We start from the raw sequence: 68,233 nt of genomic DNA, 5'->3' as shown, positions 1-68,233 counted from the left end.
CCGCTGCCCCTTGCGTCCGCCGCCCGCGCAGCAGCCGCCGCCTTCCCCGCCCGCCGCCGCCGCCCCTTGTGCCCGCGGCCCGCGCCGCCGCCTTGCCAGTCCGCGGCCGCTGCCCTGCGAGCGCGCCGCTCCTCTCATTGAATTATGTTGTTGTCATTCCTTCTAAATACTCCATCCTAATAATCCACATCTCTCAATTGGAGTAGCAGGGAGTATCAACTAATATGAATCGTTGGATCTAAAAAATGAACAGTCTAAATTAATTCTTGGGTACCGTAGAAGAGCTCAAAAAAAAAACTGGTCCCTTTGTTGATTCTTTCATGTTGTGTCCGAAGATTGAAAATCATGGGAAGTGGCATACAACACACATTAAAAAAAACACGTATTTTTTTTCAAACTGGAGTCTGAAAAACTAATCTATTATTTAAGAAGAATAGAATTGTACAGTTAATTAAAAAAGTCCAGACAAAAACTGTAACAAAAGATGCATAGTGTCATCACGAGACATAACCGTTCTAAGGACCATACTAGACGTTGAGGCCACCCACACTCACTCAATGCACGTCATTGAAAAAAGATAGCCGTCGAGGTTGAACGCATAATTCATCGTCATCATCCTCTTGAACTGGCGATGCCGACTTCCCCACCTATGTCCAAGAACAGAGACTCCGCCTCTGCAAGAAAGCAAGCTCTCATTGACCCCAAACAGTCGGCCACCTTCACTGGCAAACAAAAGACGCCGATTTTGATGGTGAGCTTTGGAGGGACAATACGCAAGGCTTGCACCGAACAAGGACCCTAGAGATTAGGGCACCTCTCACCAAGTCATGGTCATCACACATCAGTCCTCGGCGTTGGTGACTCCAACTCCCCAACGATGAAGAAAAACCTATAAATTTTACATATAACTTTTCAGCATGCACTAATTGTCCCAGGAGCAGAACTAGAGGAAAAATTGACCGGATGCACAACATGAAGCTTGCTGCATACAAATAGATCAAAATGATGCTAATTGTGCTAATTTACGGTTCCAAGGTGCACTTTACTTCAATTAACCTGGTGCACATAGTAAAATTTTGACCTAGTTGCTAGTAAAAAGAAATTGGAACAAGGTAAGCCTACCTAGCTACGCACCTGAATTGTCCTATGAGTAGAAGAGACGAAGAAAGAAGGCAATGGTCGTGAGGGTTCTTTTTTAAAACTTATTTGTACGCTTTCAAAGTTTATTGTGACTCAGGGGCGCAATTCCAAGGCCAGTACACACATTGTCCACCCTAATTAATACAAGTTTCACTGAAAAGCAATTGAACTACTTTATCTTTCTTTTTTGTGCGTGCCCACGCTATTATAGACCGGTGCGTTATTAATAAGTTGACTGACCTCCTTTTCCATCAGCTTGAGATTTTGAGTGAATTGGTTGACGTGAAAATTGTCACCCCTAATAGATCTTGGTGAGAACCAAGTGACGCTCGGATGGCTGGCTTTGTCGTCGTGTAGGCAGCCCGCATGGATTCAATCCCCGGTTGGGGCGAACTCTACGTGTCTCAACCCCTGTTGGTTCAACGTAAACGTTGCCAATAGAATCTAATGCACGTGTATTAAGTTGTAGGTCTGTCCTACCTACGCACCAGGTGCATGGTGTGAGTGTAGTGTGCGTATGAGTGAGTTAGTGCATAAGTTTCCAAATGTACTGTAGGCGAGGACTAAAAAAAATGACATACAAATTGTCGCTACTAACGTGGTCTTGGTGATTTTGTTTTTACAGTCACACAAAATTTGTCACCGCTAAGATATGCTAGCACCATAGTTAACCAATCAGATTATCTATCTTCGTTGAACATTTGAACTAACGTACCCAACCGTTTAACCTGCCCTTCTCGGCCCCGAGGTGTTCTCTCTTCTTCTCTGCCTTGTAAACATACGAAGCGTTCCCTTAGCATGTTGGATGAACTGACCCTCTACCCACGCAATAACTTACCCTCCGAATCAAGATAATGACCCATGCAAGCACCACACAATAATTTGTTCAAAGTCGTCACCGCCGAGGCTAGCTGTAGCATACGCGGATGGACACAGGTCGCAACGATCGACCTACAGCCTACAGCAGGAGCCAGTCGACGGAACTATCTATACCTTTTCCACGGGTTCTGGTACGAGTACGCTATCATCAGCTGGATGCACACACACGGGGACAAATCCGATGCATACAGCCAAAGGCGACCGATATCGATGCCTAGCTTACCGTTGTTACAAACGGGTGAACGACCAAATTTTGCAAAAGGGGTCATAATATAATTAAGATCCTTCTCAACGTGTAATCTCGCCCTGTCGCTCTCCCGGATCGTACCATTTCGTAGCTAATTGATCTGCTGATGGGGAACATATATAATGTTGCTAGAGCATTCATCATGCCCGTCAACGTTAATCAGCTCGTAAGTAGTTCAAAGTCATACAAGAGAAATTAAGTATAAACGATGTACTAGGACCGCATCAAGGCTAGCTAGAGAGAGATGGATGGGGATGACTGTGCTCCAGTAAATTTAAAACAGAGACGCAAAATGTTATTTTTGAAAAAAATTTGCTACGTACATTGTTGATGTCTTATATGTGTCTGAAATTTTCAATTAATATAATTGTTTTTTGCTTTGAGGAAAAAAACCATGGCATAAAACTGCTTCATCAATTTCATAAAACAACTCATATAAATTTGTGCACTTCAACGAAGATAAGCTCTCATTTTTAGTGTCTGGCCGACGAAGTTGATTTAGGCGTAAATGAGTGTGGACAATCATTGGTTGGGAGAGGAAATCAATGAGAAATGAGCTATATAATAAGGAACAAATAGAAAAACGATTGTCTTTTTATGTGGTTTGTTTGAAATTGTACTTCTGTTTGTTGTGCCAATCAATCTCGAAAACGATTCTCCCGATAGAGATCAGCTATCACACATTCCACCTCATGCTGCAACCTGCTAAAGTAACTTGCCCATTTAACTTCCACACAATCCTTCAACTCCATTTGAATCATCAAATGTATGCGCCATCAGGTGTCTATTGTCATGATCCTCATGTCACAGGCCTAGATCTGCCTACCTCTTTTCTAGCCTACGGACTTGCATTGTCTTATCTGGTCTTGACGGTGATGGCGTCGGTTTGCTTTGCTAGTGTGTTTTGTTCGTTTGGAGGTGTTTCGGTTTTAGCCTTTTTTGTCGCTTGCTCGTTGTTAAAGTTCCATACTATTTCTATTGAATAAATCATACTCTTTAAGATTTTGAGGCCTGGTTTTCCTTATGAACGGGGTCAACACTTCTTCTATATGAATTGCGGAAACACCCCGCCCTCCGAGGAGGTTCCTCAAAAAAGAATTGACATAGGTTGACAACATGACCTTGTTGTTCTTTTGGCACGGTGATTTATTTTATAGTAACCTTGTCAAGAGAGTAGGGTGTTCCTACACATTTATATAGAAGAATATCCTGATTTATGAGAAAAACTAGGCGAAAAGGTATAAAGAACGCGGTTGATTAAAGGATAACAGACCGAAACCCTGCTAACGAGACGAGCCACCTAGAAAAACTACGACAAACACCATTTAAACCCAACATTGGAATAATATTATGGCTATGTGCATCGATTGATGCAGAGACCGGATGTATTCCCTCCTTTTCGGAAAAAAAACACAACATTCGAACCCTGATGATGCTATAACTTGTTAGAAGCAGCCATGCCCTCCCAAAATGACATCTTTGGCCCCAAGGTGACACGAGATGTTGGTACCTCGATCAATATTACATGCTCTTCAAGGGTGAAGACATACGACTTATTCTTTGTTGGTCGGATCCAACGATGATGATTCACCTACATCGTCTCCTTTGTCTAATTTGAGGTTAATGATCTGAATTTTTTTCTATTGTACCCAACCCTTTAGGATGAAAAACCTTGATCTAACATTTATTTTTAGGGACATGATCTAATATTAATTTTAGCTGGGTCTCACAACCTGAATGTATTTGCATCTCACTTCTTGGACCAATGTCGCTCTTGGACAGTTTCAACCGTGTTTCATGAAAATTTTCTTCTCTTTTCGGCCAGTTTTCCTCCACCTCATTTGTATTATTTTTTGGCCCGTGTGCATCGATCATCTAACTTTAGATGCCGAGAAATAATGAAATTGTTTTATAAGAAAAAAAACAATGATAGTCCACTCTAACTACATCAGAAAAATGCTGCTGGAGAGAGACACAGGCGACTCAAACAGACAAATCAAAGAGCTGCAGCTTAGCTAAATCATTTGGGTGCCTACAGTGTCTACAGTTCTACACATGGGCGCGTGTTCCCGTAGATGTATGCAATGCATGGACCGGCCATCTTTAATTCAGGCTGAAGCATGCCACGCGTCTATCCAACGTGTTCTACGGAACAGCGACGGCCGGATCCACAACGGCGATGCATGCTTCGCTTGCGGTGTCTTTTTATCCTCTCCTCTTATCACGTCGTTAATCCTGGGATAAACTTTCCGAACAGCTCGAACAAGACATGCTAACGACCGTCTTTTTCCTTTTTCACGTCTTTGTAGCGGTAGCACAGCAGTTTGGTAGTTGATGGCTGTAATCACAAGTTCACGAGAGCCAGTAAAGCTCGTCAAAATTTGAATGTATTTAGACATGGCTTGATGTATAGATGCATTCAAATTTAGTCAAAGTTGAGACATCTTTTGTTGGACGGAGGGAATACTAGTACTCCGTACAAAAATTCTATACGTCTACTGTGTACGCCTGACGCGATGTTTTTTTTCGAAAAGAAGGATGAACCTCGTCTTCTGATCAAAATGATGCACACAACCACAAGAAAGACTGACAAAAGATCAAACAAGTTAAAACCACTAAACTATGCCAACAATCCTAATGAAACCTATGCCTATGCGCAATCTGACGAGCGTATGCATGTCGTCTTTCTGCAAAATTAATTTGAAACTCTGGCCGCTCCAGAAATGTCCTTTCTTCTTTGCCTCCTGGTCTCCTGCTCATGAGCGGATTTGGGCCAAGGATGTATGTCCTCGACCGCAAGGGAATTCTCGACGTACGGCAAGTGGTGTCTATTCTGTGCGAATATGCAGGAGAACGCGTTTATTTTGTTGGAACGGTACAGATATGTGTTTGATTGTGGTTGGGCTTATAATTAACTGAGTTCTTTAAAAAGACAATTTCATTATTTCCCGTCGTTTAAATTTAGATGATGCATACAACGAAAAATTATTATAAGCCCAAGAAGAAAAATGTTATGAAACACGCTAGAAACTATAGGCAGCGACTGATCCAAGAAGTGGATGCACGACGGAGGTTGTGAGACCCAACTAGCAGGTTAGATCATGGATTTTCATCAGGTGCAAGGTACAATCAAATAAGGTTAAACCATCGGTCCATACTCTATAAGACAGTCCTCCAGCATGGAGTTGGTATACATGAAATGATTTGGTATTCAGTATGATTTTTTTTATTTTTTGCAGGTTATTCTTCGGACGTCGATTTGGTCCCTACTGTTTCAGATAGAGGTCAAGGAGTTTATGTAGTTTCGGTCAGCCGTTTGGAGATGATCATTGGTCAGACCGGAGTTCTTCAACTTGTTTGGATGGCACGCCAACAATAGAATTGAAGGGGTTGATGTGTTTTCGATTGCTTTTATTTTCAGACGCAAATTTTGGGACTTGTTTGACACTGGAGGTTAAGGAGTTCTTTCTTTTCGAAAAAATCGTTGCCGAACCCAACAAACGAAGAACATATCAAGGGAATTAACCCTGGAAGAACATGACAACACTCATCGAGACACCAAAAATTCGTGTCAAATCCAATCATCAATTAAGATCAAATCACCTTCATGTGCCAGCCAAGCCTCCGCCTGAAATCACTTTGGTGTGTCCTCCGAGATTGATAGCCCCCTTGACAAACGACCACCGAAATTCATCATATAAGAGCATGAAAACAATCCCGACACCAGAACAAATGACATATGTCATCTTCGTGACACATACATTGTCGAAGAAAGCAAAGAGATGACGATGGAGTTCTCCGATGAGGTGTTGTAATTAAGCAGTCACGTAATACGGCAGTGACATCCAAGAGCAGCAATGCATTAGCTTGCAAGCCAGTAAAGTTAGCCAACCTAATCAACGACAATCGCGTGTATATTCCCGTTGACTACTAAACCAAGATCTCGTCAACTAAATGATCAATTCGTACACACTAGAACTGGGACTGTAAGGAGACAAACACTCACTGACAAATTAAATTATAGCTAGTACTAACTAACGTCTGTGCTTAATTACTTGTTTAGCTGACCACTGCAAAGAGATGGTCGATGGAAACTAACCCCTTAACCATATAGCATTTCATCCACAGCCATTTCTGCCAAAAATCGATCGCCGATATACGCTATTGCTGTTGGATAGAACTAGTCTTTCCATCGAATCTAGCCAAAGGTGATGTTCCGTGCCTACCTAGCTACCACCGGTACGAAAGACCAGCTTTCGTGAAAGGAGAGTCATAAAGAGGAACAAAATTATGAGGGCATAATTCATCGGATTAAAGCATGAGAGCGCCAACCTTAATTGTACTACTGCCTATTGGATTGACGCATATATGTGCATGTGATGAGTACACGATAATGAGTAGTCAGGGGGTTCAGTTCAACTCGTGTGCGCCTTTTTCATGGATTCCGAAATTCTTTTCTTCGGGGAGAAACAAACGACACGTGTTCGACCACTAGTTTAAACTTAGCCTAACGGGTCATCACTCTTCAAAGCACCGTTTTCTCTAATTAACCGTCTTTTCACTTTTATCTTTGCCTCCCTAGTACTCCTATGTCTCACCACAAGATCATGAAATAAATCAACAACTGTTTAAATAAGTGTCAGCTTAATTCACACATTTATCCATAGGTGAGACTAGCCATTAACTATTCAAGACTCTCTGCATCACATAGAGTCCATGATAGAATAACCTATACATGGGTTATCTTTGATTCTACACAAATTATTGGTATTAAATGCCCTTATAACTTTGTTTTTTTCTTCTTCTTCTTAACAAATGAAAAGCAGTGATGTCGTATTTTGTCAAATAAAATGTGTAATAACTGGTTTGACTGTTGGGTAACTAGATCTTATCTCTCTCTTTTGCTAAGGGTCTAACTCTTTGTGAATATTTTTTTTAACGTAGAACAGTAGGTATTTTTACCTACTGTGCTTTTATTCCAAACAATAGAGTTGGCTGATCAACACATTTGTACAAAGTCGACTTAATATATTCTTATAAAAATAATTCTTGATGGATTTGCACATGTCTTACTGTATCCGGTAGTAACACGTGTCTCAACATGTACACTGTTTTTAGGCCCAACGGAACAGAGCACAGAAGGTACACTGGGATCCTCTGGCCATAACGTAGAGATGGGGTTATACGTTCGCATGGCACAAGCATCGCCAACAACACATTCGTTGGGCGAGCGTTTATCAGCTCTTACATAACGTTCGCTGGACAAAACTAGTAGGAATGTAAAGACAGTACTGACATACAGTGATGTCTCTTGTCCATCGTGCCCCATCATCACCTAACCAACACAAAACCCAATTGCCAGCCAACCCCCAACACCACTCTTCAGCCTCAAGCCAACCAAGAACCCGAGGCGAGGCCCCATATATTGTCACCTACAACAAAGCCCCCCGTCAATTGCGTACGTGCTAGCTTCGCCCCCACAGAGCCTCGCTTGCGCTTTGGTCACTGAGAAAGCAGAGTGCTCTGCGAAGTTAACTCTGCTACACGATGAGCTCGGGCAAGCAGGAAGGCGGGACTAGGATGCCGCTGAGCTCGAAGGCCATGTCGTTCAAAGATCAGTCCGGGGGCGCCGTGGCCAACAACGGCTCCTTCAGGGTGTACTACAGCCTCGGCGCCGCCGGGGCCGTGCCGTTCGTCTGGGAGACCAAGCCCGGCACGCCCAAGAGCACCGTTGTCCCGGCCGCCCGTGCCGCCGGCTACGATAAGCCGCCGATGACGACGATGATCTCGCCGCCGCCGTCGTACCAGTCCAGAGCAAGGAAGGGGTGTGCTACTACCACGAGGAGGGCGGCCGGGACGTCTTCCTCGTATTGGCCTTCAAGGTGGCTGCCGGGGTGGATGGCGAGATGGCTCGGCGTCAGGAGCCGGCTGTGGCCGTCGTCCATGGCCGACGGAGACCGCTGGCTCGCGCCGGTCGACAGCGGCGAGGATGAAGATGTCCACGGGCGAAGGCCGCGTCGGCGTGCGGTGCTCATGTGCTTCTGAGTTCTGAGTCGAGTCGAGCCGAGCCGCCATGGAACGGTGGCCTTTGCTGCACCTTGCGTCCATGGTCGATAATCGGTCGATTAGCGTGTATAGTAAAGTAAGTACTACAGTATGGTATTTGAGCTGGACGTTGATTTACCAAGTATTAGGTTGGCTTTGTTTCTTCCCACCCCTCCCTCTGGTGATAGATTTGTTGCAGTGTTTGGCTGTTTGCAGGACGAAATATTTCATGATTGGGGTACCCATGATTGTGACTAGGCTTAATTGTGTTGTGACTGCCTGAGTGTGGTATATGAGCTTTTTCCTGCATTTCGTTTCTTTTCTTTTTCCATTTTTTTGACAGATTCGAGAGCACAAGATGAAAATCTCGCAAAACATGGACCTTAATTTCTGTGAAAATAGATAAGTGCAAATGTGCTCGCACATCGAAACCACATCCCAGTGCGTATTCGTCCCGCATATTGAGATGTTATACCACTAACAAGACAAAATTTTGATACGAAGTAAAAAATTAACTCACTAGTATATGATATAAAATCATAATTATCTGTAGTAATTTTGAAGCGGGTCTAGTAATATAAGTTTACGTTATAAAAGTAAAATATTAATAGAGTATTTCTTTTTATCAAAGCCAATCTTAACAAACACCTAATGTGTTTTGTATTATGACAAAAATTGGCCGCAAACTAGCTAGAAACATGTTTGAAGTTTCAATTTTCAAGTTTGTTCTCGTGGAGTCATGCATGATAACCTAAGGCCGTGCTAGGTCCCGTGCGAAATCACATGTACATGTTTTCCGTCCATGCCAATTCGTTTTGCGGCCTATGTATTTGGTCAACCGTAGTCAACAAATGACACATCATCGAAATATGGTAACGTACAGGCACATAGACTATATGTGGAACTTTCACCAATTTGAGTGACAGTTGTTTGCTCTTTTCTAAATTCAATGACCCAAGTGAATTATTTTTATCAAATTCAGTGATTGACTGTATCTTACTTATATAGGCAGCCAACGGGCTGGCCCAGGCCTGACCCGGCCAGGCCCATGACTAAACGGGCTAGGTTTGGCCCATTTATAAGTGGGTTGTGCCGGCCAGCTCCGACCAAACCCTGGCTCAGGCACGGCACATGAGCCTGTGTGTGCCGGCCCGAGCCCGTTTAGCCCATGTGGGCCTAAAAAAAATCGTGCCGATCCCTTCGCTTCTATGCCCACTCTCTCATTGACAAGGCCAGACCAAGAAAGGAGAAAAAAAGAGAAGGAAAAAAGAAGCGATTGGCCATGGTCTAATAAAAAAGAAAAAAGTGCTAAATGGGTCGTGCCGTGCCAGACCGCGGGCTCAAGGACGAGGCCCAGGCACGTCGCAAGACGGGTCCTGGGCCGGCATGACCCATTTAGTATCATGCCGGGCCGAGCTCGAAAAGGCCCAAGCATGCCGGCCCGTTGGCCAGCTACAATTTTGCTCTATCTTTAATTTATAGTCATGACGACGCTTAGGGACATACGAAATCATGTGTCCAACGAGCCACATTTTCAAAGGCTAACGTTGCGCATATTCCTCAGATGGGCAACTGACCAATTTTTGTTGGTAAAGTTGAAGACCGTCAACATGAAAATTAATTATGATTCAACTTAAATTAGACGAACAAAGAGAGAACATGATAGTGTTGTACAGTATAAAAATAATAATCAAAAACAGTTGTTCAAAATCTACACTTTGGTTACACGAGCAAGATAATGTTGTAGGAGTATAGTATAACAAATAAAAACACAGGTACTGAGTGTAGGATGACTTGAACTTAGATAGTGAGTGAATTGACCTTTTCTGACGTGATGTATAACCGTATGTTGTCACGGTACGGCACTTTCTCCCTCTGGTTTGCATAATTTCAGGTCTCAAAAGGAGCTGATGTCACTGCATTGAGAAATTTCTCACATACTTAGGTAATTGCAGGTTTGATCTTCTGGTACTTCTTGACACTTTCAAGGAAAATTTAATACTACTATTATCTTGCCTAACTTTGCACCTATGATAATCATCTATTCGAATAGCCCTGTCATTCACCGTGCTCGCCTGTATTAATCGCTGCTGGACTTTAAAGTTGTGCTCGTAGGTTGGATTCTTCTTCACTTTCAGTGTTCAGATTTTACATATGGACGATGAGACGATGAGTGACGTGTCAAAACTCCAAAGAGACTCTAAATTGATTACCCCATATCGTAATGTCAAAGGAGACTAGAAATTAGTTGTGTGATCCTTTTTTAGGTGGTATGCATGTACGCAACCATGTGGAATAGTTCTCAGAGAACAAGTAAAAAGCAGGAAGCCTAACTTTTACACTTTGCTTCAGTGTTGCCTTTACATAGGAATCTGATGTTCTTTGCCTGCTGCTGATGAGCATATCACACATGGGTCAAGCAGAATGTAGACAACGGCTTTTCATATGAGAAGAGAAACGTTATCAGGACAAAGGATTTGATGCTCACAATATAAAGCATGGCTGGCCCTTCATCCCCTACTTTTCAATATTCACTCATTTTGTTCTTCACATGCATCTGATTCCACAAGTGCCGTGCCACAGGGAACCTCAGTACATAGCCTTACTTCATGAAAATCAGATAAACCGTTGGACGTACGCACCTTGAATTTTTTTTAAAAATCACCACAAAACCGTTTCGGCATTTTCTTTTAGACAATGTAATCTTTGTTACTCCCGGACTCTGCACACGAGATGCATTTTCAGACTCGGCACCAACTGCGATAGGGTCACACAACAGTACGCATACCCTGACAGAATCTTAAAGAAACAACCATACTTATCGCAGTAAGCAATTCCAATCCAAACCGTTGATCAGACGACACGGTAATAATCATTATTGCAACATCATCACAAGTCAGCATGTTCAACACTCAATCTGTCTAGCAGCAGCATATACAGTGCATGCAGCCCTCGATCCGGATAAGAGTACGAACAATAACAACTTGAGATGACATGACCGCAGCGGGATCCGAAGGAAGCTCAGGAGGCGACTGTGTTCATCAATCGTTTTTGTCCCTGTGAACCTCATCCAAGATCACAACAAGAGTCGCGATGAACACGTAGTCGACATGTGGGAACACGGTGACACCAAATGTGTCCTTCCCAAGCAGTACATTTGAAACAGTGAACTTACGGTTCATCTGCACCGAAGAGATGATAAGTAGATTAGCTAAAAGTTTCCAGAGCATCAAAATATGACCAGAAACCAGGATCAGTTCTGATGCTTACTTGAGCTACCATGGTACTGGAGTTGCCCAAATAGAAGGCGCAGGACCTGTCGAAGTAGCTGCCCTTGATCTTGAAATCGCAGACCTGCTGTGCGGTGTTTCCGGCCAAGAAGACATCCATCTCTGTCTTGAGTTGTATCATTGAGGATTTCTTCACAGTGAAGAGCAGATCGCTTGCATTTGTGCTGTCCCCTCTGAACACTTCCCATCTGTTGTGCATACTGAATACCTGATGAAGTGAGCGGCGTTGGACTGTTAAAAACGGTTAGCCTTTCAAATTAAGCACTACGCACTTGTTTCAGTTTCCGTTTCAGTTGCAAACAGTTGAAAGGGTGGGATTAATGGAAACAAAGTTTCAAATACTTATACTGACCATCAAGAAAAAGCTTACAGTATGACAGTATTACAATTGTTGGCAGTTCAGATTATTTGAGCTCAACTTTGAATTGTGTTTCAGGGATATGTGTGTATCCTGCTTGGGGTAATGGCTTACTGATGTGATGATGTCTAGATCCCCATGGATGCTCTTTAGGCCACGTTTGCCACGCCAAACTTTTCCAGATTACTATGAACACTTTGATTCGGACTTCTAGTGTTCAAAACTGGGGTTTCATGAGGATATACCAGGAAACTCAAAATATCCCATTTTGAAAGCAGAACCTAACAGTTCAAGCTGGCAAGAACAACAGGAAACTGAAAGTGATGACCAATGGATAAGGGCATATTACGTGCACTAACGGGTTTAGGATGGGACGTGTAATTAGTAGCTTAGTACCCTTTGATTCATTATCTAAAAAAAAGTACCCTTTGATTAATATGCCTCAAGTCCATATGTCCTTATCAAATTATGAAAAGTACCTTTGTTTTTGGCACAAACTAGGCAGATAAGAGATAACTACAAGTATGTCCCAATCAGTTTTGTATTTTGTGCACTCCAACCTGGTCAACTTTAGCCCACTAACAATTAGCAACGACTCAGTTTAACAATTCAAGTTCAGACTGAATCTGATTATGGGAAGAAGTTTCGTGCTCCCCAAAGGAATTAATCTGACAATTCAAGTTTAGACTGAATCTGATTATGGTAACAGGTCGCACTTTTGCATACAAGAACAGACGATTTCATGAAGACAAGCATCTGAGTTCTCGCTTCGCCTTGTGCATTTCTGATTCTGACCAGTCTCCGGACTACGGACGGACGAAATTTGAAGTGAGAGGGAAGAAAACGGAGCAGTACATGCTTACAGTTATACCTTCTCTTGCATGGAGAGTAGGGGCTGGCCGGCAGCGTCGAGGAGCACGCGGCGGTTCCGGATGCTGAAGATGGCGCCCTTGACCTTGAGCACGACGGCGCCGTTGGCGTCGGTGATGGCGAAGTCGCCGTCGGAGAGGCTGATGGCCTTCTTGGTCACCGTCAGAGGCACCACGTACGGCGCGCAGAACTGCTGCCCCACCACCGGCAGCGGCGCCGGTGGGGCTCCGCTGGCCGCCGCCGCCGCCGCCATCGATCGAAAGGAATCCGGGTTACTTCTCGCTTAATTTGCTTGCTCGCTCTTTCGCACGCTTTCGAGCTCTGGTCTGGTCACTGGTGGGGCTGTGTTTGCCCTGCGTTTGCTCGGCCTTTGCGTGTTGCTTGGGATGGGACAGGGAAGAAGAAACAGGAGATGGTGGAGCTTTCTGTTGTTCCGTGAGCCGCGCTGGTGGTGGGGAATATGGACAGATCCGTTGACAAAAGAAGGTGGAGCAGACGATGCTGTTGGACGGACACGGCCGTTTCCAGGAAACGGGCGGGTACCGGAGCGATTTTAAATTTGAAAAATTCATGTACAGGCCTGGAAATTGAAATCGATTTAATGAATCAACGGAGGCATAGTACTATTGACCTGATACCGATGGGAAATTGATTGGCTCAGATCTTCGGCCCTCGCCTAGTTGCCTCGTGCAGAATTAAAGACCGAGGGATACCAGTGCATTAGACACACGAAAGATTCACATATAAACGAATTTAGTCGACTAATTCGCGCCGTTCGATCAGCTTTAACTGATCCCTGGGCTAATAGTTGTTTCCCTAATCGTGTGTTCCAACTTCCGAGTTGTGTACTTTTGTTGTTCCTTCCTAGGCCTCTTTAGTTTTTGGCTTGGACTGGGTAAAGTCACAACTCACAAGCACTTTGGCAGTGGGCTTTTTCATATATATTTTTCTGCATGTATATGTCTTGTCTTATGATAGACGCCAAGTGTGTGCGTGCGTTTTATGACCAGTTTAACGCTTGAGATTAATGACGCATAACTTTTTTGCCTTTTCACCATGTTTTTATTTATGTCTTGTTCCTTCGTGGTGCTTATGATGACTTTTTCAAGAAAAATATCAGTTCCAATTTCTATTTCCTTATTTTTTTTGTCTGATTAAGGGTGAATTTGGCGTTGAGGTGGATTATCATAATCCAGCTTTTTCAACCATCTTTTACCTATTTATTTTGTTTGCCTAGCCAACTTCTTCATGATTTTCATGTGTATTTTTTTACAGCACCTTATAAAATAAGTTCTTTTACCTATTTTTTTTGTTTGCCTAATCAACTTCTTCATGTTTTCATGTGTATTTTTTTCACAGCATTATAAATAGTTCAGCGCAACACAGTTCAGCAACGCCAACTAAGACTAAGTCATTGTTATGCAATTATTAATGATGTGTTTTTGCCTTTGTTTCGATATAAAACATATTGGGGCTATCTTGGGCTGGCACGTCTTATTTTATGGGCTTTGGGCTACAAGTTAGTATGAGTTTTTGCTTCTTCTTTTTTTGCCTAATGCTTCAGCTCATCAGTCCATGTTTTGTTTTAGCAGAGTTGTTGTTGGTTGATACTACTCCCTAAACCCTTAACTGAAATCATGGAAACGAGTTCTCTTTTTTCCTACTTAGAAACCGATCTAACCAAATATGTTCCACAAGGCCACAAATAGGAAACTCGAAGCCCATAAACTGCTTGACCAGGCCATCTTCAATCTAAAGCACCAGCGCAGACGCTTAAATCCTTCAAAATCAGAGTGCAATCCTAAAAGCGCTCTGTCTTCCAATGGGCCGGCTCCTGCGGCAAGCATGTTCATAGTATAGGTGAGGAGTTTTGTGTGCACATATTAATCGGAGTATCGGAAAGAGGATAATTATCAGTCTAAGTTTTAAACAGAAACAATTTGTACGGGCAATAGCAACTCAGGGGGCACTCAGCTAATAATTGTAAGTGCAACTCGTCAAAGAATATCACAGTTAAAAGTAAGCTTGACTGATTCGACAAGGTCAGCAGGTCTCGCTCTGCCATCTGAAAAATCAATCTTCATCTTCCTCCATTTCTTCTTGCATACTCCTGCAGTCCATGTCCCATGGTCGGAGAAAATATCTCTCCTTGACAATTATGAATTAGTTGGATCAGTGGAGCATACTAATGCATCTACATCACAAGGTAGCAGAATAATTGGAACTTCAGAATTTCGGGTGGAAACTAGTAAATAGACAGTGTTAAGAGATGTGATATGCCGCATATACCTTGGGGGCATGTACGTAGTGTAACCATGTTATCAATTTCGTCGGAATCTCATGTGTGTTGACAAGGATGCATCTCCGTATCGGAGGTGAGCTGCCATCTTTGGAAATTTGGAAACCTATGATGTGAAGGGCGATAAGCACCTACTGGATTCGGCGGTTGTTCGGCTCATCGAGGCCGGAACTATTGATCATCTCAGAGACGGTGGCTGCTGTGTGGCAGCGCGGCTGTGATCTGGACCGTGGAAAGCTAGGAATGTTGTGTGCTTTAAACAAAAGTTCTTTGATGATCTTTCAACTTTTGTTTTCCAACTCTGTAATCATATTACTTCGTGGACTCATTTGCAGAAAGAAGCAAACAGAAGAAAACCGGAGAAGGCGGCTCTGATGCTTTAAGGTGGTGATTTTGAAGCTTTCTGGCGGAGTTTTGGTTGGGCGCCGACTATGAAAAGACTGACCTGAGTTTAGTTGCCTTCTGTTTTATCTTGGCTGTCCACCTGTTTGGGACATGTTCGTCCTGATCTATTTGCGTTGCATTACTCTGTCCTGATCTATTTGCGTTGCATTACTCTGCTACGCTGTAAGGGGCGCTGACTGTTTTTTTTTTCGAAACAGAGGCAAAAGCTCATCTCATCAATAAAGAAGAAGTTTCGATGCCCAGTTTATTAACGGAAAACCAGACAAAAACCGTTACAACAGTCCTAGATGCTGTCGCAAATGACAACACTTAGGACACCACAAACCGACCTGACTACCAAACGCACTCGGCGAAGACCATCGTCGAGAAAGATGTCATCGTCATCACACATCACTCCTCGAGCTGGAGGCTCCGACTTCACCGCAAATGATCCCCAACAAAGCCCTGGCCGCAATAGTTGCATGGATCCCACGTTGGCCTATGCCAAACAGTCAGCTTCACACACCAACGCCAAGGCCAAGCACCTTCGCCACCATGCTGCAAGAGACACCCAGCTCGTCCGTCGTCGACACAATCCTTCATACCGGGCGACTTCACCACAACAAGACACAGAAGAGGCTACACAACACTACAGCTCCGACCGCGCCGCGACATGGCAGAAGCACACGCCACAATGGCGACTCCGCCCACTCAGACCCATATCCGGTCCGAGCAACAACAAGGGCACCTCAGCACCTCCCCAGCATGGCTCCACACGAAGCCAACAGCCACCTCGCCGGCAAAGGCACAAACACCTCTGCACCTCTCCATCACAGCTCCACCCGAAGCAAATCCAGGTCGTCACCGTCGCAGCAAGGAGAGCCTCCGCAGCCTCGCACAGCCGGGGCCGCAGCCACCTCGCGCCACTGCACCGCCTCCAGGCACGCCGAAAGCCCACGGACATCAAGCAGGCCTCGACGAGAAGAGCCGCCCCGATGCCCGCCGCCGCATCCACCAAGCCCGCCCGCCCCGCACTGCCGCACCGGAGCCCAACCACAAGCAAGCCAGATCTGGCCCGCGCACGACCCCGGACCCAAGCGCCCGCCCACAAGGCCACCGCCGCCGCGACGACTCGCCACTTTGGCGTCGCCTCCGCGCCCTCGCGGCCCTCGCGCCGCCACTGCTGCCTCGCAAATCCGTGCCGAGAAACTTGCGGCGCCGCCCGAAACAGAGCACGAATGCTCCAGCCGTCGCTAGACGAGCCCCGCCGCCGCCGTAAACGCACGGGCTTTGCCCGGCGCTGACCGCCGGTGGCGGCGAGGAGAGGAGCAAGAGATGGGAGGGGAGGAGCCGGCGGCTTGGGGGCGCCGCCCGAGCCGCCCTAGGTTAGGCGACGCGGGGGCTTGGGGAAAACCCCCACCAAGACACTGAAGAAGATTAGGGGGCGCTGACTGTCTTCTATTATTTTCTGTTCTTTTTCTTTCGTTTGTACTGAACTTGCGGTTTCTCTAATTGAAATCGGCGGGGAGAGCCCACTGCGTAAAAAGGAAATGGCAGCGGCTCATGACCTTGGGGCTCTTTTTTTTTGACAGGACCGCCGATCTATCGATAATCATCAACATTAATATAAAGAGCTCTGAAAATAATAAAAATTACAAACAGGAGATTCATATAAATCATTTGGACGAGAATAAATATCTATTATTTGGTCTAAAATAATGTAGTACATGATTCATGTGATGAATTTTTCTAATACCTAGCAATGCATGAGCATCACGTTGTTAGTAAATAAAAAACAAAGATCTCAACGCAAATATGAACGGTGGAGCACGCTGATAAGTATTGGAGTTGGTGGAAACGCTTATTTTTTGTAAAATAGTCTCGCGTTTCTTGACTAAAAATCTAAAATGATAGAGAAGGAGACTAAGTGATGACCTTACATAACTACGATACACGATAGTGGTCTTGGAATTTCACGTCTATCCGACGAGTAGGACAGAGATCCAGAAAAAGATCCCACGTGACACCCACCCCCAATCTTCGTCCATCCAGCAAAGCACAGCGACTCCTCTCCGGCCGCCGGCGGCTTCGCCTTCTCGCCCCCTCTCAAATATATAAACATTCCCCGTCTCACTCCCTCGTGCGCCAAACACGATTCCCAAAACCAATTTCGCTTCGCGAAGCTCCGTTGCCTCTCTAGTCTCTAGTCTCTAGTCTCCGCCGCCGCCGCCGGCACGGTTGTTGCTGGGGATGGGAGAGACGGGAGGGGCGGCAGCGCCGCTTCTGCCGCGGGAGGATGGGAAGGCCCATGGGCGCGGAGGAGCGACGTGTGCGCAGACGCTGGGCAACGTGGTGGTGTCAATCGTCGGCACGGGTGTGCTCGGCCTCCCCTACGCCTTCAGCGCCGCCGGCTGGGTCGCGGGATCCCTCGGCGTCGCTGCCGCCGGCTGCGCCACGCTCTACTGCATGCTCCTCCTCGTCAGTACCTCCTCACACCACCTACCCCGCATTAACACTACACCTTCGCTTGTTTAGTTGCTTAACCGGAAGCCATCCGGATTTTGGAAATTGCTATGCTACAGCTTTGCATTGTATTCAACTTATACAGATTAGGTAGTGCTGTGGAGTGTGGATGAAAAGTGGTTGGTGTTCGTGTTTAGTTTTCGACAAGAATTAATGTAGGTGGAAGATTAATCGTATAGCTATACTCCCGAAATATTGTGATCAGTCAAAGGCTACAAGTTATGGTAGAGAGTGGAGACACGGTTAGTATTTGGTCACTCGGGAGTCAGGATAAGAATTTTCATCCCTCTTGTTTAGGAATACTACAGGGTTTTTAAGCTGGGATTATCCTGTCCCCAAACTGTAAAAGTTTTTCCTCAAAAAAAAAACTGCAAAAGTTTTTTTCATCTCTATATTTCCCACTTAAATTACTATCCTACAATGCCTCCAATACAACAGTCAACAGGAATGATTTCCAGTAACTCGGTGATGAAATCAATATTTTACCCAATTACTGCTAGAATTAGACCCTGAAACCAAAAGCCTGAAACCCAAACAATTCCCATAATAGTATCATAGGCCAGGTCTATGGTGTTAGCCCATTCTTGGTATAAAGTATAAACATGATCTTTTATTTCTGGAGCTAGGTTGAACATGATATTGTTAGGTGGACTGTAGAGATAACTGAGTTTTCTAAGTACTTCAGGTATCTATTACTCTATAACCTGCAACTTTAGTTTTGAGATCACCATTACTTTTCAGCTGTTTGATTTAGTTGGTATCCATTTTGCTCTGAAGGTGGACTGTAGAGATAAATTGGCAGAGGAAGAAACTGAAGAACCCTGCCATGTCCACTATACATATGGGGATTTGGGTGAGAAGTGCTTTGGGACTATAGGTCGATCCTTGACGGAAATCTTCATCCTTGTTTCTCAAGCGGGTGGTTCTGTAGCTTACCTAGTATTTATTGGTGAAAATCTCCATTCCATTTTTGGCCAGTCGATGTCACCAGCTGGCTTCATCTTTGCCATCCTCCTGCCCGTGCAGATCGCCTTATCCTTCATTCGTTCACTGTCTACTCTTTCACCATTCAGTATATTTGCAGATATATGCAATGTCTTAGCGATGGCAATGGTTATCAGAAAGGACCTTCAACTTATTGATCATCCCTTTGCAAATAGAAACACTTTTAATGGGGTTTGGGCTATACCTTTCACATTTGGAGTTGCTGCCTTCTGCTTTGAAGGATTTAGCATGACATTGGCACTAGAATCATCAATGGCGGAACGGAGAAAGTTCCGTTTGGTACTTTCTCAAGCAGTTATGGGCATCATAGTTGTGTATGCATGTTTTGGAGTATGTGGATACTTGGCATATGGTGAGGCTACCAAGGACATCATAACACTTAATCTTCCAAATAATTGGTCCTCTGCAGCTGTTAAGGTTAGTGTAGTTTCCATAATTATTTTGTGTGATTGTCTGTTGAAACATGCTGTTGCTTCAAAGAAAAAAAATGCACTTCACAGCCCAAATATTTGACAATTACTTAATTGCAGTATATTTTAAGTGTGAATCTCTGTTATTGTGAAATTAAAAAAATGAGTAATTTGTTGTCAAGATATAACTTGCCAGATTATTGATCTTTGTATCCTAAGCCCTAATAGTTTGAAAATTATTTTGACAGGTTGGCCTATGCATTGCACTGGCATTCACATTCCCAGTTATGATGCACCCGATCCACGAGATCATTGAGACAAGGTTCAGATCAAGCGGATGGTTCCAGAAGCTTTCCCACAATGTTCATGGTGCCGAATGGTTAGGCTTGCACTCGAGCCGTATTGTCATGGTGGCTATCCTGGCTGTTGTGGCATCATTCATTCCTGCATTTGGGTCATATGTATCCTTTGTTGGGAGTACAGTGTGTGCTCTGCTCTCGTTTGTGCTGCCTACCATCTTCCATCTCATTATCGTGGGCTCCTCAATGAGCCTGTGCCGAAGGGTGCTGGACTATGGCTTCCTTATATTTGGTCTGGTTTTTGCTGGCTATGGATTGTTCAATACTTTCTCATCACACTGACTGATCAAGTGATCAAAATTCAAAATGGCCATGAACCGCACAAATTATGGTTCAATTCTTATTAGAAAGTCGTCACTTCAAACAATTTTCTGGAACCTGGGGTGGCAGACAGGCATCAAATCCATTTGGCATTGATATTCTCAGATGATTATTCTGTGCCTTGATCTGGATTGTTAGGTGGATGCATATTTCATATGTATCTTTATATAGTGAATTTGCTGTACATGGGCAGCAGACCATCGCCATCAAACCAATTTCAATATACTTTATGCTCATACAAGGCATAGTTTAGTCATGGTGTTTATCATGAGTTTGTTGTAATCCTGATATGCTTGTCGTTGGGAAGTGTTTCTCAATTTGATTGTCCACACAGATGATAGACAAGCACATGGGCAGCAGAAAATTGCCTTCAAAACCAATTTCAATATTTTTTATGTTGAACAAGGCATAGTATAGTCATGGTGTTTGCCATGAGTTTGTTGTAATCCTGATATGCTTGTTGTTAGGAAGTGTTTCTCAATTTGATGTTCCATGATAAACAAGCACATGGGCAGCAGAAAATCGCCCTCAAAGCCAATTTCAATATTTTCTATGTTCACACATGGCATAGTATAGTCATGGTGTTTGTCATTAGTTTGTTGTAAGAGAATTCGTTGTTGTAATCCTGATATGCTTGTCGTTGGAAAGTGTTTCTCAATTTGATTGTCCACACAGCTGATAAACAGGCACGTGGGCAGCAGAAATCGCCCTCAAAACAATTTCAACATATTTTATGTTCATACAAGGCATAGTATAGTCATGGTGTTTATCATGAGTTTGTTGTAATCCCTGTCTGCTTGCCGTTGGGATGTGTTTCTCAAGTGGTCCACAGATGGTAAGCAAGCACATGACGCCTCAATATAATACTATGGTCTTTGTGAACCTATAGCGCAAAGAGGAATAAAATCTGAAAAAAAAAATACATCCAAATCTGCTGTTTGTATCTTCTTTTTTATTTTGAATAAATGTAACTCGTTTATCATCTGCTTGCTATCCTTGGAAATGATGATGCAAATATCCCGGTTTTGAAATACTTAATCTGGATTATCTTAGGATTGATTATGTCTTTGCCCTCAAATAGATGACGTTATAATTAAGACACTTTTGCTTGAACAAATGTAAGAGAAGAACTTATCTGTAGAATAATCATCCTTACGGTTTACTAGTACCTCTTTTCCAAAATTTATGATCCTAAAAAGCTTAAAATGCTTGGAGTGAAAGTTCTCTAACTTTGACTAACGTTAACGTGGAGGGAAAGCTCTAGTTTCTAGTAGCGGTTGCATGTGTAAATTAGTCTTTTGTTGATCAAATAAAAATAAGATCGTTAATTATATTTGTTATGAAAAATATTTTATAATCATGTTTCTTTAGTTTTCTACCCCATAATTCTTGTCGAAATATTACATGTATTTAGATGTTTTTTAGAATAGATACATTCATTTTTGGACAAATTTGAGACAAGAATTATATAATGGAGGGAGTAACATATATACACATGCAAACAATGGTCAAAGTTGCATCTCAAAAGCCGTGTCCATATCCAATGTGCCATGAATAACCTGACTCTTGTTCATGGCACATTGGCCCCATGGTAATACAAGTACCCTTGTGTCATAGAAGTGTGTACTTCCTCCGTCCAATATTAGATGTCTCAAATTTGTCCAAATATGAATGTTTCTATGTCTAAAAAGCGTCTAGATACATGTAATATTTCGACAACTAATATGGGACGGAGGGGTATCAGATCTTGACCTTACAATGAAACAGAATTTCCCATCACGTTCTAAAACGGCATTAACATCTGGATCATTTCCATCTGTCATTAGGGGCATGGACATAAAGCTCAATTGGCGGAGTGTGACGGAAAGCCAAGAGGGGGCTAATTTCATATCAAACAAACACTGCAAGAATTTTTTTATTAAAATATATTTGAATTAGCAGAGGTGTTAGGAATTATAGGACAATTCTTAATAACTATTTTTTTTGTAGGACAATTCTTAATTTTATATATATATAACTATTTTTTTTGTAGTATAGAACCTTGTGGTTATAGTTGACCTCGTGGTCTAACACAACAACATGTTCGATCTGTTGGTTAATGCGATTGAGTCTTGTTCTTGCGGCCGGTTGTGCAGCTTGTTGATTGAAGAGAGGTGGACGGCGCGGACCCATGGGGAGCAAATAAGCCCCGTGCTTTTCTATTAAGAAGAAGAACTTTAATTTCACGCAAGTCCTGAAAATCCAGAAACGTTAATCCCGACGGCATGGCAGGCCGTGTGAGATTGGACCGGACCTTAGACTTGTGTTTTGGTATGGGTCAAGCGTGGGGATTTATTTTAACCCCGGTCTGAAAATTTGATCCTTAGGCTTTGTTTGGTCCTAGAGTTTTTGTGGTATTTTTTACGGTATTATCCAATCCAAATTAAAAAAACACTAGAAACCCCAAATGTTTGTTTGGTAGGAAGGGTTTAGAGGGGATTATCCTTAGTTTCCCTTCACAAAAACTCAATTTTTGTACCAAATTAAAACACTTCTCATAATTGTGTGTGTTTTGAGGGTTTTGGGTGAACACCCAAACCCCTCAAATACCAAAACACTAGTGAATAAAAAATACAGTAACACCAAACAATGCCTTAGAGAAGTCGAACCCAAGACCACTGCCGTTCCGCTAGCTTTTATTTTATTTTAAATAGAAGTTTTTATTGATCTCAAAGTTATATCGAGCGATACAACCAAAGAGACCCTTCCACCATTTTCGAAAATGGACCACTGCAGTTCCACTAGGTAGAGACCCTTCCACCATTTTCTCACAATTTGGTCCATGAATCAGATGGAATATCTACTTCCGATTTAAATTATGCGTGATAGTTATATGGACTGTGCTAATACACGGTAAACATGCATAGTAAAAAGAAAAATTGCAATTTGGAGGGGGGGAGGGTCGTGGCCCAGTTTGGCCTCCACAACGACAAGCCTAACGAGCGCTTGTGAGCTTGGCTCGTTTAAGCTCGTGTTCGTTTGCAGATGAACCGAGCCGAGTTTTATTTTCAGCTCAATAAAGCTAACGAGCTTAACAAGCCGAGAGTACTGAGTTTCATGAGAGCATCCAGCCCGTCTAATCCCCTGGGCCCCCGGCGACTAGTAATTGACTGCACAGCACGACTATGACCCGACCTAACCTCCTCATCTCCTTGCTAGCTCGTACTCATCTCATTGCCAATCAACTCCTATCCTGTTTATGATTTGTGCAAGCAAAACTGTTGCTTGTGGTAATTGCTAAACTTGCTGTTCTCTCAGTGTGCATGTGTGATCTTTGTGCTTCATGCCAAATCCCATTTTCTGTTGAAATATAACTGTGCAGTATGATTATATTTATATATAATGCTTTGCTGCTACTTTTTACTTGTTTAACTTATGAAAATATGATTCATGGCTGCTAACATGTTATCTCATAACAAGCTTTAACGAGCGCTCTTCACGAACTGAACCGATCTTGAGTTTTAGCTCGTTAAGCATAACGAGCTTAACGAGCCGAGCTACTCGATAGTATACATGTAGAACTTGTCATAGATCTGACCTACAGTCTGAATAGCAGTTAGATCCGTCCAGGATCTAAGTCCAATGTTCGGCTCTTCGAAGTAATCTTGTGTGAACGCTCCTTTTGGAACCGGCCAGAACCCAATAGCCTTTTCCAGGATGTTAGATAAATTTGTGTCATAAAATTTCATGGTCACATTTCTCTTGTGATTTATTTCTGTTGGAGATATAACTGTAATGGCCCTTGCATCCATACGTGCAATCTAGTGGCTACTGGTGAATAATTCTGTGGACAATTGGTGCAGGCAATCTACCGTGTATAGAAATATCTAGAAGCATGCAAGCTATTTTTGTTAGTTCAGCAGGTCAATGTAATGATTTCAATAGTTGGTGAGCTATCCAGCAGTTTTGGGATGCATATGCTTCTTGCGTGGTGATATCAGAATTCAGAAGCATCAAGCATCCATTAAGAAGATCAGCAAAAAAGCAGAAACGGAGTGACGAGGAATATAGAAATGGATAACCCCTGACAAAAGGATCTGATTCTGTTTTCACATGCCAAAGGTACAAAGGACGACACGTCCTTATACCTAATTGCACGGGTGGAAACTTAAACTCTACTACTCCCTCCGTTCATAATCCTTGTCTCAAATTTGCCCAAATATGCATGTATCTATTCCTAAAAAGTGTTTAGATACATGTAATATTTCGACAACAATTATGAAACGGATGGCGTATTTAGTACAGGATATTCAGAAGAGATACTTCTGGTAGATGTTCTGTAGAAATCATCTTCTTTTCCAAGCTTCACTGAGAGATCGTTTATTTTTCTTCAAGAAAACTTAGAAAGAGCAGGAGCACTGTCAATCTATTAGAAGAACAGAGTAGCCTTGTTTACTAAGGAAAAACCAGACCTCTCTTAAAAGAGAGTAGCCGAGTTTACTGCCCACCCACAACATTTACATCCATTCCAAATAGGGCCAAGGAAAATTCAGTTGAGAAAGTTTTATCTGTTCGAACTGTTCCTCAAAAAAGTTTATTCTTTCCAATTCCATCAGTGAAAAGGAGAAGAACCACCCACCTTGGACACATTACCGGCAGCAAATCAGAAAAGAACTGCAGTTCATTTATTTCTTGCTTACATCATCTTGCCACATTTTACATCATGCACTAGCTATGGAAGCAAAGGAAAGCTGTCAAGTATCTCCAACTTGCTGTACACCATGTCCTGTCCATTGTCCACAGCCCAAAAGATATTACCATTGCACACCCATTCCTGAAGAAGCAAAGTGTTTCAAACTATACTACTCCTATACTTACCTAGGCAATAGTGATTGAGATTTTGGGTTCATACTTGATATAACTTGCCTTTCATCTTTTCTCTTGACTGTTGATCTGTCATCTTTCTCCATGAGTTTCATCTTTTGAGCTTTTGGGTACCAATACCATTAGTAGCAAAAGCCTCCCTTGCACTGCTCAACAATGTGCTGAATTAGACAGTACTGAATCTTCATATCTTTCAAAAGCAGCTTCGCAATCATAGGAAACTAGAGTTTTAGTTGTGCTCAACTTACCTTATTGTTCCAAATCATCTGACTTTCGCAGTACCTGTCTTTTTACCTTGTGCCTTGTTGTATTTATTTATTGGACAGGGGTGATCAAGAAACCCATAGAGACTACAGAGCTAGCTCCTCCTCGATCATGGCTTCTGGCTCTGTTCCTGACATCTGGAAGTGGATCACAAGCCTCCCCAAGCAATGGAGGGGAGAAAAATCCTACTCCCTTCAAATATGCAATTCGCCATCCACAAACGAGTCACTGAACCTCGTAGTCAGCAGGAAACCTGAAGAAGCCCATCCAATCATTTTTTGTTTCTCCGTCTGTGGAGATACCCATGACCCCGTCTCGCTCTGGAGCTCCCATTACTCCAGGCTGAAACCGGCAAATAACAATACCACAGACGTTACCGTCCAGTTCTTGCTTGAGATCATCTGCGGGGTCCTGAAGTATGGCCCTTACTCTAGCAGCAGATCAATCCTCCGGTTGCCGGATGTTCCCATGTCTGAAGATTCAGGCAGGATCCTGAGCCTGTCGGTCCTCACGCTGGCGCTCCTGGTCTGCGTCTACGAGGCCCCGTCCCCGCTCCGGCGAGAGTTCATCGGTGTCATCAGCCCGCAGCTGGCGCGCGACGAGATGCGGTGCGCCGCGAGAACGCTGATGCTGTCCCTGGGGTCCAACCTGGAGGAGCAGTGGATGCGATCTCTGAACCTCGGCGTGACCAACTGGGCCATGGAAGCTCTCCGGTCAGGCGGCGGGGGTGGGCCGCCGGCGCCGGCCCGCTTCGCCGTGTTCTCTTATGCACTGTCGGCCAGCAGGCTGTGGAAGGTCCAGGTGTACTGTCCGGTGGTGGCCATGGCCATGGACCAGTCCTCTCATCACCTGCAGCAGGCCAAGGACGAGAGGCTGCTCTTCTCGCTCAACTACCAGCAGCTCGAGAGCGTCATCCAGCTCGTGTACAGGGTCGCCTTCAAGGAGAACTGGATCGACGTCGCCGTCAACGTCGACAACATCAGGTAACCTCTGCTTTGAATATCACTTCAATTCATAATAAATAAACAAGAACTGCACTTAGTTTAGGAGTAATCGTGTGCTCTCCACTTCTGCAGGTGCGACGTGATCCAGCTGGTGTCAGAGACGCTCATGGCGAAGCAGGGCTACGGATCGGACGAGAAGCACTTCCCATCGCGGATCTCACTGCAGCTGACTCCATTACAGCAGTCGGACATCCTGTCGCTGTCGGTGAGCCGGTCGACGGAGAACCCGGTCCAGGAGGTGGCCACGGACAAGGGCATCGACACGACGCTGGGCGCGGCGCCGGCGGCGTCTATCGGCATCAGCGTGTCGGCGCACGAGACGGTGACGAGGAGCGTGAGGCCGTGGAAGTTCGAGCACTCGGTGCAGGGGAACACGGCGTCGCTCAGCTGGTTCCTCCACGGCGGCGGCGGCGGGGGCCGGGAGGTGTTCTCCAGCGAGCCGCCGAAGCTGGAGCTGTGCCAGCCCAGGTCGTGGTTCAGGAACCGGTACACCAGCCCCAGCAGGCCCTTCACGCGGAGCGGCGGGGTTATATTCGCCGGAGATGAGTACGGGGAAGGGGTTTGCTGGAGGATGGCGGCGGCGGCGGCTGGGAAGACCCTGGAGTGGGAGATCAAGGGGAGGGTTTGGGTCACCTACTGGCCCAATAAGAAGAGGACGCTGCATACTGAGACTCGGAGGCTACAGTTCAGAGAGCTGCTCCGGCTCACGCTCTGAACCTCTGACTCGGTATCATTTGAAGAACGAGTATGGATCAGTTATGGAGAGGGAAATAATCACTGGTGCTAGTCTAGGATACCAGTGTGCGTGTCTGCGACTGTGAAATATGAAATGCAGACCGAATGAAATCACAGAGGAATGTGTTTATTGGATACTCTTCCGGCCGGAACTACTCGTTGCTATTTAGTACAACTTTGTATGCAACTTTGCATGTGTGGATTAAAACTTTGTATGCCGGAGTAAAAAGGAAAATTAAGAAAAAAAATAATACCGGAGGAACACAGTAGGATGCCTTTTGTTTCATACTTTCAGAGGTCGGCATTGATTTCTAAATCAGCCCGTTTGTAGTCCACATCTAGGCAGACCTCCATCTCTTTTGTCAGAAAACTATCGATATGAATTGACAATCAGCATATTGATCTTTCATTATCCGAGGATGAATTTACAATAGATTTAGAAACAAGAGAGGATGGTTGCAATGGGTCGAGGGTGGGTCATGGAATCCTGGTGCTGACACAGAATAGTTTTGCAATTGCATCGGTTACAGCAGATGACTTATCCTACACCTCAATGTGACTGTAGTAATTCTGGAAGATGGATTACTAGAATCACAATTGCACATGGAATTAAGCTAGTGTAGGATTGCACGCCTGAATTACTATAATCGACGAGTCGGCGGGCCTTTCTGGTACCATTCCGCCTTCACTGCGTGGAGGCTACGGTACACATCGACGACGATCTCCTCCACGGCTCCACCCGCTGCGAGCAGCTATTGAACTGCACAGACCAACGGAGAGAGAGACAGAGAGCTCATGAGCCCGATTTCCCGGGGAGCAAGACCGCAGAGGCATGATGGGGTCGCCATGGCCGCGGCCGGTGAGGTGATGAGAGGCGGCATTGGAGCCGGAGCGGCCAGGCTGGTGGAGGCAGGAGAAAAACGGTTGATCCCTTCGTTTCTAAGATGTGGGCTAGAGGGGTGTTTTTTTATTCTGGCATGCAACGCGTGGATGCGGCCCAGACAACCAAACGGCCCTATTTTTGCAACTCGGGTGCGGGCCAAAGCCTACATAGGCAACTTCCCCGCAAAAAAAAAAAGCCTATATAGACAACCAAAACAGCCCTAAAGCTCTCAGTGAAACTGCCATTGCCGCACAAAGTACCTCTATCGCCCGGGAGGAACATTTGCACCATTGTCACTCTTTTTTTTAAGTGCACCATTGTCACTCTATCAGTGGAGGTGCTAGCCATCAATGACAGGTGCAGTTTTATGTTGCTTTCTTTTCGAACAGAAGGTTGCTTTAGTCCTTGGAGAAAACTGCAGGTCGGACAATCGTTTAAATCAAGAGCTCATCTTTCAATTTTCGAGAGCATGGCGATAAGGTGTAAATCGACAAAAATGACTCTCTTCTAAATGTTTAGCCAAAGAAATGAACTGGTGTAAAAATTTAACTAAATTTGACCCTTTGGCTCAACACCATCCTCGGGGGCATTTAACCTGGCTTGGCTAACGCCATATTGCCTGGCAGTAAAAATTAAAAGCCATAGCAATTTCGCAAAACATTTGACGTATCAGACAGTCAACGCCATGGTGCATGGCTTTGGGTGTCTGAGCTCAACCATATAGACCATGGTGTGGACCTTCCAAAACGTCGATTTCAACCGCCAAAAAGGTTTATTTTAATTTTGAAGTCAACGGTTCACAGCGTCGAGCTCTAACAGATCCACACCATGGCCCATGGCATCGACCCTCCAAAACATAAAAAAATATGTCTTTCAATGTCACACCATATAGTTTAACCTAATCACATTGAATGCTATAGAGGTTCGCATGGAGCAAATGGGTCAGATTTGGTGATAGTTTTGCACTAGAATTATTTTTAATTGAATTTTTGGAAAATAAATATTTTGTTCAGCTTAGATGAAGACAAGGGGAGAGAGATTAGACAGAGGGCGGGGAGGAATGCAGGTGGACCGCTAAATACCGCGGACAAAGAAAAGTGGGAAATAAAAGAGTAACATGCAGTACGGTTCTTGTACTTGGACGCGCTGCTCACTTCAGTTCCTGGGGATTTGCATATCGTGGAATTAGAGCATCTCCAGCCGCCGGCCCTAAAGGCCCCCCAAACCAAATTTGGGGCGCCGGTGCCAAAAAACATACCCAGCCGCCCCACCCCACCCCTATTCCCAAAATTTGGCCAACGCGGCCCAATAAATCAGCAGGCGACCCCAGCCCGAACCCAACCCACGGGGAGTCAAGCGCGGGCACCGGCGAAGCGTTTTATGGCATGGGCCCGCCTTGTCGGAGCCATTTTATCACCCTCACCGACTTCGGCATTAATCGCCCACCGGCTTCACCTCGGCTTCTTAGGCAAGTAATGGCGGTCACCGGGTCAAACCGCCGCCCAGTCTCGTCGGCTTCCATGCGGCGCACCCGCGCCGCGTTCCCAACACCGTTTCCCACCACGTTCACCCCCCCAGCGGGTTAATTCGGCGCCTATAAAAGGCAGCGCCGGCGAGAGAGCTCGCCATTCCTCTCCCTCGCCCATCTCCACCCTCGCCTTCTCTCCTCCTCTGCCTCGCCCTCGCCATGGCCGGCAACAACTGGGACGAGCATCGCTGGCTTGATCCGCCTCGACGAGGCCGAGGCTATTCGGCGGGCCGGCTACCTCTCTCCTCCGGACTGCCGCCTCCCCCACAGTTGGCAGCTCAGCTAGGGCAGCAGGTCCGTCCTGCCTGTGCCGACAGGGCGTGACGAAGATGTAACTTCGACAATGTCCATATATGGACTTGTATCAAGGAAAGATTTCGAGTGTGTGTTGGTGAACTCGTCGGCTAACAAGGACACAGGGAACACGATTTACCCAGGTTCAGGGCCCTCAATGAGGTGATACCCCTACGTCCTGCTTGTCGGATATGTATTTATGAGTCGATTACAATGGGGTGCCGCAGAGTCTAGATGTAGCGAGTCGTCGAGTGCGTCTAGGCGACTTATATCTAAGTTGGGGGTGTCCTCTTGGCTCCCCCTCCTGGTCCTTTATATAGGCAGGAACTCAGGTAGGTAGAATCCAAGTTGGTTACAATGAGGAGATATACTCTAATTAATCTTTCTTATCTTGAATCACAAGACTAGGCATGTAGACTCCTGAAGTCGAAATAGGCTTTCTTGTGGGGCCCCAGCTGGGCCGTACCAGGTATACTCGAGTCGAGCACGTGGTTAGTCATAACCATGTCAGTAGCCCCCAAGTGCCTGGTTGAGTCGAAGACTTGATGAGGGACTTTTCCCGTAAAGAATGAGCTTATTCTTCTGTTGAGCCATTTGCATAATGCTCGAAACTTGGAGTTTCATTAATTTGTACTTCGAATGAGAAGTATTTTCGACTCAGAGAATGTCTGAGTCGATGTATTAGTGCTTGACTGTTAGATGGCAGTTTCACAATATGATCTGACATAGGGATACATGCTTAAGGCGCCTAGATACTCGAGAAATCGAGTCCAGTTAATCGCTCTAGAGCGAATACAACACTAGCTTTCATCAGCATTCGAGTCCCTGGGCTTGAACTTGGCCACTGGTGAATTTCGACTTAGCTTGCTGGGGTCTTATATAGTCAAATTCCAGTTTTTAAGTACTCGACTCGTTCATCAAGATTGCTTGAACTGGAAATACGCAGCTGGTACGTTTTCAGGCCCTATAGAAAGCCTATGGGTCTTATCTTCATGTAATGAACATGGTTTCAAGGAGCGACCGTTAAGTGAGAATTGTTACTGGAAGAATGCAGTCGATACACATCCAGGCCTAAATTTTAGGACTTACCTTCATACAATGAGCATGGATTCAACTGGAAATAGCGTAGCGGATACGATTCCAGGCCCGTAAGAGAACTTTCGGGTCTTATCTTCATGCAATGAGCATGGATTTACTAAAATACATAGCTGGTACGATTTCAGGCTCGATGGAATGACCCATGAGGCTTATCTTCATGCAATGAGTATGGGGTTTACTAGAGCAACACAGCTGGTGCGGCTCCAGGCTCTTTGGACGAAATCCAAGAGGCTTACTGTTATGCGAATGAGCATAAATAACTGAGGTGACGCAACGGGTGCGACTCAATTGAGTCGACTACATGAAAGCAACTGTTTTGTGTCAGGGTCATTACCCTGTTTTTACTGTTGTAAGTAAATAATGAACAATAGCTGACTGTATGAAGTCTTTAACAAATATAAACTAAAAGTCGGTCAGTTAGTGACCCGAATGAGAGTCATAGTATTCATAATCAAAACTCAAGATGAGTCTCAACCTTTAAGATAAACTCTGTCATCCTGTATAAAAGATAATTTCGAGTCATGATATACGAGTCAAACTTCGTCATTGATGACGTACCTGCTGGAGGTGAAGAGCCGTTTTGGTCAGCCGATGTGACTGGATGTACAGTCTAGCCTGACAGCTAGGCACACTATAGGCGTGCGTCAGTGGAGAAACGATCACACTTCGCACAGTAAACAAGACACGATGATGATCTCATTGGTTCTTGTGCCCATGAAGTAAGCACTTACTTTCATCCTTGCCGTTTCGTATTTCGGTTGATGCGAAACACGTGGCCATGACCGAGATCGTGCATCCCGGATTTTTTGCCAAGGTAAGGATAAAAACGGTGGTGGGGTAAATTAGTTTTAACCCTTCTTCCTCCTCGCACCCAGAGCTCAGGCGCCCAACACTTTAGCTTCCATAGCCAAAAAACCCTTCGTGTTCCCTGTTAATCACGTCTTTTGACCCAGCGAGATGGGGAAGAGCAAGAAGAGTGCGGAAGCTTGGCCGCTGTCCTCCGTGGATTGCGAGAGGGTGGCCGGAATGCAAGAAGAAGGGTTGCTGTCCACGCGGCCGGGGCATGTGCGTTTTCCCAGCGAGGAGGTAATCTCTCGCCCCATATACGGAGAGCGAGTGGTGCATTACGATTTCATCACTCGTGGTTTAGCATTCCCAGTCCACCATTTCCTTCGTAGCTTGCTTTTGGCCTATGGACTCCAACTTCATAATCTTTCTCCAAACTCCTACCTCCACATCGCGTGCTTCGTGACGCTGTGTGAATGCTTTCTTGGAATAAATCCCCACATGGGTCTCTGGAAGAGAATGTTCACAATCCAGCGCTAGGGCAAGGACGCGATTGGATGTGGGGATATTATAACTCAGGCGGATGCCAAATTCTTCAACCTCCGAGAGAGGGAATCATCTTCTCGATGGAAATCGAGGTGGTTTTATGTCATGGATGTGCCTGCCGAAGGACGCGGCTTCAGTCTTCCCGAATTCTTCGCCACAGCTTAGGTGAAGAATACGACGGCCTGGAGTCATAAGTTGGGAGGAACAGAAGGCGAAGCGACCGAGACTCTGTTGGCCCAAGTCCTGTCTCTCATGGAGACTCCTCAGCTGAAGGTGACTGGAATTCACCTCATCGCCGCTTTTATCCGGAGAAGAATTCAGCCTCTGCAGGCTCGTGCTCGTCCCATGTGGGCATATCAGGGAATTCGTGACCCAACCCGGATTAGTACCGTGGAATTTCGTTCGACTGAAGTGTGTCGACGAGTTCGACGGCTTACTGACTTGGGCGAGTCGGAGAGCTATGCAAGATTGACCCTCCAGTGGCTCCCTATGGACCCGACAGGCCTTGGGAAAAGGTGATCATCGAAACATCCGATAAACCCTGCCGTCTTTGACATGAATTATTTCTGATTGTGGCTTTGATTTCAGGGACCCAGTAATGAGCCGAGCAGCGCTTCTCCACCGGCAAAGAAGCGCGGCAGAGAGGATGATGATCCGCCGGTACAGACCCATCCAAAAGGCTCGAGGGACCCGAATGTCGAGTCATCGGTATCTGTACCCGCGTTCAAGAGGACCAAGTCTGACGGGCCAGTCGCAGCCCGTCGCTTTGGCCTTTTTGCTCAATTCAACCGTGCCAAGTGAATATTTTGGCAATCTTATTTCAGCATTCTAGAGATTTTATCAAAACCTCTAAAAATTTCTTGCCTGGCCATACTGGTGGCTCAGTCGACGGCAAAAAAGCCCCCGAGACTCAATCGACTGGTCATGACTCGAAAGGGTCGAACCAGCCGACTAAGGAAAAGGCAGCTCACACAGAAGGAGCCTCAGCGGCCAATCCTTCTGGAACGAGCAAAAGGAGTCGACCAGATGAGTCGAGCATTCCTCAGGCGATGACTCCCGCGTCGAGTCAGCACGTGAGCAAATTTGTCTTTTGCTATTATTTTGCCTCCCGGTGGGAGTGATGCTCAAGAAATAATTTGAAACTGCTATTTGTTTTTAGCCGATCATCCACTCCATTACAACTCTTATTGAAGAGTCTAAGGAGATGAAGGCAGATTGGGAGTGACTTCGAGCAGAGCTGGATCAGTGTCGCCAAGAGCTGTAGGAAGCAGCTGTCGAAAAGAGTCGTCTCCAGCAACGTATAGACTCTCGTACTTCCACGGAGAAAGAGCGGGAAAAGATTTGGATCGAGCGACTCGAAAGTGTTACTCGCTCTGTTGCTGGTGAGCGTTTGAATCTGTTACCCAAGTGGCTTTACCTTCTCGTGTAAAATTTGACCGTTGCTCTATCCTTTTGCAGGAGTCCTTGATGCCTCTGCTAAGGTTCAATTTAATGAGAGAAGACGGAGCTTCAATGAGGTTCTAGAAAACGTCGAAGTCATCAATGCTGAAGCCTAGGGCAAGCTTCGGCAAGTGACGAACATTTTGACTACCGTAATCAGGAAGATGTCTCCTGATGGGTCCGTGCCGGAGTCGCTGAATGGCCTCGTTGGCTTCTTTGCTTCAAGTCAAGACCCGGTAGAGGAGTACCGCCAGCATCGGTCGACGACCGACGCTGAATTATTCTTCACGCTTGCTCTTGCGCATGGCGTTAAGGAAGACACTCTCCGTCGGGTAGCCTCTCAATCAACTCGATCGAGAGCAGGCGGCACGGTCAGCCTAAGGCCTCTTATGGGAAAGGGCAAAGAGCTGGCTGAGATCTCGTTGCGGCAACCTCGTAGATCAATCGAGGAGATGAACCTTGCTTGATCCGGCGGCCCAGAGGTGGGTGATCTTTCACTAGATATATTTGATTCTCTTTCTCCTTTGTGAATCTTCTTCTTCTGTTCTTTTAGCTTTGTAAAGAACTGCTCTAGCTGAGCCTTTTTTTGGAAAGAAATCCAAGATCTTTATTTGCACCCCAGAAAGAGTTCTTTAGGATAAATGCTGAAGTAACTTGAGTCTTTTCCGCGCAGAGTGAAAAAGGACAGTCAAGTCACTCGGTTCCAGCTGCAGAGGCAGCCTCTCGCAACGATGCTCCAGCCAATCCTAGCAAAAAGGGTCAGGCTGGGACTACTCTGTCCCCAGAGCAGTTACGAGAAGTTGAGGCTCGGCTCGCTAAGCTGAAGCGTGACACGCTGGGTGAGGCTCAAAGCAGCAAGTCTAGCCTGAAAGCTGCGACCAACGGGGAAGAGTTTGTCTTTGGAGAGCTTCGTAACCTGAGCGGTCAAATCCAAGGTGTAGGATCGCAAGACTTTGCCTTTCGTGTCAGTTTGCAAAGTAATCTTGCCGTCTTCTGTGCAGCTGTTCGCTTCGACCCTGATGATGAAAAGGCCGGAGTGAATGCTGCCATTCAAGCTCGCCGATGACATGACCCATCACCCTTTTGGTTGGATCAGTCGAGGAGCTATGACTTGATGCTGTTGATCGAGTGGATCAAGCAAGTCAAAAGGTACTTCACCTCCTGCCGTGACATGCTAGCTTCGACTCATCGGGCCTTATGGCCACGGGAAAAGGTGCCTCGTAAACTGGGCAGCCTGATGGTGAAGTTTCACGACGAGGAGAAGATGAAGGAATTGATTCGACTCCAGCTGGTGAAGGCCGAATGGTGTCTAGATTGCCCTTGCATTTGTGCGAGTCAGCTGCCCATAGTTGGATTTCTGGCGAGTTGCTACACTACCGGCTACTCTCACCCAGGGTATAAGGTCGTTCATAGAGGCTGGGCAGGCGGCGGCGCTGCAGATGATCCGGCAATGGGAAGCAGCCGAGGAGGAGACCATACCTCGTAGTAGATAGTCACGTAGTTCTTATTTTTTGTAAAGAATATTCTACCGGGTGCGCGGTCAGCGCTCCCGGTGGGAGTAGCCCCCGAGTTCAGTTGCGACTGTGTGTAGTGGCGACCGGACTCAAAGTTGTAATTTGATATCCTTGAATTTCTTGGCGATGTTGCTCCCCTTCTTTTTTGGAAATGGAACGCTATGACTTGCCAATCAGCACCGAGTCGAATTCCGACTTGTGGAAGTCAAATTTAAGTCGGATTTCAAGTACTCCCGATGGGAGTGCCTCGCGGTCGGATATAAATAACCGAGTGCGGACTCGAACGTACTAACCAGCGCAAGGGATTTGTCCTGCTGATTAGCACTTATGTCTCGCGGGAAGAGATGAATTCTTCCGACGCACTCGAGGTTATGCATATCCGTTTGGGACATGTTGAATACCAACTTGCGCAAGCACGGGAGGAGATCTCCTTGCTTAAGTCAGAGAATCGGGCCGCGTCAGGTCGAGAAGATTTCCTTCTTGGGGAAATCGTGAAGCTGAGTTCAGATTTGCGAGGTAACGGCTGAGTCCTCTGCTTGAAATTGTTGAGTTAACTGAATTTTGGCTGATTTGGACGCGCCATATTTTGCAGATATGATGCCAGAACCATATGTTGAAGCTGAACGCGTAAAAAGTCGTCTTGATGCTTTAGCATGATCTAGTTCAGAGACCCCATCCTTCTGGTCGAACGTGACAAGGGTTATACCCTTGCACTGCTGCAGGATCGAGTTGCAAGAGCTGTGGTCTGCTTGAAGTCCTGCAACCACTGTTTGACTGAGGTGCACCATAACTTGTTTTCGGAGCTTCCTGTTCCTGTTAACCTGAAGGAATGATCGAGAGATTTTGCGAAGGAGCAGTGGTGAGGGGGTACTCATGAACAATTGGTGGAGGGGGCTGTTCTAGCCCTCTCATTTGTTCGTCTTCGCTACCCCTCATTGAATCTGGACACCCTACATTTGACTCCCTCCTATGTTCCAGACGATGCTCAGCTTGGACCGGTTTACGACATGATGGAGAACACGGCATGTCAGTTGGTGACTCTTATGGCCTTGGAGTAGAGTAGACTTTGATATTCGTTATGGATGTAGACGTAGTTGCCTGAGTAGTATTTTTACCGGGTGCGCGACCAGCGCTCCCGGTGGGAGTAGCCCCTAGGTCTGTGCATGACTGGTTTGCAGTCATGTGGAGACCCAAATACTTTGAAATCTTTTGTAATTGAAAGTTGTTAGCATCTTTGAAGAGGTCACACCTTCTTGTTCTGTAATTTCTTTGATCTTGTATGAGAAAACATCAGGATCCCAATTTTGCGTAATTGGAGACTGCCGACCGTTGAATGATTTTGCTGATGTTTGTTACGCGATAACCCATGAATGTCGGGTGCGTACAACGAGAGGTTTTAGGGTCAATTGGACGCAGCCCCCGAGCGTCAAGTGCGGCCAATGAATTTTTTTGGGTCAATTGGACGCATCCCCCGAGTGTCGGGTGCATCCAATGACAAGCTTACGGTCGATTGGTCGCAGCCCCCGAGTGTCGGGTGCGTCCAATGACAAGCTTGTGGTCGATTGGTCGCAGCCCCCGAGTGTCGGGTGCGTCCAATGACAAGCTTGTGGTCGATTGGTCGCAGCCCCCGAGTGTCGGGTGCGTCCAATGACAAGTTTGTGGTCGATTGGACGCAACCCCCGAGTGTCATGTGCGTCCAATGACAAGTTTGTGGTCGATTGGACGCAGCCTCCGAGTGTCATGTGCGTCCAATGACAAGTTTGCGATCGATTGGACGCAGCCACCGAGTGTCGGGAGCGTCCAATGACAAGTTTGTGGTCGATTGGACGTCGCCCCCGAGTGTCGGGTGCGCCCAATGACAAGTTTGTGGTCGATTGGACGCAGCCCCGAGTGTCGGGTGCGTCCAATGACAAGTTTGTGGTCGATTGGACGCAGCCCCCGAGTGTCGGGTGCGTCCAATGACAAGTTTTGGGATCGATCTCTCAGTTCTGAGTGTGATGCGACCGCAACAAGGTGAAGCGATCCTCCCCCTTACTAGGGTTCGATCTCTGTGCTTACAGTGCTAGTCCCTGGATCGACTCGCTAGCACACATAGTTTCAAGATGTAATATCAAGATACAAAGGTCAAAAGTATATTACATCGCATTGATCCATAATTTAATAGTACCTTACATATTGCATAACTCCATGAGTTATCTCCAAAAGAAAATAAAATCTTGCAGCGGAAGGCAGAAGATACAGGAGTCCCATAACAACTCCACAGTCGAAACATGTTAGAATGCAAACTCGCAACCCTATCAATTCGTACCTCACGGAATGCAAACTCGCAACCCTATCAATTCGTACCTCACACTTCACCTGGTTCACCTGCAACATTTAAACGTTGCAGCCACTAGGGGGTCAATACATTGAATGTATTGGCAAGTTCACCAAAGGGTTATAACAGAACCTATCAAGTACATGCAATATTTGGCAAGGTGGGGGTTTGGCTATTTACATAAAAGCGTCAATGTTTAATCCTATCATTTTTTTACCCAAAATAGTTTTGAATTTTATTGGACACGGGGTAGAAACACCCATGCTCCTATTAACCTATGCACATTGAGTAGAAACATCAATGCTCCTACCCAGTTGAAACCATTCATTTTATTAGGAAATTGGAATGAGTGAGACCTTCCTTACAGCCCCAATATCTAGTCGCTCATAATTGTTCATAACCGGGGACACGGCTAAGTACTTAGTTTGACACTCTCGAGAGGTTGTACACATTCCCCACAAGAATTCGACGTGTTAATCCCTTGCTGTCCTCCGGGTGGAGTAGCAACGGCATCGACTTCAAGAATTTTCAGAACATGTTCACCCAAACCACCTGAGGGACCTGCGCTCCCACCTACACAAATACCTCAATACAATCCCTCGGATCTGGGTAAACATTTCTTACTCCATCCAGGCAGAGCCCATATTACCATGTGGTTGTACTGGAAGCTACTAAACATGAAACTAGTCCAGTCTCTGGTTATCCCGGGTGGCATCCCACATTGTGACGAAGGCGCTCCCCGAATCCACAGGAGAGACGTCCATGGACGATCCATCTCCGAATCCACGGAGACTCGACTCAGAGGGACCCATAGAAATGGACCTAACGTCACGACATCCGAATACTCAAAGCAGCCCACTCAGGACGGTTCATTGAATTACTTGTTTTGCTATACACTAGGAAAACTATATTTGTAATTCAATAGTATCACATTGTAATAATACCACCCTCGTATATTATCATAGCATAGCATTTTACTACTACGATGGCAATTGGTGGTGAAGGTCATGACAAAGTTTTCTATACTATTAGGACAGATCATAGCTAGCATAGATACAATAATAATCCTAACAATGCAACTGATAAAATCTAGTGCATAATAGAATAATGGGTAAATGATCAAAGTGAACTTGCCTGATTATTGTCTTTGTATTCTTCTTCTTTTCGATACTCACAGTTACCGCACTCCGTATAATCTATCGCGAAGAACGAAAATCAATAATAAATAACTATTCGAGAACTCCAAATCATAACTCCAAATAAGGAACCAAAGCAATATACGAAGTTTAAATTAAATAGTACCTAACTACTGTTAGGCTGTCCTAGGCATAGATCTAAGAGGTAGGAACAAGGTTGGGATAAAAGCGGAGTTGGAACGGTGAAGTCATTGGCTGTTAACAGATACAGTTTTCTAGGGGTCATGGGCTATGGTAGGTGAACTTAAAAAGGTGCTCAAAGTGGTCCAGAATCAAGAGTTGGGTGTACTCTTGTCACAACAGAAAGAATGAACTGGTTTGAAAATATGGATCAACATGTATGGGTTTTGGAACAATGCTAATCAATAAGACAGTGTTAATAGATTTAAAGTTTGGTTGGGCATGGACTAGTGTGGCTAAGTCTGGAATTTAAGTCTATAGGAATTTTTATAACTTAGATACTTTGGCTGTTTGGCAAATGGCGCTAAATGGCAGAACATGGGATAAAAAGTATACTACTGCATAGTATTAAGATTTTAATTGCTAACACAACAAGTCTCATCCCAAAAGGATCTACGGAGAATTAGCTACTGGCTTGCAAAGCTGGCTAGTCTGATTCTGACAGATTAAAGATACTAACTTCTACTGAAAATGTAATGGTACTAATGGCATCAAAAGACAGTGGGCCAATGGGATGAATTAAACTATATCTAACAAAATTTCAACAGACACTGTTCTAACCTAAATAGGAGGTGTGAGTCAAAATATACAGGCTTACAAAACAGGCTAATCTATAACAAAGTTTCTGTAACTGAAGGCTTCGAATTGGCCAAGTGTGGAAAACTGCTGAAGGTACTGTTTTGCAATGACGATGCACTAGCGTGGATGAAATTTTAAAGGTGTTAAAATAGGTCTAGGATTTATATTTGGATTTGGTCTTGACATGACAGAAAGAATCATACAATTTGAAGTAATGGCTCAAAAGATATAGGCTTCGGAAAACAGCTAACTGATGTGACAGTGTTAACAGATACGACTTTTGATTGAAGATGCACCTCTGTAGATGCATCCTAAGTTGTGCAAGGTGTACACTAATGTGTAGAACATGATCTAGTTGATGAACTACAGAATGTTTGGAACCAAACGGATCAATGGAACAATTTATATGAATTTCGAAAGGTGGCTAATGCAGAAACAGCATATTGTGAATGGCAATTTCCAACGAAGATGCCGTACTGAAGATCATGGAGACGGGGTATACAATCTGGTCTGGTCTAGAGAGGTGGACGTTCTCTAACTATAACAGAAAGATTGGGCCAAAAATGATACACAGATCAAAAGATATGGGCTTCTAAACATGGCTAATCAAAACTGCTGCGGCTGAAAAGTTGCTCACCGGAAAAGACACGGAGTTCGCCAGAGTTGAAGGAGGACGGCGATGATGTCGACGTAGGGTTCGATGGGGCCGTGGAAGACGTCGAGGCATACACCGTGACGCGGCTTGCACGGTCGTAGCATCTCCGGATGGCGATGGGCGGAGCTCCGGGCGCGGCTTTGGCATGGGGTCGGGGACGGCGCGGCCAACGGCATCAAGAGGTCACGAAACCTTGTCACAAAGGTAGGTAAGGGTCACATGACTCTACCGGTGAAAGGAATCGAAAAACGGAGGTTCGGGGTGATCTCACCGGCAACAATGGTGGCGGTGACCGCCGGAGGAAGACGTCGATGTAGCCCGTTGTACAGAGATTTCGGGGCCAAACTTTCTACATGGGATTGGGGGAGAAGAAGCAAAGGCTCAAAGTGACGTGCGTGAAATCCTTTTATAGTGGCCGAGGAGGGAGATCGGGCGTGGATGTCGACGGCCGACATTCGGGGCGTTTCTTTTGAAAACTACGATTATGAGAGAAAACTTCAAATTGATTTCCTGAATGGGTTCCCGGGATGGTGAGAATTGATGGGATGGTTTTCTTTCGGAGAGAGACGCGCGGGAAGGAAAGAAATCGAAGAAAGAAAATACGGAAAGAATGGTTTCCTTACATGCACAGTAGGAAGTGCTCATCGCTGGGGCGCTCGGTGGAGATGGGCCGGCCCAGTTGGGTCGGTCCATTCTCTCTTTTTTTTTCCTTTTTTTTTCCATTTCTGTTTTTATTAATAACTTTTGATTCCTAACTCCAAATAAGTCCAAATAAACTGTAGTAAATTCGTAAATTCAAATCCTCCAAAGTGTGAACTTTTGGGACTTGAATCCTTTCAAAATAAAATAAGTAAAAATACTTTTGCTTATATAAACGTCATTAGGGCTTTATAAGTAATACATTAAATAGGTTTTCAATTATATTATGAAACCTTTTTTTCATAAATTAGTTTAAACTCCAACAAAATATTGGGTTGGCATACTTTGCACTAAAATCCTTTCTTAGTTAAATACCCCATTGGGTTGAACTCCAAATAACATGTTATAATAATTATATGGTTCAATAAAATTCTCAAATGGCTTTATCACACCAAATCACAAACCATGTAAACACCGCAGATGTTTCCAACTATATATGTTTGGGAAGTCACGTTATCCCACTCTCAATAATGGAATAAATGTTCGAATAACATTTGCACATGAGGATGTCACGTTATCCTCTTCTCGAATATTTGATAGTTTCCTCTCGAAAACAAAATGAACACGACAAAGCAAATATTGAGAGAAACATAGGTGAATCATTATATATGTTTTCCAACCATATATTTGGGAAAATCATATTATTCCCTTTCTTTAACATTTAAATAAATGTTGGAGAACATTTCTAATCGATTTAAGTATTCCAACGATGCTCTCAAATGGTCATGGCATCCAAATTGGAAACTTAGTGTGCTAGTAAAACCTTTAAAAAGAACATAGGATTTATTAAATGCGAATAATAGTTCGGATAAAATCATAATATGCAAATGGTTCCAATTGAAATACTTTGAACTTATATAAATGTCCCAACCATGTTGTATAATTTGGATAGTCATATTAATCCACTCTTTTATTGAATATTCAAACATGGTGTGGAAAAATTTAAATAAGTCCTAAAAATTTCAAATCCTTCAGAAATTCACAACCAAAATATTTCCAAAGCAATATTTTCATTAAAATAATTATTTTATTTAACATTCCAGAATTGGAAAATTATGGGATGTTACACAAGGCAAGTAAAAGGAGAAGACTTTGAGTAGAGGGACATAAATATTTTTTATTACCTACCGATGGTACAAGAAGGTACTTAAAAATTCAGAGAAAAGAGGAAAAATAGATGAGAAACTAAAAATAAATCAAGCAAAAAAGCCTGGCGCATTGGCGACGCAACTGCGTGGCGTTTTTCGCCTTACTTCTTGAGTCCCCGGCTCTGGATTGGAGTCTGAGGGGGAGGTTTTTGATTCTCATATCCCGCAGTCAAGTTGGCTGAACAACCATGTCGAGGCGTGGATGAGCTTGCAGGTATGTGATTGAACTGACTCACTCTTCGGCAGGCGTCTTCTGAGTTACACTGCATGGGCTGCGAAGCCGGCTTGGTGTGCTCGTTGTTTTAGTGCGCCTGCTAGGGGGTGGGGGGGCTCCCGTTGGTGCGATTGGGGGAGCCCAGCGAGCCAGTACCCCTTAGTTCATAGGGCTCCTGGCTGAGCCAGCGTTGGCCTCCTTTGATGAAGAGGCATGTGCTTCCTCTGTCTTCAAGTCTACACCGCCTGTGGCCTCAATGGTTCTTTTCTTAAGGACGGAATTTTGGTCATCGTCTGTTAAGAAGTAGGCCTGGCCAGCCTGGTCCTGCGCAAAAGGTGACACGAAAATTTTATGGAATTCAAGGTCGCAGTGATCGGACCGCAGGAAGCTTCCAGAGATAGTTATCACGCCGTTGGGTCCTGGCATTTTGAGCTTAAGGTAAGCGTAATGCGGGACTACCATAAAGCGTGCTAGCGCGACGCGAATCAAGACCATGTGGTACTGGGATGTCCAGTTGACCACTTCGAAGTTGAGTCTTTTGCGTCTGAAGTTGTCGGGTGTGCCGAACACCACGTCAAGGCTAACTTTGCCCAGTGGAGTGGCTGCTTTCCCTAGGATGATCCCATGGAAGGTTGTCTTTGTGGGAGCCAGCTTTGTTGTTGAGCGGTTCATCTTTCGTAGGGTGTCGGCATAGATGATGTTTAGCCCACTTTCGCCGTCGATGAACACTTTGTTTAGCATGTAACCCCCGATCTGTGAGTCGAGCACCAGTGCTGCGTTTCCCGGTTGCGGGATGCAGGGTGGGTGATCTTCTCTGGAGGACGTGATCTCCACTTCAGACCAGTCGAGGTGCTCCGTTGAAGAGGGAGGTGACCTTACGGCCATATGGACCTGCCGAGTTATGGACTTTTGGACCCGATTTGTGGGTTTCCCTTTTTGAATCATGCAGATGTGACCGACCAGAGTCGGATATGAACTGGCGACCGTTGTCGGCGCTTCTGGTGGCGGTGCAAGTGCGACTGGGTGCACTGCGCCGGCGAAACTGGCTGGGCGCGGAGGAGGAGGAGGAGCACCGATGGCTAGAGCTCCTGGTATGGGAGGCGGCAAGGGTTCATTGACTCCTTCGTTAGGGTATGGAAGCATCCCAGGTAATTGTGAGAAGCCAGCGCTGGTTGCCGACTGTTGTGTCCTGGCAAACTCAGCCTGTAATTCCTTCAAACGCCGGCACTCGGTTAGGGGTTGACTTGGCTTGATGTTGCCTTGCTCATTCCTGTACACGTGAAACGGGCAAGGGGAAGTTAGCTGTTGAGAGAGGGTGGGTTGGTTCCCTTTTCTCTGCCATTGTTGCTTGCGCTTCTCACCACCTCGAAAACCTCCACCGCGATTTCCATTCTCCCGAGAGCCAAAATCTAACGGAGAGGCGGCTGCGATGAAATCAGGTGGGCGTGACTCTTCGAAAGCTCGGTTTTTGCGCTTAATCCTTCGATCGTGACCGCGATCGCCCTCTTCTTCTAGAGATCGGTGGCGTTCATTGCGAACTGAGTCTTCACCGTCAGCCTATCGAATGGCGATTTCCATCAGGTAGCTGATGGTTGGGCCAGACACGACCCAATTCTTCCTTGAGTTCGACTCGTCGGAGTCCTCGTTTGAAGGCGTCGATGGCGCTTTCATCAGAGACTTCCTCAGAAGCATGTTTGGTGTTGGTCCAGCGCTGGATGTACGAACGGATAGATTCTCCTTCTTTTTGAATGCAGGCTCGAAGTTGCTCAAGGAAGACGGGTTGTTTGTACGCGGACCTGAAGTTGCGGGTGAATGCTTGGACGAGCTCCTCCCATGAGTCAATGTCGTCTCGTGGTAAGCCGGTTAGCCACGTGCGTGCAGGGCCTTTGAGTTGCAGCTGCAGGCATTGCATGGCGGTAGTACAAGAACCGCCTTGGCAGCAAATCTCGGTGAGGTAATCTTCCAACCAAGTCTTGGGCTCTTGTGTGCCGTCATACTTGGCTAGATCGGTCGGCAGTTTGAAATTGCTGGGCATCCTAGATTGGCGGATGCGACGGCTAAAGCACGGCACTCCACATGTCTCAGCCTCGCGATCGGAGTCCGGCGACTAGTCACGATACCTGTCTCGCCGATCGCGGTTTGCGTCCCGGGGAGACCCCAGTGTTTCCCTTGGGTGCGAGTCACGCTCCCTGCGGCCTCGTGGAGGCGGGTCGAGGTCGTGCTGGATTTCTCCTTCACGGCGGGATGGAGTCTTGTCCCGCGGCAGCCTTCGGTTGTTGAAATCTTGGCTGATACAAGAAGCCCCTGTCCTATTCAATCCTTCCAGAATCTATTTGTGAAGCCGCAAGCGCGGGTCACTGTCAGGCGGCTGGATTGTTTGTAGGTAGGTATTGACTGCAAGCAAGACAACCTCTCGGGTTTCTGATATCATATCGCCATGGTCGTCAACCGACATGAAGCTTGGAGCCAGGTTTCGGGTCGTGTGATCACGACGCGAGATGTTTCGTCTGGGGAGAGCTCTAGGAGGAGTTGCTCCATCAAAGTCGCTGAGTGAACCCGAGCGAGTTCTTTTGCGTGCCTAGATATCTTCATCCAGTTTCTTCAGCCTCTCCGCTTCAAGCTTTTGCTTCTTGGCGAAATCCTCCTTCTCTTTGTTCAGGTCACGTTGGGCCCTGGCAAGAGAGTTGGCATATAATTGCAACTCAGCGGTGGTGGGATCCTTCATGAGGACTCCCGACTTAAGAGCTGCCTGGACTCGAGCTTTCTCTGTTGCAGAATATCCAGCCGGTAGACTTGCGGATGCACTCGCAGCTGGGGGAGTCTGCTTTGGGGCGACGGGATTTGTCATGAAGACTTGAGCGATGGCACACTTGGGCGCAAGATCGCTGCTGCTTCTGCAGCTTTCCTGCTCTGAGCAGTTGCCGGCGTCGCCTCTGATGGGGCTTTCTGCAGGCTGGGGTGGATTGCTCTTAGAATCGGAGTAGGTTCCTAGGGAAAACCTGCTCTGTTTCGTCGGGTGAACCCGGCAAGGCGAGGTTGTCATGGCAACTCCCTTGTTCCGAGCGGTCGCCAGCGTCGCTAGGGACGGGGCTATCTGCACGTGAGGATGGATCATCTTTAGAATCAGAGCAGGTCCAAGAGGAGACTTGCTCTGCTTCCTTGAGTGGCTCCGATGAGTCTGTCGACGGGTCTTTCTCTGAAGGAGAAAGGAGAGGCAATTCTTCCGGAGTTAAGGGAGTCGGACACGGTAGTCGAAGGATACCGGATCGGACGTGGAACTCGCCGAATATGAGGTCCAGGCAGGCATCAAGCTTGTCCAAGACTGCGGAGTTGGACTGGAGGTGAGCGGCAGAAGACTCAAGGATCGTCGACTCCGCCTGAGCCGATGATGGTTCTACTGGATCTGAAACCGCCGAGGTCGTGTTTCCAACACACGTCTTTCCCACATACGGCGCCAATGACGAAGATGTAACTTCGACAATGTCCATATTGAGGGACTTGTATCAAGGAAAGATTTCGAGTGTGTGTTGGCGAACTCATCAGCTAACAAGGACACAAGGGACACGATTTACCCAGGTTCAGGGCCCTCGATGAGATAATACCCCTACGTCCATCTTGTCGGATCTATATTGATGAGTCGATTACAATGGGGTGCCGCTGAGTCTGGAGGCACCGAGTCGTCGAGTGGGTCTAGGCGATTTGTATCTAAATTGGGGGTGTCATCTTGGCTCCCCCTCCTGGTCCTTTATATATGCAGGAACTCAGGTCTCAGGTAGAGTCCAAGTTGGTTACAATGGGAAGATATACTCTAATTAATCTTCCTTATCTTGAATCACAAGACTCGGCATGTAGACTCCTGGAGTCGAAGTAGGCTTCCTTGTGGGGCCCCAGCTGGGCCGTATCGGGTATAGTCAAGTCGAGTACATGGTTAGTCATAATGACGTCAGGGCACGCCGACGAGAGCTCATCTGGGACTATTTTTTCCATGCCCTGACGCCGGCGCAGCCGGCGTCGGTGGAACGGAATCGCGAGACCGGCACCGCCTGGGCCGGTCTCTTCGACGCCAAGCACCAGCGCGCCGCCCATGATGCACCGCACCCGACAGTGCGGACCAACATCAATGGGGCGGGGGGGCGCCATCGACGACGTCCTCACCCGCACCAGCCGCGGCTCGACGGAGGCACGGCCCTCCGTCCTCCACCGGCCGGACGCCGCCGCTACCTGGACGGTGGCTTCGGTTCCTCGTGGTCCTCCTCGGCGGCGAGCACCCCGGCTCATCGGTTACTCCTCGGCCCGAGCACGGTCGACCGCGTCGCCGCCCCGCTGCCTGCTCCGTCTTGTCCGGCCGAAGCCGGAGCCGGAGGAGTGGGCGCCTCCTCCGGAGTACGAGTCTGCCGCCATCCAGCACCGCGGCGACCCCGACCGAAGGAGTACCCGGGTCCGCGCCCTGCCGAGCGCGCCAGCAGGGAGGAGGTGGAGCTGCAGGCGACGGAGCGTCGCCGCCTCCGAGGCTGAGGTCGAGGCCTAGCTAGCCGACGAGGCAGCGAAGGAGGCGGCGAAGCCGGCACTGGCGCCGGTGAAGCAGGAGACGGGAGTCATCATCCTCGACTCTGGCTTCAACTTCGACAGCGACGGCGACTTGGCGATGACTGGATTAACCACCTAGACGATTGGATTAACCACCTAGACGACTAGGTCTTTTTTGTAATTATTTAAATTATCGCAAGTTTAATGAAATGTCGCCTAATTTGATGAAATGTCGCATAATTTAATGAAATGTCGTCTAGTTTAAATTTGCTTCTAATTTATTATCGGAGTCCGACTGAGACGCGGCAGGTCTCCAAATTTTCCTTTACGTCGGCACCTGCCCGTATGGCCAAAATATGGCAAGCCGGACGTCACATGAGAGGGCCGAGTGGAGTGGAGATGCTCTTGGTAGCATCAAACAAAAGAAAAGCTAGCTAGCTTTCTAGCAAAGTTTCGCCATCCATGCATGTGCTGACCCAAAAGATCTTCCCTAAGCCCCTAAACTCAAAAGATGGTTTGTAAAGCCGGGCAGTAGTGCAGAATCGAAGATGTCTTTAACGAGAGGACAATAGGCCATCAACTGCACAAGAGTCCACGCTCGCTCGAATCTTGGACGGTACGTTGCTTCCACTTGTACTTGGACGGCCGCTGGCTAGCATCTTTCCCAAAGGGAGGCACAATGTGCATGAGCTTTATTTATTTATGCCTGCCGGTCAATAAAAAATTGGCAAGTAAAATTGCACCGGCTCATACTGCATCCAGTACACCACTTGCCTATGCAATCGCACTCATGACACGCGAGCCAGAATAATATCATTTTCGTCCATGGATGCATCGATCCCGATCGCCCCTGTCCGTGTTGTTCTGCGAAGACCTTTTTTTTTTAGCCTTTTGAGAACGTGAACTGAAGTCTTTGGAGGCTTGGACGAACACTGACTGACCGGCCATGGTTAGCCACATTGAAGATTCTGCGGCCGGCGAGCAATTAGACATCACTTAGCAGAACCTGTTAGGCATGTATAATGGTTGATAAAACTGTATTTTATGTGTTACATGTCATTTAGATAAGACAACAAAACATGTACATGCTCTCAATATGTTTTTCTTTTGTCTTTAAATTAATTTTATTCATCTAACCATTGATTGTAAGGTAACGCAATAAGAGATGACTTTATGGGACACACGATGAAAGTGTCGGACCCACGCAAAGTAAATTCGTTTATAAAGTATTCCCTCCGTTCATACCACGACAAGTATTTAGAAACGGAAGGAGTACGCAATAATATGGTCACATTCTTTATACCCAAAAATACATTCTTTATATTGAGTAACGCAACATCGTATATCTAGGCAACAAAACAACGACTGGCTTAGCTGGCCCCCGATCGACGTCGCCTCGGTTTAATCAGAAATACAAGAACCAGCAACGGAGCGCCTGCCGTCCAAGAGATGAACGAAAGCGGCTCCTCTCGGTTTACACGCGTCCCTGTTTCCTCTTCCGCCGCAGTGTCGACACCGTATCGACATGCATGCATACAACAGCCGCCAGCCGGCGACTGATCGGTTGGCGTTAAAACGACGGCTCCTTCTTCCTGGCCAAGGATAAAGGGCTATTTCTTCGTTTTGACTTATATAAAACTCTCATTTAGTCACGGTGATCCCGTTATCTTCCAACTACAACGGTTTTTCTCATCATCACTGGTTGAATTAACATACGAAAACAAGAATAAATATAATTATTCCCTCTAATACCAAGTGACTCAAATTTGTCCAAATATGAACGTATCTGTTATTAAAATATGTCTAGATACATGTAATAGAAAGTCACTTAATATGTGACGAAGGAAGTAGATTATATAATATACTCCCTGCGTCCAACAAAGGATGTCTTAACTTTGACTAAATTTGAATGCGTCTATATACTAAGTCATGTCTAGATACATCTAAATTTTGATAAATCTGAGACATTTTTTGTTGGATTGGGGAGTAAGACAATACTACTAGATAATAGCAACATTTTCTTTAAACATATATTTTTAGTCCCTACCGACATATGAGTATTGTGCTAGTAAAAGTACTCGATTGGTGGTCCGTCACACCTATAGACTACATCAGCTCGTTGATTTGACGCAAATCAATGAGATGAAAACAAACATTATGAACTGAGATAATACATTATAGTAGAGTAGAGTACAACATTTACTCTTACGAAAGACTCGATTGGTGACAGTGATCCTTGCGAGTTAATCGCTGATATTTACTAGGGTGCCATCACTACAGCCACCCCGACCACTACCTCTATCACCGGCTCCAACCCAATCGCGCCAATGCAGACACCAAGGTGTTTACCAAACGGTGGCAATCAGGGCCTCCAGGAAGGAAGCGATGCTAAGGCATGTTTGACACCCAATCCGCGATGCCAAATGGAGGACGTTCACCCGTAGAGCACAACCCCAAGGATGGAGCATTCTTATGCTACCCTACAAATGACAGAGAACACTAACAGAACCTTATTACTCAGTAATTTGGTCCACAGGAAAGTTTTGGAGCAATCCATTGCCTGTGGAATACAGAAAGGACTTAGTTACGTTATCAATTAATTGAAGATCAAGGACATATATATTATTCACTTGGAGATTCTATCGTCCAGACATCTAGCTATATGGGCGACAAATCTTATTTTTGAAATTGTTTGCAAGTAGTAGTTGTGTTCAATCATATTTGCACAACATTACGTACCTTAGACTTGATGATCTCATAAGAAATAGCTAAGTTAACCATCACGGGCTATACTTAGTGGTTTTCGGTATACTCGCCATTTTTCGCATTGCAACATTGTTGAAGAAGGTCCTATTTCTAGTATGAACTAATTTCCAAAAAGGATGGAATATCACCAGAAATAGATATAGTTCTCTAAAAGAACAGAAATAGCATAACGTGTTCTTGTATACCCTACGGAGGGAGTAGTATACACTTGCAACCAGACGGATGAAACAGTGGTTGAACGGTCGAACCGAAAGCGTGTTCCGTTCGATCAGTTTTGAAAGTATGCTTCTATATATTGAGTTTCAGAAAAGGAAGGTCTCGAAAATACGACCATATTTTCGGAGCGCCTCTACATCTGTCGCTTAATTTAGGAACGCTTAAATGCGAGCAAAATTACCGCCTCGTCTGACCATAGTGTGTCGTCATCCTGGGTAACTTCCCCCCCAAACTCCGGCAATAAATAAAGAAATAAAGAAATCCCCCCAAACTCCGGCAGTAAATCAAGAAAATCGTACTCGAGCATGTCGTCACCGTTGGAAAATCCAACGGCAAATCGCCTGTCCTGTAATACATGGCGCGGTATATACTCATCCATGTCGTCATCGGCTCGCCGTTGACGAATTACAAAATTGCCGAGGTTTATATATAGGACCGAGATCGAAGCCCTAGCCTGGCTGCAGAGCAGAGCTTCGTCTTCTTCCATCCATCTGTCCAGTGCAGCTAGCTAGCAGAGCTTCTTCTTCCACGGTTCAAAATCGCACGCAGCAGCCTAGCAAGCAGCAATGAAGCCGAGCGCGGCGATTCTTCTCGGCGCCGCCATCGCGGCGCTGCTGCTGGTCTCGGCGGTGCGCGGCGAGGGGGAGGAGGACGAGTGCGGGTCGGCGGAGTCGGCGGCGGCGGACCGCGCGCGGGTGCGGCCGCTGAAGATCGCGGCCTTCTTCTCCATCCTGGTGTCCGGCGCGCTGGGCTGCTCGCTCCCCGTCCTGGCCCGGCGCGTGCCGGGCCTGCGGCCCGACGGCGACGTGTTCTTCCTGGTCAAGGCGTTCGCGGCGGGGGTCATCCTCGCCACGGGCTTCATCCACATCCTCCCGGACGCCTTCGAGAACCTCGGCTCGCCATGCCTGCCGTCCGACGGGCCCTGGAAGGACTTCCCCTTCGCCGGGCTCGGCGCCATGGTCGGCGCCATCGGCACGCTCGTCGTTGACACCCTCGCCACCGGCTACTTCACGCGCGCGCACTCCAAGAAGGGCGGCGGCGCCGTTGTCGACGAGGAGAAGCAGGCCGCCGCCGCCGCCGGGGAAGAAGACGTGCACGTGCACACGCACGCGACGCACGGCCACGCGCACGGGTCCGCGGCGCTCGTCGCGGCCGTGGGCGGCGCCGAGGACGACAAGATGGACACCATCCGGTATCGCGTAATCTCTCAGGTTTGTTGGTAGTTACTTGTCTCAATTTTTTTTTAATTTTTTTTCTGAACTCGGTACTGGTCTCAACTTTTTAAACGTGACAACTATTTAACCGGCCGGTGGCTAATTTACCACAGATTAATGTTGTAGGTACTTTGACGAACCTATACATTCTTGTGTGGTTTTAATCTTTTGCTTCAACGACAATTAATGTTGTAGGTCCTTGAGCTGGGTATCGTGGTGCACTCCGTGATCATCGGCATCTCTCTCGGCGCGTCTCAGGAACCGGACACCATCAAGCCGCTCGTGGTCGCGCTGAGCTTCCACCAGATGTTCGAGGGCATGGGCCTTGGTGGCTGCATCGTTCAGGTATATATTGAGAAAATCCTGAACATTTCAGTAAGCGCGTACGATTTATTACAATACCACTTTACATATTGATGGTCTAAACCATGTTTGAACGATGATGTGCATATATGTAGATTCAAAGTTGCATGACTGTCTTGCTTGCCTATTCCCAAAGAATAAATATAATCAAACAGAGGGAGGATGTAGTCTTTATGCATAGAACTTTACATGTATGGTCTCCATCAAAAGTGAAAAGGCCAGGGAAAAGAGAGTACTATGATGCTCTTACATCATGCTTGCAAAAGGCTGGAGAATCAGAGATGGATGTCGACAGAATTAATTCATGTAAAGTACAAGCAGGGGCACTTCGGGTGGCCTGGAGAAGAAAGAACAAAAGCACTATCAGTTTTTTTGGAACAGCATAACTCCAATAGGGTCCCTAAACTGAAGTTAGTTAATTAAGTACATGTCCTAAATCGTTGAAGCAGGGAACTTTGGGTGCCCTGACATAAAATAGCACAAGCAGATTCGGAACTGCATAATTCCAACAGCTTAGGATGCCTAAATTGTAAGGTAGTCACATGCATAAATCGTTGAGGCAGGGGAACTTTGGGTGGCCTGCCACAAAATAGCAGAAGCAATTTCGGAACTACATAACTCCAATAGGTTAGTAGGATGCCTAAATGGTAAGGTAGTTACATGCCTAAATCGTTGAGGCAGAGCACATGTCCATTTTTCTCTAAGTGAAACGAAGGCAGGCGATCACTGCACATTGATACAAGTAAGGACATGTCTAAAATAGCAAAACCACATGGATGCTCAGAAAAGAAACTTCTTTACTGAAATGTGCCTCTGGGCTTATTACTGACGATGATGATGGGTGCAGGCCAAGTTCAAGGCAAGGTCCATCGTGACGATGATCCTCTTCTTCTGCCTGACGACGCCGGTGGGCATCGCGGTGGGCGTCGGCATATCGCGGGTGTACAACGAGAACAGCCCGACGGCGCTGGTGGTGGAAGGCGGCCTCAACTCCGTGGCGGCGGGGATCCTCGTCTACATGGCGCTCGTCGACCTCCTCGCCGAGGACTTCATGAACCCCAAGGTGCAGAGCAGGGGGAAGCTCCAGCTCGGCATCAACCTCTCCATGCTCCTCGGCGCCGGGCTCATGTCCATGCTCGCCAAATGGGCCTGATTGTTTTTTGGGTTTTTTTTTTGCGCTGCCAAATGGGCCTAATTACGCGCTTTACTATTGATTTACAGTAGTTTGCTCCGTGACTTTTGGGTCAAGGATATATATACAGTAGTGCTTGTTTACTAGCCGGTTGGAACGATGTAATTTTCGTGCACGCTTGGCCTCAAACTGGGTTTGGAATGGAATGGCAACCGTGTAGGTTTGTTTGAGAGTGAGAGTGAGAGTGAGAGGGTGCAGAAAGTGTGCGTGCTTAATTGCTTATCTCAGAGACGGGGTGTCGACACTATGTAAATGATGAACGAAGCAGCAAGAAAGTCAGGGTTAGAGCCGGTTTGACTGAAGAACCTGCAGCAAAATTCAGCGCGGCGCTATTCTTTTTTTTTTGACGGGCGCGGCGCCATTCTCTGTAGTACTGTTTTCACACTTTACAAGCTGGGCTGAAACTACGGAGCGACCCACTTGACAGTTTTTGCGAAACATGCGCTTTTTTTTTTTTGAGGACAAGAGATTTGGCTCCTATGAGGTTCTGTTCAAGGAATTGCTGTAAAAAAAAGAGCTGTTCAAGCGATTACAATTTCATTCCATCGAAGGCAAAGAAACGATAGGATTATTACTTTGAAACAGCACGATGAACCGGAAAGGGTCCAATTCACACCCTGGAGTATGAAAACCGTACAGGAAAAGAAAATTCAAAAACTGCGCAAAAAAACTTGGAAAAATGAAAATTAATTACCCAGCCTCTGCAAGTCTGCATACAACATGAAAAACGACCAAACCCAAAAACTAAGAAAATTGCCTAAGTTGCGGTTGAGGAGGGCACGTGCCTACTCAAGCATTTTTGGTCACTTGTGCAGCTTAAAGTTTCATTTCGACTTATTAGAAATGAAATGAAGCAGACATGTGCTCTTCTCTCTACTCTCTGCTACTATGTCTTGGGAAAGATAGAGAAGCAAACCAAATAATATGCAGAATAGTATAGAATTTATTTAAAATATAAGATTATGAGTAATTGTCGCTGTTATGTGCCAGAAAGTTGAAAACACCAAGAATTTCGTTACACCATCCTCCATGTAGTCCAAATCACTCTAGGGTTATTTGTTGAAAATTGTTTTGTCAATCTTTAATATTAAGCACCCCTTTACAAAGATGTGCTTTTCTTAACTTCCACCCAACTAATCTCACCAATTGTCATATTTTGTATGTTTTCGGGGATTGTATGAATATCTACACTTAATGGCAATTGCTCTTCTTAAGAACCATTAGACTCGTCAAATTGCGTGTCCTTATAAATTTCAACAACCTTTGAGTTGTCAAAAATGCATTTGACTGATAATCAAGAATTAAACCCCCGGTACGCATTTAGGTTAGAAGTTAGCATGCTTGTGCTTCTTGTCCAATATGTAGCATTTGCCTCCAAAATATTGGGAAGTAGGTGATAACGACAAGTACAGGGTATCGGGGCAGTCTTTATGGACAGTATTTTAGCCCAATTTATAGCTCAACAGACATGCAACCAAAGAATGTCAGTAAGACTTACCAACTGGAGCGTCAATCCAATCACAAATGTGCTTAAAAGATCTAAAACGTGTTTATGAGAGTTTGCAATTCAAATAACCAAAAGCAGTTCACAGAGAAAAACAATGCAACAATTCCTAGTTTTCACCCAAACCGATTTAGTGAAAATAAAATAGCAACTTTGGGATTGCATTCACACGATCCATCTCACTTCCCAGAACGACCGCATCACGTGGAGATGGACAACTGCGGGTCTATACGGCGGCGGCCTCCTACAGGGCCCAATTCCAATGCTCTTTCCCTGCTTTCTCCGTTGGCAAGATTACGAAGGCGCAGAGGGAGCCCAAGTGCAACTTCTTTGCTTGGACTTTGGTCCACGGGAAAATCCTCACTGCGCACAACTTGGCGATCTGGGGTTGGACTCACAATCCGATCCGTTAGCTCTGTAGGATCCACCTGAAGACTGTCCTCCACATCTGTAGGGATTGCAACTTCACCTCCGATGTTCTTAGCGTCATACAGAGATGGAGCCAAGCCACGCCGATCATCGACACCACGTCCAGTCCAGATCCATCAATGATCACTGGGATTCCCTCATCTTTGGCCTTCAGAAGAAAAAAAAAACGCAATAAGAGTGGACACTTCATCTATGTTTGGTGGGGTATTTGGAAGGAGCGGAATAGGAGGATCTTTGGAGGGAGAGCTCTCCCTACTCTTGACGTGGCTCATTTGATTTGGGAGGAGATCCAAGGCAGATCCCGGGCGTGCTCTTCGGACCCGGAAGATTAGGCTTTATTGCATGCTTTTTCGTTTATTTTGTCTCACCTCCTCTTCCCAAGGTCCCTTTCTTAGGGCCCTTTGTACAGTTATTTCTTCCTATCTAATCGAATGACGGAGTCGACCGTTTTTTCTCTCAGAAAAATAAAAAAGCATGATTCAAATGTTTGACCAATCTCAAAGGATAGAACGATGTTAGTTGGAGCGATTTGACTTGTGTAATCAGCCTGGTGACATAAAAGGTCAAAACACATGTGCATGTTGCAAGTATTTTGAGTCACCTCACAAAGGGTAAAAAGGGATACAACCTGCTTGTGGGTCGATTCTCGACTTATTGTCACCATTTTACTTAATGCATTACTCTGTACTTTTGTACCTTATTTCCTATTGTGTCGTGGATTCGCTTGCTTAAGGGAGCAGTTTTGTCTGATTTGTGTGTATGAATTTATGACTAAAAAATGTCTGTCTGAAAAATACATCATTTTAAACACTAGAAGGATGTCTATCGGGGGGCTATCACTTTCACCCTACCATCAACGGGCGCCATTTTGGTGTACAATTTCTTAGCTGTCTATTTGGCCGGAACAACATCGTAGCGATGATGCGCGGGTCGATGAAATAGGCCTGACCAAAGTGCCGCATCCAGTAGCCTTGCTGCTGCTGCCGCAACATCAGGCGTCCGCTCCGCCTTTCGCAGGCGCACACGCCGCAATCTTCCTCACTTCCTCCGGACGCTCGTCGACTCGAATAATGTCGATGGCAACCGAACTCTCAGGAGACTCGTTTTCCCTGTGACAGCAATGGCATTTCTCTCTCCCACCGCCACCACCTGGTCTCTCAACAACAACCGTAGTACTAGCAGCGTTGGACGCATCATCGGCGTTGAGCAGCAGCTGAGCCCTTCTCATCTCCAGCGATCTCGCCGTGGCACGGCAAGCCTCCTCCTTCTTCTTCTTCCCACCTCCCCCTCTGTTCCCCTCCCCCAGCAGCCGCATGCTATTGAGCACGACGAGCAGGCACGTCCCGACATCAGCGAGCACCGCCGCCCAGAGCGCCGGGGTCCAGGCGACCGCGAGCACTAACACGGCGGCCTTGATCCCCACCGAGGCCACCAGATTCACGGCGATGGTCCGGCGCGCGCGCCGCCCGAGCCTGACGGCCTCGGGCACCCTGAGCACGTCGCTGGACATGAGCGTCGCGTGGCTGGTCTCCATGGCGGCCGCGGAGCCCGAGACGCCCATGGACACGCCCACGTCCGCCATGGCCAGCGCCGGGGCGTCGTTCATCCCGTCGCCGACCATCATCGTCGGCCCCGCCCTCGCCTTCAGGGCGGCGACGAGCCGCACCTTGTCCTCCGGGAAGAGATCCCAGTGGAGCTCCTCGAGCGCGCCCCCGAGCTGCTCCTGCGCGTGCGCCGCGGCTTCCGCGCTGTCTCCCGTGAGCATTACGGATTTGATGCCCATGGCTGTTAGTTCCTGAATCGCTTCTGCCGCTCCGGTCCGGCAATCGTCCGAGAGGGAGAACGCCCCGACGAGGTCCCCGTCGCAGATCACGTATCCCACGGACACGCCTTTCAGATCACCGTCCTTTTTCTCTGGAACTGTCAACGTCGACACAAAGTTGAGTTCAGTTGAGTCAGTTTCTTCTGAAACAAAACATCATTTTTCAAGCAGCAAGTGTTCACCTGTGTGACACGATCCCCTTGCCAGGGCCGCCCTCTTGTTTCCGATGTAGATGTGCCTTCCATGGATCTCTCCATAGACGCCCTCTCCGGGAATCACGCGAAACTCGGCGACATTCTCCGGCTTTGGCTGGATAGATTTGGACCGCGCGTACTCCACAAGTGCAGCCGCCATTGGATGGCTCGATTTGCTCTCGATGCTTGACACCCTGCAACAAGAAATCATCATTTCACTTCACACACATGAGTTTCAGGGGTGAAAGTGGAAGTGAACATATTTACCAGTAAAGAAGGTGGGTGATCTGAACCTTGTCCGCGACCACATGGAACGCGGCGATGCTGAACTCGCCTCTGGTGATGGTGCCGGTCTTGTCGAAGGCGACGGCCGTGATCTCCCCCAGGGACTCGAGGACGTCCCCTCCCTTGATTAGGACACCCATCCTGGCCGCCGTGAGGAGCGCGCAGAAGGTGGCCACGGGCGTCGACAGCACCAGCGCGCACGGGCACGCGCTCACCAGCAGCACCAGGGACAGCCTGAACCACCGCTCCGGGTCCCCTGCTCCCAGCAGCAGCGGCGGCAGCGCCACCCCTGCCCCCATGACCACCACGGCTGGCGTGTAGTATTTCGCGCAGGAATCGATAAGCCGCTGCGTCTTGGACCTGCTGTTCTGGGCCTCTTCCACCAGCTTCTCCATCCTGGCCACCGTCGAGTTCTCCGCAAGAGCACTTGTCCTCACGGCAATGTAGCCTGCAAGAAAGGGACCAGATCAAGAACATGGTTGCCTTGGCCTTGAGAATTTTGTGTGCAAAATGTTACGGAGTACTACTGTGGTCTGGGAATCCACTTTGAGATTACCATCCAAATTGAGGGTGCCGGCCCAGACCTCGGACTGCGGCTGCTTGGGCACCGGGTAGGACTCCCCGGTGAGGCTCCTCTCGTCGACCTCGCTCTGCCCGTCCACCACCACGCCGTCGACCGGGACCACCTCGCCGGCCCTGACGGCGACGACGGCGCCTACACCGATGTCGCTCACGTTGACCACCTGACCCGTCTCCGCGAGCACTGCCTTTGGCGGGATCATGCTCATCAACGACGACATGCCGGCGCTAGCCTGACCACGCAAATTAAGGTCAACATAGGATTCCGTCCAATCAAAAGTTTCTGAAGACCTGGAGTTCTGGAAGAGGCTCGTTCTTGATTACCTTGGTGCAAGCCAGGGTCTCGAGCCATTCGGCGGTGGTGAAGAGGAAGACGATGGCGCCGGCCTCAGTGTAGTCCCCGAGAGCGGCGGCGCCGGCGACGGCGATGAGCATCAGGACGTTGATGTCCAGCGTGAGCCTGCTGGCGGCCGCGAAGCCCCGGAGCAGCATCGGGGGAGCGCCGACGAAGGCCGCGGCCAGGGCCAGCCACTGCAGATGATGCAGGGGATCAGGGAGGAGCCAGCTCAGGGAGGACGCCAGGAGGAGGACGCCGGAGGCGAGGATGTACGGGCTGGGCCACCGGCTGATGATCCCGCTGCTCCCATAGGCTCGCACCGACGCCTCCAGGCCTGCCCCGTTCAGAACCTTCACTGCCGGCCGGCGCAAAGCGCCAGTTCACAGCAACGTTAGAATTTTGTTGGTTTAGGCTTGAAAGTAAAAGAGGGAGTTTTAGTACCGATGTGGGACTGGGAGACGGCGGCGGGGTCGTGCTGGACGACAACGGTCCTGGAGGGGACGACGACGGACACCGTCCTCACGCCGGCGAGCGGCGAGAGGAGCCTCTCCACGAGCGCGACCTCCGCCGAGCAGCACACGCCCAGCACGTCCAGGTATGTCTTGTCCCACTGCGTCCTCCCCGTCAGCAGCAGGCTCTCCTCAAGCGCTCCCCGACGGAGCTCGCCGCCACTCATCGTGACTCGAACCGATCGAGGACGACGATCCGAGCCAAGAAACGCGACCAAAGGCAAACGCCAAACGGGGTATATAATTGAAGTCAACGAAAGAATTGAGATGAGGATTCGGAGAGGAGGTTTTGCTGCACAAAGCACGCAATGCTCCCCTCACGACCGCGACGGGTGACACTGACCCGGGTGAGACGAAAAATTTGTTTGAAAATTTGTTTCTGGTTGAGCAAACACACCTTCACGCTCTCATTGGCACCTTACCGCCAACTGGTAGGTTGACTGCTACTCAAAGGATGCTCCGTCTTAGAACTTGGAAGAGCCATGACAAGTTAAACCCAGGTTTTGATCTGGGTTAACATGCAATTCTGCTCAATCAACCCATACCTGGACCAGCAATGTATTCATGTCATCCAATAAGAAGACACCTACAGAACATCTCACGTAAAAAATAAACCAATTTCGCTGGAAATTCCTTAAAAGGGACTTGAGAACGAAACGAGTAAGACTAATTCGGCTGGAAACTCCTCGACTCGAAGCACTAACACAACGCAGTCAATACAGATATACCAAATAAAAGAAAAAAACGAATTTACATACCAAAACAAGATGGCATGGACAAATTTCTTCTAAATTAACACTACAATGCACAGTCGTTCGTATCTCAAGGAACAACCACAAGAGCAATTGACCAGTTTATAAAACCAACTATTTCTGTATGTCTTTCCAACATCTAACACAACAGCGCATAATGTCTACAAGCAACTCACATCTGCTGGAAACCGGGACTAGAGGAGAAGAGTATTGTTTCATTGATCAGCTGAGTCAGCAACAGGGAGGCAGCACCTTCCATGGTTTTTATTGCCTGCTTTTCTTGGAGCTGCAATCAGGGCACTTGTAGTGCTTTATATGCTCCGCTTTTGCCGGAGTTATCCTCACACACTTGCCATGGAACCACCGCTCACAAATGTCGCACCCGATCCAGAACTCGCTTGCATTGTAGCGACCGCTGCAGGTTCCGCAAAGGGTTTCGCTGTGTTCATCGTCATCTTCGTAGGCGACATCAACAGCCACTGGCCTTGGGTTCTTTGTCTGGACATCATTATTTGCTCGCTGCATAACGAAGTTAGGTTTCAGTTTGTAGGAAAACAACTGGATAATGTTTTGACATGAGAAAGAAAATAGGAATATTAAAATGGCACCTTCGCTGAGTGTCGGGATTTGCCACTGTTATCGCCACCAGATTTATTATCCCTCCCATGCTTCCGTTCAGACAATGACTCAAGCACAGTGGACTGGTCATTTATCATGCTGAATAAGCGCTTCCTGAAACAAGAAGCAAAGTCTCAGTTCCAGGCAAGGGTTCAGTTAGAGTTTTGAAACAAGTATAGCTTCTATAGTGGGCGGCCGTTCTGTTTTGATCTAGTTGTAGTTTCTACTTTGTATCGCACTAAACTGAACACACACCAAACAAACAAGATCAAGATCAATCAACAAATAGTCACCTGTCCTGCCTGGGAAAAGCAGCAAACTCGTTAAACTAGGGCCTTTTTTATTCATGGTCACTACTGTTGTAGTGTATCTTGTCAGGGGAAGCTACTGCTTCTAAGACAGCTCCACTTCCTCGTCTTACTTCTTTACTTGTTCACATGAAGTAGAGTCGATAGGTCCGAATTTGTCAAAGCGAAAGATCTGATCTAACGGAAATCCAAAATATTGAGTGCAGCTGATATGTGGCGTACTATTAATCATGATATGATAAGTCGCATCCAAAAAAAATGATGATGTGCGTCATGGCAGTGACTTTAAATCAGACAGAGAATCCACGACACCAAGTAGTCCACATATAGCGGTGGTCTTTATTTCTACATGAAGCATATCTAAGAAGGGTATTCATTAGGTATTAGTTTGTCAGCAATCTAAAAAGACTTTGAAGGACATGACAATTAACCTAAACACAACAGTTCTGTAGGGGTGAAAACGAGCGGATTCCGTAGGAAGACAGTGCTCAAAACCCTATTACCACATTTTGTGCTTGGATTCAAAAGCCGGAGTGTATAGCTGTTGGATTTGGATTGGCAATTACAACCAATTTCACCGCTAGTTCTTTTGCTTTCAAAAGGTGTATTCTGCAGGGGTACAAAAGAAAAGATGACAGCCAAACATGGAAAATTAATTGACAAGTACCCAGCAAAATGTATTAGCAGGGCACAAGTCAGGAAACTATCCTTGTGTACTGACACAATTTTCACCATGAGATATTGATGCTAATAGTATGCCCAGAGGAATTGGAAATTAGGATATGTTTGGATTGCAGCCAATATGGACCACGCCAATTTTTAGGTCATGACCAAACAATTTGGTCTTTGTTTGGATGGCTGCTAACTATTTGGCATACCAATGCCCCTTAGCCAACTCTATTTCATTTTTTGGGCCAAAGTTCTAACTCATGGGCAAGCAAAACAATGGCCAATTTTCTGGCTAGCCAAATTTTTGGAAGGGCAGGTTTGGGCTCAAATCAAACATACCCTAAGGTCAACAAAAATTAAAGAATGTTTCCAGGTGAACACTCCAGAGTGCCTAAGATTAAGAATGCCCCCTTTGTTTTCTGGAGGTGATTAAAAAAACTGGATCTGCAAAGGGGTAGGCCACCCCCCAGGCATTTGCATTAGAAGAAGACCTTCTCACGCAGGTCGAGAAACCCCCGAACCCCTGCCCCACACCATACACAGCGGCACCGAAGCCCGTGTGAGAGTGGGCAGGCCTTAGATCTGTGCTTAAGGCGTGGGGCAGACGAGAGGATTTTTTAACCCCAACCTGAAATTCACTCCCACGGGGAGTCGAACTCAGGACCTGAGTGCTACTAGAGTTGTTCCTTAACCATTACACCAAGTGCTCGTTCGCAATGGAGTTGCCCCTTTGTTTTTTTGGAGGTGATTAGTGTACAGATAATTAATAAATTCATGCTTCACTATAGGTGGCTCTAGGAAAGTACAGTGAACATAGAGACAGGGCACAAGCGCATAGTTTAGCAATATAGTCCCTAATGCAAAAAAGGAAAGTACAGTGAACATAACAAAAACCATCACTTCAGCTATGGGGAAAAAAACCCAAGGGTGTGAAGAATATTTAATCGTTGGCTGGCACAATAAAAGGGAAAGCATGTATATACCAAATTGGCACAAATGAAATAGTAGGTCATCAATAAAGTATCTAAGGAAAAATAATATGATGGTTGACAAATAGAATATCAAGATTCAGCAAAAGCATAAAAGTAAGAAAACAAATTTTGTAAAAGAATTAAGGGTACAAACACGAGATGATTAACAGAATTAATATGACACTGCAAGCACTGTTTGAACATCTTGTGATGTGCCTATTTGCAGAAAACATAAAAGAAAGGCCTTGCTATCCATTAGTGCAACCAAACTACACAGTTTACACAAACAAGACTTCTAAACATTGCTCTTGATTATGCAACAAAATCGGCAAGCTCTTTCTTAGGAAAGCTGACCTGTAAATTTGAATAAAGGAAAGAAACAACATTTTATGCAGCAACACAAACAGAACTAAGAGAATAAACAGAACTAACAGGCATACCAAATAGGGGACTTATAAGACCTGGTCTCTTTACTCATCAAGTTAGACTCCACTTAATAACTGCCACCTGTCTAGGGTAATCTTGAAAATTAAAAGCATACCATGTTTGGTTCATGCGCAACGTAGCCCGACCAAATCAAGCAAAATTTGGCTTACCAATTTTATGGCCAACAATTCTTGAGCCAACAATTGACGGGCAACGGATGGGTATATACTCATTGACAACCAAATTTTTTGCAACAAAGCAAACAAGCACCAAATTATCACGGGCTGCCAATATTTTCACATGGGTAGCTTTGGCTCAAAACCATATACACCCATAGTCTTCCTCCGAAGACTCTATCCAACCTATTCCTGACCCAATATGGGTACCGAGCTCGCCTCGTACGCACCATCCTGGCGGCAGCCACAGAGATCACAAAGCATGTGCTCCAGCGCCTCCTAGGCAGCCTCCGATCTATACCACTTCGCGATTCACTTAAATGCTCCACGCGCTGTCATACAGCACCCATCTCCTCTAGAGTGCCACCAGCACCAGGTCATGACCTATGACTCCCACAGCCGACAATCAGCACCATTTGTGTTGCATCTAAGACGTCGCCATGTTATCCGTGGACCACCATGCAGCCAAGATCTGCCACACATGTGTACAACATAGAGATGTGTGTGTTGCATCTGCATCAACCTCTAGGACGACAAAAGTATATTGTTCAGTGTGCACAGTTCTTTTTGTAGTCTCTATAACATAAATTTCAAGAGAAAACTAAGAAAGAGATCATAGGGGAAGGGTAATTTTTGTACCAGTGATGCAAGATCAACAATAACTTGTTGGGTATTCTGGAGGAGGTGATTTTGTACCGGTACTCCAGTTCTGGGAAGAATACATAGGGGAAGGGTAATTTTTGGGAAGAAGAAGACCACCATATTCTTTACGATTCACATCGACTGGTATCATTCTATAAGCAAGGCCCAATTTGATGAGAAAAATGAACTAGACTTAAAGGATTCCTTTTTTTCCTTTTAAGCCTTCTATGATAACCATAGGACAAATTGAAGTTTGTGGTATGATGAATACTCCCTCCGTCCCTAAATTCTTGTCGTGGTTTTAGTACACGGAGGGAGTATTAGATAACACAATAGGATTCTACATGCATTTCACAAATTTTGTTGTCTCAAATTTCAAACACCTTCACTGTCAACTTCCCAAAAACAGGTATATCACAAAATATCACCTGAAGCATCCAAACTGCTGAAAAGCAAAGAGCATGAAAACTCAGGAATTTTCCATCATCCAAACTCCAAAATACTACTCCCTCCGATCCATATTAATTGTCTCAAATTTGCCAAAATATGGATGCAGTATCTATGCCTAAAAAATGTCTAGATACATGTAATATTTAGACAATAAAATTAATATGGATCGGAGGGAGTAACTAGTGACCACAGACATCATGGCGCCTTTTCGATTTCTCACCAAATAAACAAAGTCAAGCATAGCAGATACTATCAATCTTTGAGCACAATCTGATATAAATGTGAAGAGTATAAGAACTCTACAAGCCAAGATCGCCGGTGCCAAAAGACTTAAATGACGTTGCAACCATCAAAGGCAAAGGGCTGTTATACATAAAAGGGAGGAGAAACAAAGGAAAAACAGAGACAAAGAATAAAGCTTGCATACACAGTGCGAAACATGGCCCCATAGTACACAGCAGAGAGAGAGAGAGAGAGAAAGAAAAAGGAAAAGGGGCAACAGAACGAAGGAAGCATAAGAAACATGTGCAACAGCCCAATCACACACATGTATCAGTTGAGGTTAAAATAAAATAAGAGATCAATAAACCCCACGCACAAGCACTAGAAGAGCATTACGCAATCAAGCCAAGAATCTAGATCAACATTATCCATCAGAATTTTTCTGATCCCTCCAAGAAGTTATCTTTCCAATCGTAATGGACATTCAGAGCAAAGATTTAAAGAGACTTAAGAGAAGGGCAAGCTCCTCCCGATCTGATGAAGGCGGGGCCGTACCTGTCGTTGGCATTGAGGCGCGCACCGAAGAAGAAAGCGACGGCCAGCAGCCACGAGTCGGCGTGGACGGCGACGAGCGAGAGCCAGTCGCGGCGGTTCATCCCGTCCCTGGCGAAGTTAATCCCAAGCGCCGGCTCGGGCATCTCCGGCGGCACCTCCTCGGCCGGCAGCGCGACCTCCCAGCTGCCGTTGGGGTATCCGTACAGGCACAAATTCTCCTTCTCTGCGCACCAACCAAGAAACCCAATCAAAACCCACGAAGATTGGACGAAACCCACCATTCCGAACCTCTCAGATCCGATCCGATCTTACCTGGGTCGCAGAACCCGTAGAAGTCGTCCACATCTGCAAGAGCCAAGAGAGCACACGGGGTGAGGCGCCGTCGCAGTTAGATCCAATCTGCAAGAGAGGAAAGAGACAGCGAGAGGGGGGCGTCGCTTGTGTCGCTTACCGACGGTGAGGGCGCGGACAAGGGCGGTGCGGCGGTTGGAGAAGTCCTTGTAGATGTCATCTACGGTGCGAGGAGTGGGCGAAACGGGGGCGGGAGCCATCTCCATCGGCAGAGGCGACGGCGGCTCGGCGGCCGGCGGCGCAGGCAGCAGTGTCGGCGCCTCCGGTATGAGGCGAGCTCAGGTCGGAGCTCTGACACTGGACGGAATTTAAGGTAAAGGGGTGCGGTCCACGGGGGCGTGACCTGGTGCTCCGACCGTGGCCTGCGTGGGACACCAAAGGTGGGACCCGTCTGTCAGTTCTATGGTGCATGGGCGATGGGCATTCGGAAGTGTGGGGTCCGGGAGACATTATTTCCGGGTGAAAGTGGTTAGGATAATTACTTTCCGAATTTAATTTTATAGAATACGAGAAGAGAAATTATTATCCGGTCTTATACGGTATCTATTATCTATTACAATATATTAAATTGAAATCGGTGGTGATGGGTGGGGGCCGTTGGTCGGTGTTGGTCAGTCAACTTCATTAAAATTACAATCAATATGCCAGGTTTAGATTTACCGAAAGTTATCGTACGGTTCAAATTTGTCACAACATAATACGAACAGTCCTAAAATAAATCAATCTCCTTAGCATGAAATCCAAAATTCTTCGTATCCATCTCAGTATGGAAATCAATCCGAACCCAAACAAAAAATCTTGGTATCAATCTCAGTTTGGAAATCAATCTAATCGAAAAATCAATGTCCAGACTTCGCCTCCAACGACTCGTGCTTGATACACTTTCCGTTGTTCCGTAGCATTGCACGGGTTCTTTTGCTAGTATGATATAGTATGAGCATTATCCAGAGGATACCAGATTATCCGATTGTAATTTCGGATAATCCGACCCCAGTAAGTCGGATATTATCCGTTTTACCAACATGTTACATGCAACCCCCTAGTCCAGACTGGTCGTGCAAGAAAGCCCATATCAAAATATATCCCAACCTACTTCTGGTGTGTTTTCTTGCCATCTTAGCCATGATTTGGGGTCTAGGCCCAACATAAATGATGACTATGAACTTGTTTGTTATTACTACTATGCACGCACTATCCGTTCATCATTATCCGTTTCCGATTCGGCATCGTTCCGCTACCGTACCATATATGTTTTCGTGTCCGAATATGTATCCTCACTGTTTCCGAATCCGATAAAAAATATGGAATAGGATATGGTATGAGCATTATCCGTCCGAATCCGATCCGGTTTCACCCTTAACAAGGCTGGAGTCAGAGCATCTCTACAACATTTCGCATTTCGCCACACGCTCTTGGAATAATCGTTATTTTATGGTTTCGGATGAAAAAAATGGATTCAAACAGATTTCCCACATTTTGAAACCTCGAAATACTAAGACTTACCATAGGAACACCTCTCCACACGTTTTATTCCCACAGTTCCCATGACGGAATTTTTGGTGCCTCTTGAAGGCTTGAAAACTATTGGTGCGATGGAGTTTTAGCCCACACGTTTCCATCCGCTCCTGCCGCAGCCTACTGCCGTAGTTTTTTATCACCACCGACAAGCTTTTTTGTCATTCGTTGCGCCCATCCCACACCTCTGGGATCTCGCGACCCGTCAGGTCCCTTCTGCCCGGAATTGACCCGAGCTCGTGACCACCATTAATCCAGCGTGTAGTTCCACGGGGTGGCTCAGTTCGGCCGTCGTCACGGTAGCCAACCAGATCCGGCTGCGTAGCCATGACGTGTCGTCGTCACTGATTTGTCAGGCCTCAGTGTGTCTCATCCGATGTTCTACAAAGCTTGCTCCGGTCGTCGATTCCCATCACAACCCGAAGAAGAAGAGGAATATTCGGTTTATGGTAAACATTTGCGGGATTTGTTTCTTTGCAGCCTGTGGGATATCATAAAATAGTTTTAAGGTCTATCTTATGTGGAGGGGTCTACTAGAGATGCTCTTCATACCCGGTGTTAATAAAAATGCACAATATTGTAACACCATCTAAGTACTAACTGTCATCTATCTCTCTAGGTTGTCATGTTGCGTCGAAGTCTTGCGGTTAAGATTTATGTGCGGTGTAGTATCGACTCTGTAACGCCCTTCGAAGATGGGAATGAGGTCTTCCGGTCACGCTTGCTACACTGGTTGACTTTGTTCGCTTTGGTGACTATGGTGATGGTAGCTAAGTTGGCTTGTATGTTGGGTTCTTTGCTTTTATCTTGGTGTCGTGTGGTCCTTCGCCTTAGTTGTGATGCTCTAGCAATGCATGTGTTCTTTTGTTGTGGTGATGACCGTCGTGTAAGCCATCTCTTTTCTTCTCGGATGGTTGTTATTCATATGTAACTCTTCTTTATATATTTGAAACAATGATGTTGTCTTTTGTCAAAAAGAAAACGAACTGTATATCATATATCAAATCGCAACAAATGATCCACAAAACAAAAGAATTACACCATGTAGGTCATAATCATGTAGGACAAATCATATGTTCGATAAACAATAGAGTACATCGAGAGATCGGATACAATCTACCACAAACCCATGACCGAGAGGTGAACTACTCCCTACTCATTGGAGACACTACTACAAAATCACTTATTTTCTGACGCGTCAAAAACCTGTAGTCTGCCGCAAATGGGATGTGTCATTAATCAAGTGTCAGAGATGACTCGGGAACTTCTGATGTGTCGGCAAGCGTCAGAAGTAGGAAAAACCTACTGACGGTTCTTCCAGGACACGTGTGAGGACTAGTCTTCTCTGAGCCTCATTGGTCATATCAGGGTACTTTTGCTGACTCTTTTGGGCCTAAAGAAGCATCAGAGCTAGTTATCTTTGACACCTCCTTAAACAAGAAAAGTCGGTGATGGTTCTTATGAGAGGAAAAGAAGTTACATCTGTCGTCTTTTTTTTCTGTCAACGTCAGAGTCAACCATATAATTTTAATTTAAATCACAGGGAAACATTGAGCCAATATGAATGTCATTCATTGCATGCAAGATCTGCTACATTTCATACAAGATCGACCACATTACATTGCAGACAAGATCTGTTACATTTCATATAAGATCAACCACATCACATTGCATTGCATACAAGATCTGCTATTTCATACAAGGTACACACGTCAGATCGTTGTGGACAAGATCAAGAAGCGCCTTGATATGTCGGCAACATCATCCATGAGCACGCCGAAGAAGGCGAGGTGCGCGGCCCGGGGAAGAGGAAAGAGGAAGATGCTTATGGTGGTGGAGGTAGTTAAGACGCTTACGAAGTAAGAAAGCGTCAGTAGAAATGAAGCGTCAGAAGTGTGGAATTTCTCTGACGCTTCTCTGAGGTAGGTGTCAGAAATATCTTTTGTTGCGGCCTCCTGGATGCTACATGTGACAATCTTTAATTATAAGAAGCATCAGAGATAAGAATCTGCACTGACGCTTTTTAGTTTTGCGTCAGTGGGGAACTTCCAAGAATAACGGATTATGTAGCAGGGAGCGCAACAGGAATCGATGAATGGGGTGAAAATAAGGCTCTGGAGGCATTCCCCTCCAATTCCGTCCTTGCTGGTGGCAAAATTTATGGTAGTTTTTCTCTCTATTATTTTCACCTTCTTCCTGATGACAAAAAAAATCAAAGAGTGATGAAGATGTAGTCCAAAGGGCGAAGGTGGCGGCCACTAGTGGGCCCCATGCGCCCCTGGTGCGGCCTAGGCCCAGGCCACCTGAGGGCCACAAGGCACCCTCCTCCGTGCATTGGTGTCGTCCTTTCGACGTGGACCTTCATGTTTAGTTCAAAAATCTCATCCTTACTTTCTTCGATTTTTCCTTGCACGGTAACTTCCTAAAATAAAATATAAAAATGAGGAAGAACTGGCAGATGGCGGTTAGAAACATTTTAGTCGATAAACTTACAAAAATTGATAGAACAATCAAAACAAGGATGAAAATTTCAAAAGGAACATATACATTTTTGGGGCTGGATTAGTA

At 46.2% G+C, this 68,233-nt stretch overlaps 7 protein-coding genes and 2 long non-coding RNA genes across 10 annotated transcripts; 4 read left to right on the top strand and 5 right to left on the bottom strand.

Annotated features, from left to right (window-relative positions):
- The first annotated feature begins 7,560 nt into the window (after positions 1-7,560).
- On the top strand, positions 7,561-8,620 carry LOC104581684. Its single transcript, XM_010229912.3, has one exon. It carries the CDS (start codon positions 7,814-7,816, stop codon positions 8,309-8,311), a length of 498 nt encoding a protein of 165 aa, XP_010228214.1. The 5' UTR covers positions 7,561-7,813; the 3' UTR covers positions 8,312-8,620.
- Positions 8,621-11,111: 2,491 nt separating this feature from the next.
- LOC100823295 (protein LURP-one-related 15) lies at positions 11,112-13,291 on the bottom strand. The gene is made up of 3 exons (XM_003557315.4): positions 12,831-13,291; positions 11,582-11,809; positions 11,112-11,493 (listed from the first exon to the last, which is right to left on the bottom strand). The coding sequence occupies exons 1-3, from the start codon at positions 13,080-13,082 to the stop codon at positions 11,353-11,355; spliced, it is 621 nt and encodes a 206-aa protein (XP_003557363.1). The 5' UTR covers positions 13,083-13,291; the 3' UTR covers positions 11,112-11,352.
- Positions 13,292-17,491: 4,200 nt separating this feature from the next.
- LOC100822986 (amino acid transporter ANT1) lies at positions 17,492-20,788 on the top strand. Its single transcript, XM_010229911.3, has 3 exons — positions 17,492-17,990; positions 18,813-19,457; positions 19,699-20,788. Exons 1-3 carry the CDS (start codon positions 17,763-17,765, stop codon positions 20,089-20,091), a joined length of 1,266 nt encoding a protein of 421 aa, XP_010228213.1. The 5' UTR covers positions 17,492-17,762; the 3' UTR covers positions 20,092-20,788.
- Positions 20,789-24,769: 3,981 nt separating this feature from the next.
- Positions 24,770-25,384, bottom strand: LOC104581683. 2 transcript variants are annotated; one of them, XR_729760.3, is made up of 2 exons: positions 25,242-25,384; positions 24,770-25,154 (listed from the first exon to the last, which is right to left on the bottom strand). It is a non-coding gene; the product is annotated as an uncharacterized LOC104581683 (long non-coding RNA). The 2 variants fall into 2 exon arrangements; XR_729759.3 differs by having other exon boundaries at positions 24,770-25,139.
- LOC100822668 lies at positions 25,342-27,262 on the top strand. Its single transcript, XM_003557313.4, has 2 exons — positions 25,342-26,240; positions 26,334-27,262. The coding sequence occupies exons 1-2, from the start codon at positions 25,369-25,371 to the stop codon at positions 26,974-26,976; spliced, it is 1,515 nt and encodes a 504-aa protein (XP_003557361.1). The 5' UTR covers positions 25,342-25,368; the 3' UTR covers positions 26,977-27,262.
- Positions 27,263-49,990: 22,728 nt separating this feature from the next.
- LOC100822361 (zinc transporter 8) lies at positions 49,991-52,642 on the top strand. The gene is made up of 3 exons (XM_003557312.4): positions 49,991-50,793; positions 50,992-51,141; positions 52,007-52,642. Exons 1-3 carry the CDS (start codon positions 50,149-50,151, stop codon positions 52,310-52,312), a joined length of 1,101 nt encoding a protein of 366 aa, XP_003557360.1. The 5' UTR covers positions 49,991-50,148; the 3' UTR covers positions 52,313-52,642.
- A 2,382-nt stretch (positions 52,643-55,024) lies between these two features.
- On the bottom strand, positions 55,025-58,501 carry LOC100832406 (cadmium/zinc-transporting ATPase HMA3). Its single transcript, XM_003561234.4, has 6 exons — positions 57,943-58,501; positions 57,489-57,856; positions 57,142-57,397; positions 56,568-57,033; positions 56,289-56,494; positions 55,025-56,204 (listed from the first exon to the last, which is right to left on the bottom strand). The coding sequence occupies exons 1-6, from the start codon at positions 58,175-58,177 to the stop codon at positions 55,276-55,278; spliced, it is 2,460 nt and encodes an 819-aa protein (XP_003561282.1). The 5' UTR covers positions 58,178-58,501; the 3' UTR covers positions 55,025-55,275.
- A 179-nt stretch (positions 58,502-58,680) lies between these two features.
- On the bottom strand, positions 58,681-64,452 carry LOC100822053 (PHD finger protein ALFIN-LIKE 2). Its single transcript, XM_003557311.4, has 5 exons — positions 64,251-64,452; positions 64,112-64,144; positions 63,800-64,022; positions 59,371-59,494; positions 58,681-59,281 (listed from the first exon to the last, which is right to left on the bottom strand). Exons 1-5 carry the CDS (start codon positions 64,354-64,356, stop codon positions 59,027-59,029), a joined length of 741 nt encoding a protein of 246 aa, XP_003557359.1. The 5' UTR covers positions 64,357-64,452; the 3' UTR covers positions 58,681-59,026.
- Positions 61,905-63,791, bottom strand: LOC112269767. Its single transcript, XR_002961731.1, has 2 exons — positions 62,570-63,791; positions 61,905-62,455 (listed from the first exon to the last, which is right to left on the bottom strand). It is a non-coding gene; the product is annotated as an uncharacterized LOC112269767 (long non-coding RNA).
- Positions 64,453-68,233: the final 3,781 nt, after the last annotated feature.

Source organism: Brachypodium distachyon, chromosome 1 (assembly GCF_000005505.3).
Source record: "Brachypodium distachyon strain Bd21 chromosome 1, Brachypodium_distachyon_v3.0, whole genome shotgun sequence".
In the NCBI taxonomy this organism is placed as follows: Eukaryota; Viridiplantae; Streptophyta; class Magnoliopsida; order Poales; family Poaceae; genus Brachypodium; species Brachypodium distachyon.
Note: the sequence above shows the minus strand (reverse complement) of the source record. Positions and strands in the feature narration are given on the sequence as shown.

Bases quoted from the DNA above. Each gene is read 5' to 3' on its own strand.
- LOC104581684 (XM_010229912.3), top strand. From the start codon at position 7,814: ATGAGCTCGGGCAAGCAGGAAGGCGGGACTAGGATGCCGCTGAGCTCG.
- LOC100823295 (XM_003557315.4), bottom strand. From the start codon at position 13,082: ATGGCGGCGGCGGCGGCGGCCAGCGGAGCCCCACCGGCGCCGCTGCCG. The intron at 11,810-12,830 runs GTATAACTGTAA...TCACTTCATCAG, and splicing joins TACTCTCCATGCAAGAGAAG to GTATTCAGTATGCACAACAG. The intron at 11,494-11,581 runs GTAAGCATCAGA...TCTTCGGTGCAG, and splicing joins CCAGTACCATGGTAGCTCAA to ATGAACCGTAAGTTCACTGT.
- LOC100822986 (XM_010229911.3), top strand. From the start codon at position 17,763: ATGGGAGAGACGGGAGGGGCGGCAGCGCCGCTTCTGCCGCGGGAGGAT. The intron at 17,991-18,812 runs GTCAGTACCTCC...TTTGCTCTGAAG, and splicing joins TCTACTGCATGCTCCTCCTC to GTGGACTGTAGAGATAAATT. The intron at 19,458-19,698 runs GTTAGTGTAGTT...TTATTTTGACAG, and splicing joins GGTCCTCTGCAGCTGTTAAG to GTTGGCCTATGCATTGCACT.
- LOC100822668 (XM_003557313.4), top strand. From the start codon at position 25,369: ATGGCTTCTGGCTCTGTTCCTGACATCTGGAAGTGGATCACAAGCCTC. The intron at 26,241-26,333 runs GTAACCTCTGCT...CCACTTCTGCAG, and splicing joins GTCAACGTCGACAACATCAG to GTGCGACGTGATCCAGCTGG.
- LOC100822361 (XM_003557312.4), top strand. From the start codon at position 50,149: ATGAAGCCGAGCGCGGCGATTCTTCTCGGCGCCGCCATCGCGGCGCTG. The intron at 50,794-50,991 runs GTTTGTTGGTAG...TTAATGTTGTAG, and splicing joins GGTATCGCGTAATCTCTCAG to GTCCTTGAGCTGGGTATCGT. The intron at 51,142-52,006 runs GTATATATTGAG...TGATGGGTGCAG, and splicing joins TTGGTGGCTGCATCGTTCAG to GCCAAGTTCAAGGCAAGGTC.
- LOC100832406 (XM_003561234.4), bottom strand. From the start codon at position 58,177: ATGAGTGGCGGCGAGCTCCGTCGGGGAGCGCTTGAGGAGAGCCTGCTG. The intron at 57,034-57,141 runs GTAATCTCAAAG...CCTTTCTTGCAG, and splicing joins CGGCACCCTCAATTTGGATG to GCTACATTGCCGTGAGGACA. The intron at 56,205-56,288 runs GTGAACACTTGC...CGACGTTGACAG, and splicing joins AAGGGGATCGTGTCACACAG to TTCCAGAGAAAAAGGACGGT.
- LOC100822053 (XM_003557311.4), bottom strand. From the start codon at position 64,356: ATGGAGATGGCTCCCGCCCCCGTTTCGCCCACTCCTCGCACCGTAGAT. The intron at 64,023-64,111 runs GTAAGATCGGAT...GTTGGTGCGCAG, and splicing joins CTACGGGTTCTGCGACCCAG to AGAAGGAGAATTTGTGCCTG. The intron at 59,495-63,799 runs GTACGGCCCCGC...TTCTTGTTTCAG, and splicing joins CGCCTCAATGCCAACGACAG to GAAGCGCTTATTCAGCATGA.